Source organism: Amaranthus tricolor, chromosome 4 (genome assembly GCF_026212465.1).
Source record: "Amaranthus tricolor cultivar Red isolate AtriRed21 chromosome 4, ASM2621246v1, whole genome shotgun sequence".
Classification (NCBI taxonomy): Eukaryota; Viridiplantae; Streptophyta; class Magnoliopsida; order Caryophyllales; family Amaranthaceae; genus Amaranthus; species Amaranthus tricolor.
In genome coordinates this window covers 8661740-8733828 of record NC_080050.1, presented here as the reverse complement: position 1 = coordinate 8733828, position 72089 = coordinate 8661740, and the positions used below count along the sequence as shown (strand labels likewise).

General features: G+C 32.7%; 5 protein-coding genes across 8 annotated transcripts; 3 read left to right on the top strand and 2 right to left on the bottom strand.

Annotated features, from left to right (window-relative positions):
* Window positions 1-19297: 19297 nt before the first annotated feature.
* Window positions 19298-22826, top strand: LOC130809735 (uncharacterized). Of its 4 annotated transcripts, none has more exons than XR_009040917.1 (5): window positions 19298-19676; window positions 19762-20011; window positions 21398-21470; window positions 21588-22222; window positions 22448-22826. XR_009040917.1 is itself a non-coding variant. In XM_057675514.1 (5 exons), the coding sequence occupies exons 3-5, from the start codon at window positions 21453-21455 to the stop codon at window positions 22667-22669; spliced, it is 306 nt and encodes a 101-aa protein (XP_057531497.1). In that variant the 5' UTR covers window positions 19308-19676; window positions 19762-20011; window positions 21398-21452; the 3' UTR covers window positions 22670-22826. The 4 variants fall into 4 exon arrangements, 1 of the variants encoding a protein (XP_057531497.1); XM_057675514.1 differs by having other exon boundaries at window positions 19308-19676; window positions 21588-21653; XR_009040916.1 differs by having other exon boundaries at window positions 19300-19676; window positions 21398-22222.
* A 2878-nt stretch (window positions 22827-25704) lies between these two features.
* LOC130809731 (protein NRT1/ PTR FAMILY 7.3-like) lies at window positions 25705-31666 on the top strand. The gene is made up of 5 exons (XM_057675511.1): window positions 25705-25861; window positions 28444-28564; window positions 28798-29015; window positions 29570-30132; window positions 30375-31666. The coding sequence occupies exons 1-5, from the start codon at window positions 25835-25837 to the stop codon at window positions 31219-31221; spliced, it is 1776 nt and encodes a 591-aa protein (XP_057531494.1). The 5' UTR covers window positions 25705-25834; the 3' UTR covers window positions 31222-31666.
* A 1998-nt stretch (window positions 31667-33664) lies between these two features.
* Window positions 33665-35146, top strand: LOC130810694 (uncharacterized). The gene has a single exon (XM_057676830.1). The coding sequence runs from the start codon at window positions 33665-33667 to the stop codon at window positions 35144-35146; it is 1482 nt and encodes a 493-aa protein (XP_057532813.1).
* Window positions 35147-37581: 2435 nt separating this feature from the next.
* LOC130809729 (exocyst complex component SEC8) lies at window positions 37582-67576 on the bottom strand. Its single transcript, XM_057675509.1, has 27 exons — window positions 67324-67576; window positions 66853-66926; window positions 65901-66104; window positions 63336-63509; window positions 62626-62730; window positions 60479-60588; window positions 59064-59189; window positions 58001-58154; window positions 57811-57917; window positions 55799-56100; window positions 55143-55294; window positions 54863-54978; window positions 53211-53281; window positions 50032-50147; window positions 49890-49939; window positions 48650-48750; window positions 47992-48104; window positions 47408-47515; window positions 43459-43641; window positions 43160-43245; window positions 42543-42741; window positions 42346-42423; window positions 41435-41536; window positions 41263-41337; window positions 38597-38692; window positions 38343-38392; window positions 37582-38257 (listed from the first exon to the last, which is right to left on the bottom strand). The coding sequence occupies exons 2-27, from the start codon at window positions 66892-66894 to the stop codon at window positions 38173-38175; spliced, it is 3105 nt and encodes a 1034-aa protein (XP_057531492.1). The 5' UTR covers window positions 66895-66926; window positions 67324-67576; the 3' UTR covers window positions 37582-38172.
* Window positions 67577-70982: 3406 nt separating this feature from the next.
* LOC130809734 (transcription factor bHLH117) lies at window positions 70983-72072 on the bottom strand. The gene has a single exon (XM_057675513.1). It carries the CDS (start codon window positions 72033-72035, stop codon window positions 71250-71252), a length of 786 nt encoding a protein of 261 aa, XP_057531496.1. The 5' UTR covers window positions 72036-72072; the 3' UTR covers window positions 70983-71249.
* Between the last annotated feature and the right edge of the window lie 17 nt (window positions 72073-72089).

Sequence of the window (72089 nt, the reverse complement as noted above, 5' to 3'; positions counted from 1 at the left end):
TGTGATATTTCTATATAAATTCATAGAAGTATTATGTAATTGGAATTTTACAATTGCCTAAAGTTTTATTATGAATACACAAAAAAATATTACATCTTTTTTAAAAGAACGGTGGTCCCAAAAACGAATGCTACGATTGGTGATGAAGGAAATCCATCGAGAGTTTCGCACAATGACCACCACGATGAAGGTCCTTCCAAAGTTCCTAAAATTGACCCATCAAATGCCGATACCACTAATTTTAGAAAGAGATCCCGGATTGCGTCCACCTATGTGGTTTTATCCTCTGGAGAAACGCGATGAAGTACGAAGAGCTTATTTGAAGATGAAACCTTATCAACCTTTTTTTACAAAGTTATCCTTTTGACAAGCCTGACAGCAAAACTAAATGTAGATTCCAATCTTCTTAGTTTGACAGTTTCAAAGATTGGTTATTCACCGACTCAAGATGCTGCTTTTTGTCTTAAGTGTTATTTATGCTCAGAGAAACCAAATCCTCGCACAGATACATTTACTAGAAAGGGGTTTAAAAATTGAAAAAGATCAATGATGAAAAAAATGTGCCTTTCTTGCCCATATTGGAGAAGGTCCTTGCTCCCCTCATAATAATGCAGTTCAAATTATTAAAGACGTTTTAAATCAAAAAGGACATATTCCACATGCTTTTGAAGAGCAAAGTGAAGAACAAATTAAGAGAAATAGATTGCGTCTTGAGACATCTATTAGAGTCATTCACTTGTTAACTTTACAACCTTGTCCTTTAAGAGGTCATGATGAGTCAGATGAATCTGAAAACCAAGGCAATTTTCTTGAAGTACGAAATGCTTTTGCTGAGATAGATGATGATATTACAAAGGCAATAGAAAGTACACCATACAATGCAAAGTATACTTCATCTTTAATCCAAAAAGAGATCATCCATATTCTTTCAACCAAAGTTCGTGACTATATTCGAGAGGAAATTGAAGACTCTAAGTTCTGTATTATGGTTGATGAGGCTCGTGATGAATCTAAGAAGGAGCAAATGGCTATAATTTTGAGGTTTGTTGACAAATATGGATTGATTAAGGAGCGAGTTTTTGAACTAATACATGTTACTGTTACCTCAGCATCTACACTAAAAAAGTGTTATATTCCGTACTTTTTCATCATAATTTAAATGTTGAAAACATTCGTGGGCAAGGTTATGATGGTGCTAGTAACATGAGAGGGGAATAGAGCGGACTGAAAGCTTTATTCCTTACTAATTGTCCTCATGCGTATTATGTGCATTGTTTTGATCATCAATTACAGCTTGCATTAGATACTGCTTCTCGAGAAGTTAGTTTAGTCCATCAATTTTTTTCAAATTTGAGTTTTATCATAAATGTCATTGTTACATCTCCAAAAAGACTGGATGAATTGCATGCAAATAAGGGTGCTAAAGTTGAATTTCTTTTATCTATTAGTGAACTTCAAACTAGTAAAGGACTCAATCAAATTGGCACATTAAAACGAGCTGGGGATACACGTTGGAGTTCTCATCTTCAGTCAATTCGTAGCTTGATCACTATGTTTAAGTCATCTATTTCTGTCTTGGAGAACATTTCGTCTGATAAAACTTGCAAATTTTCTCAACGTGGAGATGCTGACGCTGCACTGAATCTCTTAATTTCCTATGATTTTGTGTTTATTGCACATTTGATGATAGAAATATTACAAAATGTCAATACTCTTTACCAAGCTTTACAACAAAAATCTCAGAATATTGTTAGTGTACTCAAGTTGGTATCCACAACTAAAAGGGTTCTTCAAACATTTAGGGAAGATGGGTGGCATACTTTTATTGAAAAAGTAAAAAAAAAATTTGTGAACAACATGATATTTTGATACCTAGATGCTCTTTATGTGGTTCGTAAAGGTCGAACACGACACCAAGAGGACCAAGTCACTATTGGACATTACTATCGTGTTGAGGTATTCTATGTTACCATTGACACACAATTGCAAGAACTAAACAATAGATTTAATGATCAAGCGATAGAACTTCTTACACTTGCAACGCTGTTGGAGCCTAAAGATGGTTACAAAGATTTTGACATAGATCGAATATGCATTTTAGCTGAGAAATATTATCCTATAGATTTTACTTCTCAAGAAAAGATTTAATTTAATATCTCAGTTGCAACATTTTCTTCTTGAAGCAAAGGATGATTCTAATTTGGGTACACTTTCATCTTTATCAAAACTTTGCCAACAATTGGTAGAGACAGGAGATGCAAAGATATATTTTTTGGTTGATAGATTAAATAAGATTGATTATGGCTCTTCCTGTTTCCACTACTACCACTGAAAGAGCCTTTTTGGCAATGAAGATAGTGAAGACAAGACTTCGCAACAAAATGAGCGACGATTTTCTTGCTGATAGTTTAGTGATACTTATTGAGAGACAAATAGCAAAGACATATATTGTTAATGAAATTATAGAGGATTTTAAAGAGTTAAAAGAGCGTCGAGCTTTACTTTGAATTAAAATTTACTTTTTGATTTTGGGTTGTATTAGTTGACAATATTTTATTAATTACTTGAATGCAATTTTTTGTCAACCACGCCCCCTAATATCTTGTTCAAGTTTCGCCACTGTTGGTTGAAAAGAATTCTTGTGAAGAAGTACAATTCCCTACAAATCTCTACCTCTCTCTAGCACACACCATCAACCCTTAAAATAAACAATGTCATTTCGAGAACTGTGAAACTTTCAACTTCTCCTTTACTAACCTTTTCCCAAGATTTAGCAATCTTGGAAGCCTCAAACTAGCTATTTAAGATCTCTCCCAAAGAACGCAGGGTGAATGGATAACATACTAAACCAAACTTCCAACTCCAAAGCAATCAACGATTATATCATATGACTTAATTTATGTTTTTTCTAACCGATTCACTTAAACTCCTTCCACCATATACATTGCACTCTTGTTCATGGAATTAAATTGATATACTTAAAAACCCTTAGGATGAGCAAAGACCATGAAGTTTAAACTTTTCCTAGGTACAGTTCCCTTCAAAAGGATCACAAACTTTTTAAATTGGATTTCCATCGCATCTTATCTAGTAGCATCTCCTAACCTTGAAAATACTTCATTCTTTCTTCTTCTTGATTAAATTTTTCAACTTTATTACGTAATGTCCTTTACCTGCTTACTCACAATTTCATTGCATACATAGTCAAAAAATAAATAAAACACCCAAATGCAACCTGCACATTTCCTTTTAAGTAGAACTTTTCACTTCGATCAATATCATTACACATCTACACCTTTCACTAGTCAAATAGAACATAAAGAATTTCCAAATTGATGGTAGTTAAGCTCTTCCTTAAGTAACAAAAAACTGCAAAGATTATCCAATCAACAGCTAAATCTAGATTCCCACGTTTTACGTCAATCACTCTGTTGTTAAAAAAAATCAACTAATACATCTCACAAGTACCATAACAGTCATCTTGCACAACTAGTATATCCAACTTAAGTATCAAAATCTCTTTATCAACGATAAGTCATGCTTTATATATTCAACATTTTCAAGGCGCACAAAAATTCACCTTTCTTTCTTTATAAGAATCCTCAACCTAAAATCTCCTCCAAAAACCATCATCACACCAACATTAAAATTTTCAACCATGTAAAAATTAAATGAGATAAACTCCCGAATAATCTTAAAAAGCTTGTTTGAAATCTTTCCCCATACTACCTTAATGCTTTTCTGCTACCATGGCAGCCAAAAATCTAACCTCGACAGGATTTCATTTCCTTAACTCATTTTAAATGGTAAAAATTCCTTCATCTCAACGACACTTCTCAAGATAACCAATTCCTCCCAAATTATTGTATTTAATCAAAACCTTTTAAAGCCTTTATATTAGAATATAGTATTGCTACAACTAACCTCGGGGGATCCTTCCCCCAATACATGTAAAACAAGAAAAAAAATTGTTTATGCTCGTCATGATTCTCCTGAGCTTTAACATTTCATCCTATTGAGCAATCCAATAACATTTGCAAATACTCACTTTTAGCAGAAAGGATCAATTTTAAATACTCATAAAACCACTGGTGTATTATTCATACTAAAAGTAACATCGTAACCCCACGTAGTCATAGGATAACTATACTTGAATTCAATCCACCAGTCCACTCACTTGAACATTCATCGAACCATGAACCAAGCGCCTAGCACAACCACATACCATCAAAGTGCTCCTTCCATTCGTATCATACGAGGCAATGCTGACGACATGATGTAGCTCTTCATCAAAACTCTTTAACTGAGTCTTCTCACGCATGTCTTCACATAAAAACCTTGACACTCAGCAACCAAGTCTTAGATCGAAATGTATTTTCAAGTTATCTTCATCCAAATCTCTAAATGAGTTCTTGAAAAACATAACTCATCCAGTGATAAATCATACTATCTCCAGTTCGTCTAACGGTCACTATGATCCTCAACACACGCTTTAAATTCCCGATATGTTCACACCTGAGAATATGTTGTACTTTGATATAACTCAAGTTACTAATTATTACACCAATATAGTCACACCTACTCTTATCCCGTATAAAATCTACTCCATTGCTCACCCCTTTCGTAAAAAAAATAGTAATACACGATTTTCATAAAAATATATTGGCAAATAAATCATTTCTTAACAATTAATGCCATAGTAAAACAATCACATAATACCTTTCAATTTACATAATCTCTCTACACATAGTAGTTAACTATTAATGAATAATAACCTTCTATAGGTTAACTGTAACACCTCTGAATTTCCAACCCCTTAAACGAAACCAAAATCGTGAAGGACGGGAGGAAATTCGGGTGTTACATAAAAAGAAAAATGAAAAGAATTAAAAAAAAAACGTTCAAGACTAGTTAAAAAGGATGAGTGAGTGAAAATTCCGGCAACATCTCTACTGAAATTGAGGATATAATGTAGATCGATAAATAAAGTATTTCAACTAAACTAATTGAAGGTATCAAAGCCCTTTAAAAGATGTCACAATGGAATGAATCATCGTCGGCTTATCAATTCACTAATTCCAGCACAGATCGTGGTTCCAATGTTAACGCATCGGTTTAACGAATACAAAAGAACTAATCTTACGATCATACATCCAGAAACTACGCAGCGGACTATAAATTTACAAGGAATCACATGGCTCCAAAAAAGTGATTTTACAATCCAAAACTTTTATAAGAGCTACAACGTCAGGCTAATTGTATAGTAATTGCTATAATCGCACTCCACTCTTCCCTAATGCCAAGAAAAAGAAGCTCTTATACTTGTTATGCCAAAGCTATGATCCTCCTACTGGTCAGCATAATGACCATAGTCAAATGTGTCATAGCAGGAACATCATTGGAAGTCATGAACAACAACAACAACAACAAACACATACACGTCAGTAATCAATAAACTTATAACAATTAGAATCATAGAACAAAAGGATATATAATGATATAGCATAGCAATAAAAAATCTACTCATCTGTCTTAACACCTCTTTTTACTAATGATTTCTCTTTCAAACTATTAACCCCTCAAAATATATTCAAAGGTAGTGGATCTTTTCTCTATTCATGGCATAGTGACACAGCCAAAGGCATTATCGGCCACCTGGCGCCCATGGCAACGTATGAGCTCATACCCCCTCCAGCTGACCCTCTCATGTCCTATTTTCGGGAAAACTAACACACTGGGGTACTAATCCAGTGAAAAGGCCACCATATTGGGGTTTGAAAGGCCCGCATTGAAACACCTCTGTCAAGGGGCGATATCGGCCACCCAGCGCCCAACGAAAAAAGTATGCTCATACCCTCCTTACGGTGATCCCGTCGGATCACACCTAGGGGACTACTAAATCAACCGGACATAATACAATTGAGTCACGCCATAGTGCGTTCTCTACTATCTAGAAATTTATTCTCATAGTCTCCTAATGCTTTCATTCTACTTGCCTATACTACTATTTTGACTATTCGATAGCATAGTTTACTTCCTGGTGCTCTAAAATTCTACTAAGATGCATATAATCATGAAATATTGCTAATACCTTGAAACGATGGATATGATAATTAATTACTGTGTGTACATACCTACAAGCGTCACTGCACGATCAAAAGTTACAAAAGTCACCCAACTAAGGTTCTACTTTCCTCTTATGAATTAGAAACCTATACAAGTTAGGAATAGAACTAATAAGTTCGTTCCCTTAACTACTTTGTCATACCAACTAAATGCCCAAGTAACCACTATCACCCATTCAACATGAGTTTTCGATTACTCTAGCACGCACACAACTCATTCAATACAAGTCAAAATCATTAACTCAACACAACATAAGTCTTTTCACCAATTGAAGAGTAAAAGCATATGTGAATCGTTCCTTTTCATCTACTAATTTTGAGTATATCGATTCGCGTTACCTAAAAATAACCAATCACAACTAACCCTACAATTTTAATATAACACTTATACGACGATAAGGCAAATTTTAGAGTTATCGAATCGCGATATCATTTGTTATCGAATCTAATTTAAAATATGATTTCAGTAAAGGCTATTGATGATGAACATAAGAACGTTGCGGTTAGGGTTTACAGTGATCATATTGTTTTATATATTCTTGTATTATGATTTTATTTTTATCAAAAGTTAATTTTTTTATGGGCGGTATTTTTTATTGTTCTTGAATACAGTTTAGAACATTATCCGTTACTTGAATAATAATTAATAATTGGGTTTTACTTTTAGTTGCGTTCGGTTTGATCGAGGTATTTAATCGAATCAATATTTAATTGGTGTGATTTTTATGTATACAATTGTTTTGTAAGTTTTTTCTGATCAATGCTACTGGATTTTGTGTTTTAGAAAGGTCTATTTATTAAAAATATTAGATTAGTATTGAGTTTTAAAGTCTGAAGACATTATTATATGGGCCCAATTCATTATATAAACTCTTTAATATTTGGAAATGCCTAATTCATTTTCATTTTGTTTGTGCAAAATAACTTCTAAACTTGACAAATTAGTTCGAAGTCTTATATTATTTAATTGGTTTAAAATGTAAGTTGAAGCGTTATTTGGTTGTTTGCTAAATTAACAATGGTTAAGTAATATGATGAATTCAAACAACTAATTCATATCAACATTCCTTTAGTAAAATTGACATAACAATAATCACACATAAGTATAATGTCTTATGAGATAATTCATATCAACATTCCTTCAGTAAAAAGCCGCAAAAAAAAAAAAAAAAAAAAAAAAAAAAAAAAGAAATTGAATTTCAACATGTATATGAAGTGGCAATTTAGTTTTAGACAATCTAGGCCTACGGAGCCGAAATCGTCTGACAATAAAACAACTTCATGTAAGCATTAGTGAAATGTCTTAGTTCAAAGTTTAATAATTGCAAAATTTTGAAATGATAGTGAAGGTAGTATTGATTAGTATTTTCTAATAGTCTTTCGGTTTGTTTTTTGGTAAAAAAAAAAATATGAATTTTAATATTTAAATTTAGTATGATTATAATCCATCTCCACGAAAATACATTTCAAGCAAGATTTTGATACACTCATTTTAGGATATTTTTAGTCCGTCTTTTATAAATGACTGTTGAAGTAGCAGTTGCTTTAATATATTTTTCTTTTATTAAAAAGTCATGTTAGAAGATGAAATAACTTAAATGAATTGATATTTTTTAATGGAAATTGAAAATGTTTGTATTGACAAAGATATTGCATATATTTGAAGCAGCTCCGTTATTATGTTAACATTGAGACATAATTAAAATAAATTGTGGATATTCACCAAGTTTTAGGATGGATGGTGACCGTTCCTCGTCCAGAACTATTAGGCCCACCCATGTCTCTATGCGGCCCTGGGAAAGGGCAAGTTCGGCCTGTGCCAAGGCCCAGATAAAAATAAGCCATAAATGCTTTTACCAGGCGTCGAACCTAGGCCCCACCTTTGCGGGTAGCAAGGACTTTACCATTTTAGTCTGCAAATGCTCCCTCCTATTCAGCCTAAATGTCCCATTTGACTTTTTACACTTGTCAAGGTAACATTTTAACCCTTAAAATCTTAAATTATTCTTAATTAAAAATTATATAAAGTTGATATTAATAATCCTTGAATTGAGACGAATCAAACAAGATTCCACATGACTATGTTTTAACTTATAGATTAAGAGTAAAATACAAATTAAAAGTGATAAGTGAATAGTGTCATTCTCATATTAATAAAAGTTTGATCATAAAACAAGGTTTTTTTCATAATTTTTCATTACCACCTAATATCATAATGTTCAAATGGTATTGGATTGAAACAAATTTTGTAAAGAAAATGAGATTGTTAAAGGAATATAACCATGCCTATTAAACTAGTCAGAAGATATTCCTATCAAAATTTAACTAACTTTTCATTACTATTCCCAACATATATTACCGATTACCAAACGAGCCGATAATGGGGATGCTTGGCAATTGGTTGTGTTGGTGACTTTTTTTAGTTGGCTTTTTGTTGACTTTTTAAACTAGCTGAAAAGGCCATTGGAAATAATTGGTAAATTTAGGTATTGATTGTTGGTTGTTTATTAGGGACAAAGTAGGTCAACAAGTCAAAAGCCAACAAAAAAGGTAACTGGAGTAGCTTTTTTATTTTGACTTAAAAGTTAGCTTTTCAGCTGGCTTAAAAGTCATTTACCAAACACTATTTTCAGCTGTTTAACCAACCAACAAATCAAAAGCTAAAAGCTAATTAAAAATCTTATGTAAAAGCGAACATCCAAACACCTCAATGTATTAGCGGCTATAAAATGATGGCGGCCGGTGGCTTAGACGGACCGGGCCTATGTTTGAAAGCTAAAAAAAGTGTATAAATTAATGTCTGAATTAGGTGCATCATATAACCAGTTGACTGTTGCTGTTCAGGGGTTATTGGAGTTGAAAAATGGCCCTATTTTGAGTAGTAATAACCTGGGAATAGCCCGAAAGGTCGTTAAAAGATGGTTAGCTTGATCAAGAATGTATCTTCAGTACTGTAACTCTTAGTGGTGGCCCTGTGCATAGACCAATTTACAGTTTGCTTTTAAACTTACAACTGGCAATTAGCCAATTACTATTCAAAGTTTCCAAATTTTCAATCAAAGGCTGTTTATCTATTTTTAGTCAAAGCAACTACTCTTAAATTCTTATCACATCAATTTTTATGCTAAGCAAATTAACCATAATAATAGCTAATCAAAATGAAAGTAGGACGAGCTGATACGATTGCCACTTAGGCACGGTTCAGTATGACACGAGATATGTAGAGGTACGGTTTGTGCGAGCCACGAATAAAAGAGTGATTATATATACCCAATACGGCCAATGGCACAAGAGTAACCTACGGGTTGTCCCTCTTCTGTTTGATTCATGTCACGAGTTTATTAATTTTTGTTTACTGTTTCTTATTTATTTGTTAACTGATAAATAAATAAATAAACTAACATGTTTTGCAAATCGACTTATTTATTGTTTTTAATTACTACTAATTGAATTGCTTAATTCATTAATTACAAAATTATTTAAATATAATTGTACAAGTTAATTATTTTTCTCGAGTTGGGGGACTTCTTTGGTCGCGCTCTTCTTTATGGGTATGAGTTGCCGCCGTCTTTTCCTCCCCAGACCCTATCCATAGTTTTTCAATGAGCGGGATACACTAGATAGGATGATGATGATGACAAGTTAGTAAATAATAATTACATAAAATTATAAATATATAATTATCTAAGATTAAATCATAAAAATATGAAAACATTGAAATTAATACAAAATATGTAAAGATCCATTAACTGAATGTAATATGAAGTAGCAAGTGGAAGGTGTATGAGCCTTATTTTTGGGTGGCTAAATTCCATATACTGATATAAGACATTACAACATAACACTGTTTACAATACAACTTGACGCGACAGAAACCATGATACACGAACGACATCATATGCATTTAAAAAGACTGAATATTAAACCTAGCTAAGCATGGCCATGTCGGCTTGTGTCTAGCCTATTGTTGTGTCATGCCAGAGGCTAGTCATGTCATGGATTCGTGCACGTATAGTCTGATCTCAGACTACGGTTTATATGACCTATTGGTGTTAGAATATATAATATATCTTGATGCCTCAACTATGAGCTTAAACTTTTGGTTGAGTTGGTTCCTTAACATGGTATAAAATATATAACATATCGTAGGGCCTCAACCATAAGCTTAGGCTTTTGGTTGAGGGCCTAGGGTATGTTATATACTCTAACAATTGGCTTGTCGGATCAGTCAGCCGATCAACTTTGATTTCTTTGAAGAAATGATCAATACTTCAAAATAATTATTCAAACAATAATATTTATTTTACATGCAATTGTAATAAACTTTGGAAAAGTAAATTCAATAAATTAATTACGACAATTGCAACAAAATATAAAAATATAAATTTTCTATAAAATAAATGTATCATAAGTATATATTAATTCTTCAATATTTAAAATGCTAAATAAATCTTTAGAAAAACTCTATTCTATTTATTAACACATCATTATTTAAAAAATTGTCAAGTCCTATATTTTTAATACTACTAAATTAACTTATTAAAAATGATATCCTTTTATTTTCCCCACTTTTTAAGAATATAGTCCATTATTATTTAATTTTCAGATTAGATTGACTAGCAAGAAATCATCTAGCTATTAATCTAAAAAGGTTAAACATTTGCAAACTTTTGTCCATGAGCACTACATTACAACTATATTTAAGTAGCTGAGTCATATCCAAGTGGTTGTACCTTAAAAGAAGGTAATCTTATAAAAATGGCAAAACTTATTAACTTCTTTAACAAATGTGGTGTATAAATTGAGTCCAAATACATCAAGGAATTAAAGTTGGCTTTCTTTACCAATCTTTCTTTCTCAACATTAATTTAAATGAGCAAATTTGATTCAAAATCAGACAACTCAACCCAATTAAGTGTCAAATTATACTTATGCTTGAATTTGGTTTAAATTCATATAATCAAATAAATTTTGCATAAAGTAAACAATACATTTATGGACATGTTCGGCACAAGATAGTTACGGCCTTTAAGGTTGCGGGTAGTTGTAGATATATAATTGTAGTTATTACATATATTATCTATAGTTGTCTAATTAGTCTTAGTTGTGTAAATTAATATTTTTTCGTTAAAATAGCGGTTATGGTAGATGTTGGATTATAATTTGTTAAGAAAAATATAAAGAAAATTTTATAAGGGTGATATTAAACAAATTGACATTCCGTTAATGGTCTATGAATTATAAGAACTTACCAATCAAAGATCAAAAGACTTGAGCTAGAACACTTGAACACTCAAAATAAAACCTTGATTTTTTTTTTTTCTCTTTTTCTCTCTATTTCTCTCTTTTGTTCGAATGGAATGGAGGAAATAGAGCAAAAATTTCTAATTTTGGATCTATACTAAGCATCTATATGAAAGTCATAAAGCTTAAATATCTCCATAAATTGTATTAAGGGGAGGAGTTACAAGAACTCCTCCAAGGGGCCTTTTAGAACCGGTCACCCCTTCCCTTTCCCCTTTATTAATTTTTTTATTTGATAATTTGATTAAATTGTTCAATTAATTTATAAGACGTTAAACGTTACGCGATAAACTTACTATGCAACAAAACGCGCGCACAATAAAACTTAAAATACAATGAATTCAAATGTATGTACTTTTATATTTTTAATCGACTAAAAATATATTAAATAATTATTTATCTAAATGATATTTTAACAGGGTGTAATAATAATAATAATAATAATAATAATAATAATAATGATGATAATAATAATAATCAACATGAAATTAATCATAACTTTCATCTCAAATCTCAATAGCAATAAAAATTATACCTTTAGATCATCTTGAAACTTCATTTAGACCAAGATACACTTTAGATGTATTTTCCTAAAAATTAGGGTAGCTTATGAAGTATTTAACTAATGTTCTGGTTAAAAATTGGAAACAATTAAGTAAATGAGTACCTTCGGGTGGATGTGGTGGTCAAATGGTGGTTAATCGAAAAACTATTGAATACCTGAAAATAAACACCAACAACCCCAGGGTGGTCCCCGGGGGCGGTGCCTCCGACGCCCAAATTAGCTCTTTAATTAGTAAAATTGCCTAATAGGTCCTTTCGAGTGCACAGTGAGAGCAAGGTGAATTACTACTTAGAACTTAATCTTGACATGAGGTCTTTGAAGCTACTATAATCTATAATAGTATTTTGAGAGAGATAAAGTCTTTTACTTAGCTTAGTGAAAATATCATCCTCTGTTTATTTACCTCCTAAGAGGTGTATATAGAGAGAGGCTTCCTACTGAACCCATTTAATGTGTTGACTTTAGCCCATTAAAAGTGGGCATATATTTTATTCACAAACAGCTAATAATATATAAGTACATAGTATTACATATCTATAAAATTAAACCTATATGTTAAAATTAAAGAATACTCCTATTTCCTGAACAACTATCTACATTTCTTTTTATGAAGCTACTACTAATTACTAAAGGAAAAATATATTTATAAATATTATCTCAAATCTAATAAATTAATAATTTTTGCATCTTCAAATTCCTTTTGCAAAAATTATAGAATTGATCATAAATTTATTCTAGCTAAGGCGGGTATTAGCAACTCTTATATAAAGTTTAACTCAATGACATGTTTAACACTATAAGGCTTATCACACCACTGTTCTACCCCCCTGAATTATGGTAAATCACTAAATCATTACCCCTTTATCGTTCTATGAAATCGGCAGTGGTCACATAAAATTTGCTATAATTTTTAATTTGGCTATGATTGTAAACTCTCCTTTCAACTCTTATTTATAAATTTAACTTATATATTTCATTCAATATACATATCTCAAATATTTTAAAATGTGTCTTATTATGCCAAAAAATTAGAGGAATCTAAGCTCAGAACTACTTAGGCATGGTCTGATTCATTTGATTAAGATTCTATCATCAATGTGTAATTGTTTATAAGATATAAAACAAAAGAATGATAATCAAAAAGTTTTATCATAAATATAGAGCCGTTGTCAGTTGATTACTATTCAGTCCATTCTATACGATTTTTATGTATTTGTTGTTAGTGATAACATTTTAGTATTCCAATACAGTTAACTGACATTCTTATTAGTGATAACACAAATAAAAAGGTTAATATTAAATTGACTCTTATTAGTAAACATCATCTGCAACTTTACATCAAGAAAAAGTGCAATTTATATAAAAAAAAAAGTAGTCCACAATATTTAAGTTTTTCCTCTATCTTTTTATTGCACCAAAAATGCTCAATCTTTGTATGGCAAGTATCACAAAAAGCTAAAGATAGATGACTAGATGCATGATGTACTGAGTGGTGTACAGGTTTAACGCGGCACTAGTTAGAACTTAGAATGAGTTGATGTGTTCATTCGAGTAATCGAATTGATATCGGATTAGATATTTTGAGTCAAATCAAAATAAAGTTTGGTGTCGACATTTATTTTTACATAATTTTAATAAATTTATTTTGAAATGAAATCTAGTCAGATTCATATATTAAGTCGAATAAACATCAACTCGTCAATTCTGCTTTAATCTCCTTTTAAAATAAACATTTATTTAGAGCACATAAGGCATTAATAATATCAACATCATCATCAAAATCATCCTAAGCCAATACCCATCATTTTCATGCCAATAATAGTTAATATTTTTTTTTGAGGATGATAGCAAGGATGGCAAAGAGCTGTCTTCCTACACTATGTCACCTAAAAAGGTCATATAAGCCGTCTTTTTATGATGTATAAGCAATAATAAGACAACCTAATAAGCTTGACTACCTATGAATATTTGCTATTTTCTTCACTTTAGATAACGTTAATGAATGTGATATTCTTATTGGCCTGCTTTGAGGAATAACTAGCTCTTCTTATAATTTACTATTTCCTATACAATATCCTTACAAGCGTTTAAGATTTAATTTATAAAGAGATTCAAATTGAGTTAATTCTTATTATTAAAAATTAGTTTGTGCATAAGAGTCTTATCATTATATGATTTTAAATTTGTATATTTATTTGACATTAATGTGATTGAAAAAAGACAATAATTATTATCTAGGAGTTAATCATTTTAATAAGTTATTAGTAGAAGTGGGTTTAATAGGTTATTTATTTAACTTCCCACATTTAGTAATAAGTTAGTGAATTAATTTTAAGAAATTTAGTTATTTACATATCTATTTAAATCCTTTTGTATCTTTTTATTAATACAAGAAGAAAAACAATCATAATTTTACGTTTATTACTCTATCACCATTACTTTCTTTAATTTTTCCCGACCACAAGGAAAAACAAAAATGTTGCAAGATGAATGTAAGGAAGGGGTGTATTGAATTTATTATAATTGGTCTTTGTTACTTTTTTATGGGAAGGAGAAAATAACATGGGAAAGCTAGTATAGAGAAAAAAAATAAAGAAATATTTCCTCCGTTCTGAAATACTTGTTACATTTTGATTATAAATACTATTTATCGTTTAAAGTTATTTTTTATATTGTGGCTAATGTGTAAGCAAAAATATAATCAAGTGGGATTTTATTTAAATCCTCTAATTATAATATTAGTTTTTAATAATTTTTAGATATATATAATTCAATATTTAAATAAACAAAATAATACACTGCATTGCGTAAAAGTTAAATATAACACGTATAACCGAATGTAGGAAGTAACTTAATGTATCCAATCAAATTCAAATAATTTTATAGGTGAAAAGATAAGAGAAATCTGCACTTATAAGAGTTGGATGATTAGATGATAAATTCGAATCTATGAAATTGCATTTATAGGGTAGAAGAAAAACTCTATCAGATTACCAAGTTAATTTTTAGCTATATCTTTTTAGAGTGCTAACTTTAGTATAATCCCTAAATGTTTTCCATGATCAAAGCAAATTCACTCCTAAATTGTTGATTTAATTAAGTCAAGATTCTCTCTTTTATAGGAAAAACAAAATAAATGTATTATTCCTCTCATTTTACACATGTTCTTAAATAATTGAAATTTAGTATAAAAGAAAGTTTAGTTAGATCTGAGACAAAAAAAATAAGTGGATGAAAAATTAATGATTAGAAAGAGGTATAAGTTTGTATATAAAATTAAAAGGAGAGTGAGACTATTTCCAAAAAAAGAAAATTTGACATTAACAATCTATTATGTTGCTCGTCTGCTGTGAATAATTTTACTTTTAGATTATTTTCTAATAATTCAATATTTGTCTTTAGTTTGTTGTAAATAATTCATTTCTGTCTTAATCAGCTGGCAGCATATCCTATTATTACCAATTATAAGTAATATGGTATGTTGTGGAAAAAAGTATGATAAATGTTAGAATATTAATTAGAAAATAATCCAAAGTGGTATTATTCACAACAAATGAGTGAAAAATTAAATTATTTATCAATTTTTTCAAAAAAGAAAGAAAGAAAAATTAATTAGGCAAACTAAAATTAAAAAAATGAAAATTAAAAGAAATTGAGAGTGTAAATGGTAAATAGTGGGAATATTTATAGAAAAATGTATAGTTTCTTTGAGTTTTCTTTAAAGCCGTCGAAGAATTGACTACTCACTTTTGATCAAACACTCCAAAATAAAAGCTTGAAAAATGAGAGACATTAAGGAAGGTACAAAGCAAGAAGTCTCACCAACCCATTTGGCTGGATTTTTTTTCTACTTGGGGAGACAAGATGTGACTCAATTGTTCTTTACTTTTGGGTTGGCTACCACAGTGATCAACAAAGCACCAACCAAATACTTTCTCTCTCTCCTTTATAATTTATCTCATTTAACTAAAAAAACTCTCATAAACAATAAGACATTAAATGCATTGCTGTGAGACTAATAAAAAATAGATAAATATTTGTGCTATGCACGGAGATTGAAAAAAAAAGTTTTTGATTTAATTTTATACATATACAATATTTGTTTTAATGATTATTTACTTTAAAGATAAAGAAGATTACTTGTTATTATTTTAAACATTATATATATAGGTAAAATTATCCATTTATTAAATAAAACTAATTTTTTAAGCAAATAGAAATATAAAGTAGATAAGTATGAATGACATGAATTTGCATGTCAGTATAATTATAAAGGTATAATTATTCTATAGTTGGTAAATAATTTTCAAAAAACTTTTGCTATATCAAGATAACATTCTCTTTTATTTTGGAAATCATATTGGAAATAATATTGGATAATAATATTGATTTACAAATTTAGTCATGTTTCATTTTGCTATATCAAAAAGTTATTCCCTTTTACTAAAGTAAATACTTCGAAAATAGTATTGCTTAGCAAATCTTCTTAACACATTAAATTGTACTATATTAGTAAATGATTTTCACTGGAAATTCACTTGCCACATCAACATAAAAATGAGCGGAAAAATTTTCGCTAAGAGTTTGACACGTGGCAATCTCGTTTCTTCATTAATGGTTTTTATAGATAGATTGACACATCACCGACTTTAGTAATCCAAACAAGGCGATATTTTTGTTATTTTGAACACATCCATGGTTATTAAAATTGCGATTCTGATCTATGATTCTACGATTTTACGATCCAAAATAAGCGAGCGATTCGAATCGTAGGTAGAAACATAACACGATTTTACGATTCTAATTAATATAAAATTTGTACAGGTGGAATCATAACACGATTTTACGATTTTACGATTTAATGATCCGATTCTACACATTTATTTTTTATTTTATAAATTTTTCATATGTACCAATTTTTTGTACAATTTAACGATGCCACATCATAATTTTAAAAAAATAAATTTGTTCATCTATCTTTGAAGATTTAAACTAATCATTGAATTTTTTTTTTATTTCATTAGTAAAAATAAAGTGAATGAAACTTTAATTAATAAACTTAAACTTTTGAAGTGAATAAATATGACTAGATAGCAAATTTAAATTTATTGTAGAATCTTACGATTCTACGATACGATTCTGCAGGTCTAAACGATTCCATGTAGAATCCCGATTTTTAACAAATTTGAACACATCTACTAAGTGTGTTCGAGACATTCCATGACAGATCAATGATGGGCTATAATACTCCAATCTATGCCATAAATAAGTTAACTAACTCTCAACAGAAATACAATTTTACTCAAGCATAAGAGTAACAATTTATTACTTGTGCATCGAATAAGAATTGATTAATTCCATTGATCTTAAAAAGATAAGTGGAAATACATAATAACATTTATTGAATAAGACAAGGTCTCATTCATTAAATTCATACATTAAAGCCTCACGCTAAAAGCTCCTAAACAATTAACCACCTTGTTGCCACTGTGCACTTGGAAGTACTTGCTAGGCAAAACATTTCATACATATCTTAACTTGGGCGTTGAAGTAGGTCCCCGAAAAATCATTTCAGACCCTCCTAACCGTTATTGATTGTGCAGGTCAATTTGGGATTTTGAAGAGTGATCTTACTAAAGATTTAGCTGGATAATAAAAACAAACCCCTAAATACCAGAATAATCCTTGCTAAAGAATATAAACTTGGACTGATTCTAACTTAGTCTTTAATTAATTGAATTCCGTTTAAATACAGGAACAATATACAAATTCAATGGGATCAAATACAACTTAACTCGTGTAATGCATGTACTAGTAATTCCCTTTTAGCTATATTTATTGTGATGGGAATTCATTTTCATTTTTATAAATATGACTAATAGTACTACATTAATACGATTAATGCTAAATCAATATAACTATTACTATACTTATACAACTGATACTATACTAATAAGACGTATAATATACTAATATGACTATTACTATAAAAATACGACTAAGGTCTTGTTTAGTTTTATTTTTTTGAAATGACATGTTTAGTTCATTTGATTTTAATGATTTAACTAATTAAATTTTACTGACTGAAACTAAATTTTACTAACTTTACCAGATTGAAATTGATTTATACTTATTGTAACTTAATTTTAAAGATTAAAAATAGATTTTTACAAATTTATTGATTTTTATTTATTACTTATAACTAGTCTTACTAATTAAAACTGATTTTTACTAATTATAACTAATTTTTACTGACACTACAACAAATTTCACTTTTCGCGACATTCTATTTATTGGCATTAAGAAAATGCCACTTATGTATATTTTTAGTATAATAATTAATGGTTTTTATTTTAATTTCCGCTATAAAGTGATTTAGTGACACTTGATTTGACCTTTAGTGACATATGTAATTGTTACTATAGTCTATCGTGACATTTATGATGAATATCACTAAATCCTATGTCACAGAAAGCTTTAATATGATTTTTTATTATACTGCTAAAGGGTCTAATAAATGTTGCTAAATCCACTATATATACCAAAAAAATTTGAAATAGTGACATTTAAATTAAATGTAACTAAATATATCCCAATAAAAGTAAATGATGTTATAGCGTGATTAAAATTGATTTTTACTTACTGTAATGTAACACCCGAATTTCCTCCGGAAGGAAATTCGGTTACATGTTACTAATTTTACTAATCAAAACTAATTTGTATTGATTACTTATTTTTTAAGGTGAAGCAAACAGGGGCTAATAATGTACTAAAGGTCTAAAATGAATAATATTACATTAATATGACTAAATTAATACTAATATGACTAATAATATACTAATACGAATAATATTCTACAAATATGACTAATGCTATACTAATACGATTAGTTGCAAAATACCGACTAAATAATAGTCGTAAAATAGTCGGAAATTAAAGTCAATTTTGGGTGGAGGGTATTTTTGTTGCGTTTATAATGTAATGATTTTATATCAGTTGGAACTTCGGACTACAAATTAATACTACAAGAAAACTTGTTTTTAGCAACAAGTTTTAGCAACGACTATATTTTTTTCGTTGCGAAAAATACAAGTTGTTGCGAAATTCGTTGTTGTTGCTAAATAATCGTTGCCATAAAAAAAAATGAGCGCGGACTTTGAAATAATTAATATTTTTTTTTGCAACGATACCAGGCGTTACTATAAAGCATTATTAGGTAACGCAACAACACGAGTCGTTGCGAAAAATTATTTTATGTATTGCAACAACAATGTCATTGCAAAATATTCTCTATTTTATTTCTTCTCTCTTTTCCTTTTCTTTTAATTTGATTAAAAATACCCAAACCCTTCCCTTCTCCCTCACTTCGATTGAAACCAAAAATCAGCCAAACCACACTCCTCAATTGAACACATCAAAATCCAAGAACACCTTCTTCCTTCTCGCCGTTTCCTCTGAAAATGGTTGATTTCTTGCTTGAATTCTGCTACAGTTGACCAACCTTCTTCCTCATTCAATCCATTGATTTTCGAGTGCAATCCTTGTAATCTTGATCTGAATTTTCAAAGAATGCAGCCCTAATTATAGCCTCCTTCTCTGAAGCTTTCCTTCGAAAAACAGCAATGGCAAGATCCGCATCTTCTTCTTCCTCTCGCTAAAACTCAGAAGCAACAACTGCATCCGTATGTCCTTCCCTTCTTCTTGTGCCATTTTTTTTTAGTTCCGATTTACATGTTTGATGATGTCTTGCCTTCTCCTCTGCCTTAGTTCTTGAAGAACCCAGCAACAAACAACGAATCTACCCTCAAGAAAGTCAAATCAAGTGCAGCAGCCATGGCCGCCTTCTTCACCTCGATTCTCTGAACAACACAATAACAATATTCCTTCTTGCCTTCGATTTTCGAAGAAATAAGGGGTAGTTGGGTTCCCTTTGATTGCTGGGGCGTGAATTTGAAGCAAACAATCAACTTCTTGTTCTTCCTTTGAAATAGACGCCTAATTCTTCCTGCAAATTATGGTAATTTTTTTATCTATTCAATTCTTTTTTAAGGTAAATTTCAACCTAATTTTAGTGAAAGTTAGGGTTTTAGTGATTGATATTAGTGCTGGGATTGATATTTTAGTGATTATTGATATTTTAACCTAATTGTAATCAATAATTAATATTTCAGTGATTGAAATTAGTGCTGGGGTTGAAATTGTGATTGATAATAGTGTTCGGTTTTAGTGATTGAAATTGCTTTGTTTTTTAGGCATAATTTTTAAGTGAGTTTTTACTTTTAAGCTTTTTAAATGCCTTTAGTAGTTATTATCTTTAGTTCAGATTGTTTAGTACTTTAGTCAGTTGATTATTTGATGCCTTACAAAGAAGAAATCCGCCATTTTCAAGACCCTTGATTTATAATATGCTTGTGGGTCTTTTTTGTTGTTGTTTTATTGTTCAATTTTGAATGTTAGTTATTCTGCAAGTATTGGAAATTGATTTTATGCAGATTTTTGCTTTGTCAAAGCTCTCATTTCCTTCTTTTAGGAAAAAGAGATACCAACTTGGGGCTTAGCCAACAATCTGGAGATTGAAATCAGTTCCTTTTTTTCTACTTTGCTGATCTTTGCTGCTTTCCATTTTAATTGCACCATGCTTCTTAGTATACTAAAGATTGGGATATAAGACAAGGTGACATTAGCAATTTGTGTATTTGATTGTTATGCTGCTGGCTAGTTATTCTTTAGAGTTTGGGCCTTGTTTTTTATCTGGGAAGTATATAGAGAATTCTAATTGACTGCTAGAGCTTTCTCATTGGTGGCTGAGGAATAATTTTGGCTTTTGATAGCCCCAATACTTGATCGCTCTCTCTGTAACACATATCACATTTGTTTTAAAACAGAAACAGAAATCAAAAATTATGTTAAGTATGCTTCCAGGTCTGATCTATCTGACAGGGGACCTTCAGCTCCCTTTTTTGGTGTCTTAATGTGATCTTTAGGAGGCATTTAAGGTCTTGATGGAAAGGTCCATGTGTAGAGATTCCAAAACTATCCTTGGTGTCTCCTGGGATGCTCAGGTTGGCTCTGTGGAAGAGCTGCAAGGTACGCTGGTCAGCAGGTGGTGGCTGCAGCTCTGTTTGTGCTGTTTGAAGCTTCTGTTCTGTTTGCTTGTTGTTAGAATTCTTCTTCTGACTTCTCTTGGTCTTGTAATGCCTTTATGCTCATGTTTGGCCCATATTGGATGCTAACATCATTAGTTTGTAGGACTTCCATATCAGATTCATTAGGCATATTGATCCAATAATGGTCTTCAATGTTTGTCTTTGTTTGTGGTCTATTTATAATAGGATCAAAAACTTATGGAGCATTTAAGTTCATGAAAGTTACCTTAAAAATTTATTTCCATCATTCCTTGTAGGTATTGGGATAGAGACTACTATAGGAGGACACGAAGACGAGAAGATAATGAAGGCATGAACTTCATTGAGTCTGTGAGTGAAATTATCATTTTGATGCTGCTTGACAATGTTCCAATCATGAAGATGTTGATTAAAATTTTTTGGGGGGATTAAGCATTGAAACTATTTGATATGATTGCTTCGCTGTAGTTCTTCTCATTTTTTTTTGGAGACGGTGATCCAAATCAAGGAATTGAAGAGAAGAGGTGGAAGCGGGTAATGTTTGAGCATTGAAATTAGATTGTTCTTTTCAAATTGAAGCTGGTAATGTTTATTCAAGTTGATTTGTATGTTATATCATAAGGTAAGTACTATGCTGCATATAGTGGGATTCGTAATTCTATATTAGTGTATGTTTGCTGTTCTCTTCTTGAGTTTGTTCAAAATAAGACGGAAAAGTATTAGAATACGAGGTAGCTAATTAAGTACGTTATTTCATGAGTTATGTACTATGCTTATGTGCTGCATATAGTAGGATCCATAATTCTGTATTGGTGTATGTTTGCTGTTCTCTTTTCGAGTTTGTCCAAAATAAAACTAAAAAATAATAGAATATGAGGTAGCTAATAAGTTAAGACCATTTAAGCTCTCTTACAGGTCATTAGTTTCATGGGTTAGTTTGAAAGGCGGGGCTTCAACAAAGTACTTTACATGTTTATTGCTTGGAGAGTTTTGAATGGATGTTTTGCTTATTTTGCAGTATATGATGCAACAGTGCATTCACCTTAGGATATATATTGATGATAGGATGGGTTTCATTTGATTGCTTAATGGTTTTACATGAGGTACCATCCAGCAATGTAGTTTTCTCCTTGTTTCCAATGTGGTGCTTTGATGCTACAATTTCGAAAATCTTAGCTGTAGCTTTAAATTTGCTACGTGCAGCAAAGATTTCTTTTACTACACTAGGCGCAGCAGTTGAACATCTTATGCGTCTTATTTTATGTATTCTTTGGTAGTAGTGCTTTTAAGACAGCTGATTGAGATGTATAACATGAATCTCGTTGCAGATCAAGTTTTTCGGGGTAGCAAGCTCAACTCTTCAAGACTTAAAGATGAGGATGATGATAACGTTCAGGATGATGTATGCAAAGCAGTCATCCCTTGGGTACCTTCTCATACACTCAACCCATTACCAGAAATACAAACGGAGGTGTCAGATTCAATGGAAGCAGATGAAATTGAAGCATCAACTATGGAGATTGAGAGTGCAAAGTGCCTATCACTTGTAAATTTTTGCATGAAAACTTGTATATGGTAGGAGAATTATTTTGGAAAATTGGTTATACGTTACATGTATATGAATTACGTATGTTTTTGACACACGATAATATTTGGGACGTGTGATGTTTTGGGATACGAATTAATATATAATGATAATCGGTGATATTAGTTTAGTTGGTTATAAATTATTTATTATTTTAATTGTCTAGTTTATATATAGATTGTAGGTTGTTTTAGAAGATAACAAAGTCGTTGCGAAAAATGTGTATATTTTTTGCAACGGTAATAGTTGTTGCTAAAAACATTAATAACAAATTTTACTTAATTGTTTTCCCTACAGTAAAGTCGTTGCAAAAGATTGACTATCATGTATTGCAACGACTTCAATTGTTGTGAAAAACATATATTTAACAACGAAAACAGTTGTAGCTAAAAATGCAGAAAATTTGGCAACGAGCTTTTTTGTTGCTAAAAACGTTGGAAGGAATTGCAACGATACTTCTTTTGCAACAATAGATCTCGTTGCAAAAAACAAATACCTTTTGCAACCACCATAGTTGTTGCTAAAACTTTTAGCTACGGCTGTACCCGCAACAATGGAATTCGTTGCAAAAAACATTTTTAGCAACGAAATCAGGTTTTTAGCAACGACTTTTTCTGTTGCTAAAAACAAGTTTTCTTGTAGTGTAATGATGTATAGGCTAATTGCTGCTCTATACCAATAAGCATTTTGTATTCTGTTACTTATTCTATTATGAAATATTTGATATAAGCCATTAGTGCGTACAAAAAGTATAATTTCGAAGAAATTTTATTAAAATTAAATTATATACTTTTATAATATTAATTTATGTATATTTTAATATAAATAATTGAATTAATGAATTACATTACGTAAAAAGTTAAATATAACAAATATAATAAAACAGCAAAAATATAAATCAATATGTGACTAGCAAATACATACTACTAAAGTTAATTAATAACTATATTCGCCCACTAAAATAATCTCACAAAAGACTTATTATGATAAACGAATAGTTTAAAATTATATAATAAGTCCATTTCTGTGCTTGATCACTTCAAAATTATGAATAGTCATTTTAAAACGGTAAATGTACATTGAATCAGTCTAATATAAATGATCTCACGTGAGACCGTTTCATTTGATAAAACAAATAAATAATTAGTTCACTTTCACTTACGTTCCCTAATTATAGTATCCAAACTAATTAAATATGAAACACCTTAATGATCTGAAAGGTACCACCTTCCAACAAATCTACTTAACTAATTAAATACACTTCCTTGAATAATTAAAACTCTACAAATGAGCCAAACAGTAATTAGTGGATAAAATGTGGCAAATATAATTCGTTAAAAAATGTCATTGTCAAAACAGCTTAAATTCACCCACTTTTAAATATCGCCAAAATTGACCAACAGATTATCTACAGTTGTAATTATAAAACATGCATAGATGATCCTGGATCCATTATGGATCCCAGGTAATCAAATCCAACATTAACACGCTCCTTTATTGTACTTCCACCCTTTTAAAACAAGTTGGTATAGACTCTAAGCGAAAATTTAAAGGCCCTTATATGATTAAAGTTTCAGTTATTTTTTCTCTAACTATGTAGTTTAGTAGTCATGTGCTTAATTGAAAAGCCAAATGCTGCCAGTTGGATCCCTTCTAAAAGCTACTTATGCAAATATAGATTTTTAACTATAAGGATTAGCTCATTTTAGGCTTCTTCATGAGCTGTGCTCTAGGCGATTGCACCTCAAAACTATTCACAAAAGCGACATTACTCATATCTTAAATTTAGTAAGTATGAGTTATGAAATGAGGTTAATAGAGTAGAAATGAAGTGCATATATAGACGGGTAAAGAGACAATTGATAAATGATATACCATAAAAATATTATACATTAAGTTTTATTTTTTTTATAACAGAATTAAAAAAGATTTGTTTCAAATCAATTAGTCTAATTTAAACTGGACGTAAATTTAAAATTGAATTTAATGAGTATTAAAAATGTAAATTTTTTTAACGAATGTAAGCTTAGATCTGTCTTTGGCTTGGGCTTGGCTGTGGGCCAATTGGTTAATCTATTTCTATTGGATTCTTGTGAGATCCGATTTCTTTGATAGACCATTTCTAATTGGGCCGGTCTATTATATAAATTTTTAAAATATTGTAAGTAAGCATTAAGAATAATGTAAGTAGACATTTAAGATATTGAAAGTAGGCATTAGCATTAATGATAATGTAAGTAGGCATTAAAAATACGGTAAGTAGACATTAATCTTTAATGGGTTGAGCTTGAGTTACATCTCTAAAAGAGACAGTCTCTCAAGAGACCAGCTAAAGAATAATAATCAATTTGGTTTATTATCATATATGCTAGTATAACTAGAGTTGGACTCCTTTTATTATGCACCCTCTTTCTATCTTAATTTAATTTGCATTATATTCTATTTTAATCTGTTCTACTAATTTTACTATTTTTTCAGCAATGGCCACACTCTTCTTTAAATCTCATCCATAAATTTATTATATCTCCATCATAACTATTTATTTTTATTATCCACTTGTTTTTGTTGTATTTTCTAAATCAATTCAAAAAGATATGAATGTTAAAAGAGATACTGAGTAATAAATACTACTTCATTTCAAATTATATGCGGTATAAGAAATTTTCAATTATTCGTTCAACACTGTTAATTTGTAATTATTTTTTAATCTATAAATTAAAAATAAATCATATTTGATTTGTATGTGTATTTGTCCCTATTTTGAATTCAACACTCCAAGCCATATTCATGCATATGGATTACAGTCAACCAAGTTGGTGCAACTATTTACTCCCATTTTCTTGTGAGTTTATTAAATAAATCAGAAAGATCAGCAGGAAGTATCCTGTTTTGTTTCTTCTATTTGAAGTCACATCATCCAACACATTATTTTATTTCTTTATTGCCTTCTTTTTGATCTATATATACCATTCTTTTGCTCACTCCTTTAAGTCCACTTAATTATAACTCTACATATTTTTTTCATATCTTCCTTCTTCCTATTCTCCTTCATCATATTCTTCTTTCATTTCCATACATAAATTCCACCAATTTTCTTCTTAGACTACTTCCAATACAACAATTACTAACAATGGCTTGCATGAACTTTTGCCAAAAGGTACATAATATTTATTTTTCTTCATTACTTATATATACATACAGGCAGATTTAAAGACAATTAATGATGTTAACTGACAACATTTAACTAATGTATAAAGTTACATACGACTTAGAGATACAAATGCTTGTGCTGGATAAATTGTTACAAATTTTGCTATTTAAAAGCATATTTTTTAAATATTATTGACATTATATTATTTTGTTCTTAATCCGGCCTTTTATATATATATATATATATATATATATATATATATATATATATATATATATATATATATATATATATATATATATATATATATATATATATATATATATATACACACACACACACACGATGTTTATAAATTTGAATATTTATTTCTTTATTTTAATTTGAGTAGTATTTTATTTAGTATGTATGAATTAATTTGCATATTAACAATGGAGGATGCATAGGTTGGTGGCGTGTACTGCACCTTGGATTGTGCATTCGCCTGACGAGCGACGGCTTGAGGGTTACGTCGTTGTTGCGGCTATAAATAGAGTACTACAAAGTACAAATTAATACAAACCCTACATAATTCCTTTTTGGTGATGACCTATAGTTTTGGACTTTTTGGTGATATCATGATATTAATGTAATTGAGGGGAATGTTATGAAGAAATGAATCAAATATAATATGATTGGTATCAATAGTGAATCCAAGATACTGGTATCGGACAGATGAATTGATCGAACACTCAATTTATGAATGTAATGCTAAATCAACTCGGTTACCATTCTTCTATGTTATGCGTTACACAATTTGATATTAATAAGAATTATAATTATTTGGTCCTAGTTTCCCTTCATTGGTATATATGTACTTAGTACATGACAAACAAGAATATGAGAGTTGTTCTTGAGTAATTGTCCCAATTAAAAAGTTTAACATGATATTTGAGGTATTAACATCAAATTAAATTTGTTCGTTATTATACCCATCATATGAGAGGTTGGTAGGCTAAGAGTGTGGATGTACTACACGTATCACTTATGTTTAACAATAATATTCTACTTAAAAGTGATGGATAAATGAAATAATTCAAAAGAAATTACTACCATCAGTTATATTTAATAAATTTTTGTGATTTGCTAAATTGCAATTATAGATAGTGTGACTATAATCATATAGAATTTGAATGACTTACAAGCACTATTAAGGAAAATTTTTATGAACCTTTGATAAATATTGACAAAAAGATATATGATATTTCTAGTATTAGCATGTTTTCTTCAAATTGCAAAAACATGTCCTTATAGTTGCATCCAAGTCCCTTAAGTTATTGTATGGGCTCTCAAATTTAGATTACCATAATGGTTATAGAAGAAAACAATCTAAAATTTATAGGATTCTAATTCCTATGAATTCAAAAATCTTAATTAATTGACCTATTCTCATTTATAACCTAAGATGAATAAGAGTATTTTATATTGAATAATGAAGTTTTAAGTTTGAGTAAATTTTTACACTAGAATATAGTTATCTAAAAATTACTATTAGGATGTCCTATACCCATCAAAATATTTCATTTTGAAAAATTATTTGCAATAAATTAAATACCCCAAGTCCTTGGTAACTTTTTATACTATTAATTAATTAATTTATTAATGTTGTGTAACCTAACATAATCAAGTATCTTTATTTGTGATTAGGCAACAAATGAATATCAAGATAGTAGATCACATTACTTTAAATTTTCTTTGTGCTGCTGTTGTGAGATATCGTCTCTCAACAAGATAATTTCAAACAAGAAGTCCATATTTTCATATTATGTATTAGAGAAATTATTTAACCTGTGCATCTCTCGGTGAAAACATTTCACACAACAATTTGTACTTTTCTATTACCCATGACAAAAATTCGGATTTTACATTAGATGCACAAATATGTGTAAGCCATCTATAAAATTAATTAGATACTAATATAATTCCGAACGTACTATTTTACAATAGACAACCTAAACTAAAATATTAAAAGGATAGGATCAAGTACCACCTTCCTCGGCCTATCCTGCAATTCAAAAAATTTATATAAAAAGAAATAATTAGCATATTTATTGTGTATAGTCCAAACACAAGGTCTTGTATTTTTATTCAACCTCCATACTAATTTATTTTATATGATATAAAGGCCGACTAATCTCACCAATAAATTTAATTGGTTAAAGTGGTAGGAATAAAACTTAAGGTTTACTATTTGAATTTTTACACAAATCACAAAATTAATAGTGTGTTGTTATAATTTTTTAAATCTTTAAAGATTTTCCTATTTAAAAACATTAGACCTTTGGCTTGTATAGTATAATTAATTTCCTATGTTGTTTTAATCATTCTACTATAATTATTTTGTTGATATATAGCCCGTTTAATCTTTATATTTTGATACGAACGTTGTCATTTCATCTTGTGTGTAGTCCATGTATGTACATAAAAAGTTGAATTTGAAAATATTAAATTTTTATTCATGAATATATAATATTTATTAATAAAGCCTAATTTTATAAAAGTTAAATACTTTATTTAGGTTTTAACTCTTATTTGGTAATCACTTTCAGGAAAAGATAAGAGATGAAAGTGAACAAGTAGAATACACACTTGATGGAACTGTGGATCGATATGGTAAGCCAGCTATACGTACCAAATCAGGAGGATGGGGCCCAGCCATTCTTATTCTAGGTATCACTCAACTTCTCTTCATCAATTATTTTATGGTTAAATTGAAAAGTAGTAATAAAACTGAATCAATTCGATTGTCATTTTTTATTTTTAGTACTAATGTTATTATATATTAAACAATTTAGTATTAATAATAGTAAATCAATTTGATGGTCATTTTTGGCTAAAGTTTTTTATGCAATTTTTTGGTAACTATATTATTAATATAAAATATGAATAATTACTAATGACAGTGAATCAAGGGCTAGCAACATTGGCATTTTTTGGAGTAGGAGTAAACTTGGTGCTATTTTTGACCAGAGTAGTAGGCCAAAGCAATGCTGATGCAGCTAATAATGTTAGCAAATGGACTGGAACTGTTTATCTCTTTTCTCTTCTTGGTGCTTTTCTTAGCGATTCTTATTGGGGTCGTTATAGAACTTGTGCTATCTTCCAAGCTATTTTTGTTCTTGTAAGTTCTTCTCTCCATCCATTTTATGTATACAAAATTTTTTTGTTTGATTGTCTAATGTATTGGATTATTTAACTTAAATAATGACAATATAGATGTGAACTAGTTTCGCTGATAAAGTCTTTGTCGTAATAGTATCTAAGATTAGGGATTGAAATTTGTCGATCTTAATTAGGCTATTGAGTAACATGATTTCTTTTTCGAGTCAACATACGTACCAAAGGATCAACTCAGCCTAAAGTTTTAACTTAAATTAGGTCAATGTGTCATTAATGCATCAAAATTCTTTGCACGAGAGCCTTTTGGAGTTGAAGTGTAAATACAACACATGTTCTCCTCATACATAAAACTAAATATTTTTAAGATTTGAACTCGAGATCATATGTTATGTTGAGTTTTAATACCATATCAAAAAACTAACGCAATAAAAATTTTAAAATTATGTTAAAGAGTCCTATAATATTCAATATGCTCTATCAATTGTCATAATGTGCTATAGTAATATGTTATATTGTGTATTGTTACTTATGGCATGATTATATATTGGATAACAGGGTTTGGCCTTATTATCACTATCATCATACCTATTTTTGCTTAAACCAAGAGGGTGTGGAAATGAGCTTACTCCATGCAACTCCCACACAAGACTCCATGTAGCTCTTTTCTACATCTCAATCTACATGGTAGCCTTAGGCAATGGAGGTTACCAACCGAATATCGCTACATTTGGGGCCGATCAATTTGATGAAGAACATGACAAAGAAAGGACCTCGAAAATTTCCTTCTTTAGTTACTTCTACTTGGCCTTTAACTTGGGATCTCTCTTTTCCAACACCATTTTGGCCTACTATGAAAATGATGGCAAATGGGCTATTGGGTTTATGGCTTCTGCTACAACTGCTCTTATGGCTTTGGCTTTGTTTCTTGGTGGCACGCCTCGTTACAGACACTTCAAGAATCAGGGAAACCCTGTTATGAGATTTGGGAAAGTGTTTGTTGCTGCAATTAGGAATTGGGATTTTAAGGTCTTACCAAATGCAGAAGGTTTATATGAATTGGATGTAGAAACCTACTCGAAAACTGGTAGGAGGATGATCTCCCATACCGAAGGACTAATGTAAGTTTTGATCCTCTTTTTCTTGCAATACAAATTCCTTGCAGGAACTTCTCTTGATCTTTCTTAAGTTGAGGGACTCTTTGGCCGCACACTCCTTTATGGATATGAGTTGCTGCCTTCCTTCCCTCCCCAGACCCTACTCATAGTTTTTCTATGGGCGGAATACACTGGGTACGATGATGATGACAAATATATGTATGTATATAATTGATTTCTGATTCAGATTCATTGTAATGTCACAGGATCTTGGATAAAGCTGCGGCTGTCAACGCAGTTTCGGATTATAATGAACGAAACTTATGTACTGTTACACAAGTTGAAGAAGTGAAATGCATATTAAGACTCCTTCCGATTTGGGTTTGTACCATTATGTACTCCGTAGTGTTCACTCAAATGGCATCCCTGTTTGTGGAGCAAGGTGCTGCGATGAACGCGACCATAGGATGGTTTCACATACCGCCAGCAAGTATGTCAGTCTTCGACATCCTAAGTGTCGCATCCTTCATCTTCATCTATCGTCGTGTGATAAATCCATTCATTATCCGACTAAGAAACAAAGGTCTCACTGAGCTTCAAAGGATGGGAATCGGTCTGATATTTGCAATTTTGGCTATGGTAACTGCCGGAACTGTAGAGGTTTTCAGATTAAAATACGCGAAAGGGTATTGTAAGAACTGTGAAAATGCTAGCTCGTTGAGCATTTTCTGGCAAGTACCTCAATACATGCTGATAGGAGCATCCGAAGTTTTTATGTATGTGGGTCAATTAGAATTCTTCAATGGGCAAGCACCTGAAGGTCTAAAGACCTTTGGGAGTGCACTTTGTATGTTGTCCATGTCGTTTGGAAACTACATGAGCAGCGTAATAGTTACCATGATTATGAAGATAACTACGCGAAACAATATGCCTGGATGGATACCAGAAAACCTAAATGAGGGTCACTTAGAGAGGTTTTTCTTCTTGTTGGCAGCTCTTACAACTGTGGATTTTGTTGTTTACTTGTTCTATGCAAGGTCTTATAAGTATGTTCAGTTCGACGAATCAAAAGATGGAAATAATAGCGAAAATAAACTACAAATCGAGGTCTAAATTCATCGAGTTTTAGGATTATATATGCAAATTGGACCGATTTGATTCTATCGCTCTGTAACAGATGAAAAGATCGGAAATCAGGAACCAGAAATGTGCACATTGAGGAACACGGAACTGGGTTTTAAGTATGGATGTATTAGAAATCAAATGATTATTGGATTTGATCAAAGAAATCTGAAGAAAGGTGTTCTTGGATATTCAAATTAAGAATAATGCTTCTTCGTATGAAGAATTGATGATAGGCTATTGATGAGATTCTTGTATAAGGATCCATTCAAATATATTAGTAGATAAATAAATTGATTTCTCCAATTCTTTTCTTTCTTTTTTCTTTTTTTATGATTTTTGGTTGGATGATGTAATTTCTATTTAACTTAGTTAGGCAAAGCTTTTATACTTTGCTTAATTCTAGTTATAATTTAACTTATAATTGTATTTGCAAATGAGATTATTTTGAATTATGCACAACATGCCATAGTATTGAAAGGAAAGGTGAGCCAACAATAATGAGAAATGGAAGGTTTACACACACATAAGCAAAAAGTTGGAAAGCTTTGAATGAACAAAACATACACAATGTAAATAATGTCTTGGACACTTCTCACTTAAGTAGTACTCTTCCGTTCCACAATGTTGATTATATTTGACATTTTTTCACATTTTTTAAGTATAATTCGAGCATTAATATCTATAATTATACTTTATAAAAATTATAAAAAAAATATTAAAAAGAATCGAGACAAATCAAACAAGATTACATATAAATATATTTTAATTTATTTACATCAATGAAAAATCATGTGTAAATTTTTTCTCTCAATGAATAAAATATTACATACATCACCAAAAATATGATATGAAGAGAATATATTAGTCAATTAAGGATTCAACAATAAATAAATAAAATACCACTCACAACCTTACTAACTAACTTGAGCTCAATATTCAATCCTTTAATAAAAATTTCCACAATAAAAAAAAAACAAAAACCCATACGGACTAAAAAATACCAAGTAACACCTTGTATGCAAAAGCATAATGCTCTACTACATTGAGCTAATAGAACTTTGTCAAGACATCATTCTTAATTTAATTCAATAGAATTGATAGCTGATGCAAATGCATCAAGGGACCAGGACTTTGCAAATAGCTCGCGAGTACAAGACAATGTTCCTAACTTGTCACCTACGCCAATGGTGCATGAAGAGCAGAACTGGATCAAGGATGCTTGCCAAGGACTAAGCATGACCTCAAGATACCATGTTGGGAACAAGGAAGCCAAGACTACAACAAGGAACAACAGCATACACTTGGAAATGGGAACAGACAGCAGATCCCAAACCAAAGCATTTCCTGTCGACTAGCAGACCTTACTGAGTCCCCTGAGCACAGACCCGTATCACCCAAACCCTGATCAAGGTTGGGACGTCACCTTTGCACATGGGCCAAACCATCTAGGTCCCAGGATCTCACTGATAGACCACGTGGCATCCTAGAGGATAAGTGAAAGGAGGGCTGTCTGACAGATTCTCCAGAACATAATGTACTTAAGTATTTTGTCTTCTGTTTCTGTTTTTTAAAGCGCCTTGTATTTAGCACGTGTTCTTTAATTAAGCGTGTGTTTAGTTTTAACCGTTAAGGTAGTTGAGTGCTCTATATAAGGAGAGCCTCCCACCATGTAATAAAACGTTCAAGTATTCAGATTCATTTGATTCAATACATAGAGGTATTTCAGAAAGTTGTTTCTGTTCTCTTTGTTCGAAGTTGACGGTGACTTCATCAAGGGTATACGAAGTATCCTTTGATCTTTGTGGGTTCAAGGATTGTGGAACAATCATTGGCACTGCAAGGAAAACCGTGTGTGCATAGTCTGGAAGACATTGTACGTTTATCATTGTTAGAAGGGCGTTGAAATAGCCACTGACCAACATCATTAGAAAACCAAGAAAGGATTTCTTGGCTCTGTTCCTGTGTGTCAAGGGATCTTTTCATTGTCATTCTTGTAGTTTTGTGTGTGTAATCAATAAAGGCTTCCACTTTATCAATGCATAACAAAGGCCATAATCCGCCCTTCATTTTGCATCAAATTGGTATCAGAGCCAATTCACGAAAAGGACAAAGGTAGTATAGGACGCGGGTATTTGAAGAACATTGTCAGTTGTTTTGGGAAATTTCAGAAGGAAGAATCTGAAGGCGATTATCAGGCGATAAATTGCAGAATTAATCAACATTGCTTTCTACGATATTCAGGGAGTGATTCGTCCTATTCTGATTTCATTTTTGTTATTCATTTTACGTTTTTCATTCAATTTAATCAAACATTTCACATCAATACACAAATTATTATCTGATATTGCGATTGTGCGATTCTTGTTTGGGTTAAATTCGATTGATTGTTGGAAAATTGTTGTGCTGGTTATTAGCTGTTGACTTAGGGACCATGGACCATGAGGAAAGATTTGGTATGTTAGAGGATGGTATGCGTAGATTGATGATTCACTTGGGATTAGATAATCAAACCGATAAACCGCAAAACCCTAATCCTCGACCCTACGATGATAGAGCCATAAAGATTGACATTCCTGACTTTGATGGCCTTAACCATGACCCAGAACATTATTTCGATTGGGAAAGTAGGATGGACCAATACTTTGAATTCAAAGGAACACCGCCAGACCAACAATTCAAGGTTGCCAAAGTGAAAATGACGAAGGTAGCTTCAACCTGGCTAGAAGGAATACAGAGGATGAGACTTAGGGAGGGTAGGAGTAAATTTCACACTTGGGATAAACTCAAGAAACACATGAAGAGGAAGTATGTACCCCCAACATATAGACAGCAGTTGTATGTGCAGTGTATTACATTGAAACAAGGAAATAGGACTGTCCAAGAGTATATTCAAGAGTGGGAGAAGCTCACTGTGATTTGTAATGTCCATGATGATGAGGAATTAAGAGTGGGCAAGTTCTTGGCAGATCTAAGGGAAGAAATTAGAGGGAAACTGATTAACACACCTTATCTGACCATACACACAGTAGGATTGATGGCCATTGATATTGAAAAACATATGGGTAAAGCAGCCACTTCCTACGATAGAACCACTAAGACTTACACCTCTAAGAGCACTAGCACCACAGCAGCACCTGAGAGGGATATACAACCAAATCCATCAAAGCCCAACACTTTGAAGATGGTAGCATCACCTTCAAAAGATGTAGTTTGCTTCAAATGTAATGGCAGGGGACACTACAAGAAGGATTGCCCAAATGCTAGAGCCTTCACCATGAGAGAATGGGAAGAGATCAGACAGGACACCAGACCCAAGAAGATCCTAGTGTCTAGAAATGGGCACGAAGAAGAAATATATCCACCTAACCTGAGTGATGATGATGGTACCTTCATAATAGATGAGAATGGGAATAGACACAGGTTTGAAGGGGATACTGAGGAAGAAGAGGAAGAGGACCTGGAGAGGATATTACCTGAGAAAGAACAGTATAGTTTGTCTATCAGAAGGAGTTCCCACACTACACCCATGGCAAAAAATGCATATCAGAGGGAGAACACCTTCCAAACCAAGTGTAAGGTACAGGGGAGAGTATGTGACCTGATTATAGATGGTGGTAGTGAGTCAAACTGTGTGAGCGAACAGTTGGTGAATGAGCTGAACTTAGAAACCAAGCCTCACCCACACCCTTACAAGATAAAATGGTTGGACAATGAATCCAGTGGGTTTGTGAGAAAGCAGTGTTTAGTGAGCTTGACCTTAGGCACCGACATTGATGAAGTGTTATGTGATATGCTTGATATGGATGCATGTCATATGCTGCTAGGGAGACCATGGCAGTTTTACAGAAGAACCATACATGATGGTACACTAACACCTATACCTTTAGGCACAGTGGGAAGAAGAAGGAATTAGTGCCTTTGCCTCCACACAGAACTGTTCCACCTAAGACCACTAAGGCACCTATACACTTGATAAACAAGAAGGCAAAGATTAAGGAAGACAGTAGGGAAGGGCAAACCTTTCTATTGATCAACAAGAAGGTTAGACAGGAGAGTAACAATATAGATGTTGGGAATGTTAACTTCTTCGAACAGTTCACTAACAATTCAGACCATAAATACTTTCGCAATGTTTGAAAACAAAATAGACTTAATGCCAAGCATAATAAGAAGGTTGAGTTTATGCAAAATTTCAACCTTGTTGCTCATAATAAAAATGGGAAATCTAATAAGGTGACAGTTGCATTAAGTAGGAAAGCACGCTTACTAGCTATACCACATGTTAAGGTTTTGGGATTTAAGATGATTAAAGGAAAACATCAAGCTGGTCCAAACTTCAGAACTGTATACACAGGGGTTGAATGTGTATGTGAAATGAATATTACATTAGCTGTATCACTAATTACTCTTTCTTTACATTGTAGAAAACATGGAGATGCAACACGACATGCTGAAAAAAAGATGGAAATACACAAGCAAATGCAAAGCATCATTGAGAGAGCTACTGCCATACAACAGCAGGGGATTAACAAACATCAGATTGGGGATAATACTTTCAAAACAAATCTGTTAGAGCAATATGGAGTCCTTGTCATACGCAACATAAGAGGCCTGAGACCATACTATGCAGCATCAAAATTGAGGACAATTCTTTCCCAAGAGGGAGGAATTGATGCAAATGCATCAAGGGACCAGGACTTTGCAAATAGCTCGCGAGTACAAGACAGTGTTCCTAACTTGTCACCTACGCCAATGGTGCATGAAGAGCAGAACTGGATCAAGGATGCTTGCCAAGGACTAAGCATAACCTCAAGATACCATGTTGGGAACAAGGAAGCCAAGACTACAACAAGGAACAACAGCATACACTTGGAAATGGGAACAGACAGCAGATCCCAGACCAAAGCATTTCCTGTCGACCAGCAAGGTCTGCTGGTCGACAGGAAATGCTTTGGTCTGAGATCTGCTGTCTGTTCCCATTTCCAAGTGTATGCTGTTGTTCCTTGTTGTAGACTTGTAGTCTTGGCTTCCTTGTTCCCAACATGGTATCTTGAGGTCATGCTTAGTCCTTGGCAAGCATCCTTGATCCAGTTCTGCTCTTCATGCACCATTGGCGTAGGTGACAAGTTAGGAACACTATCTTGTACTCGCGAGCTATTTGCAAAGTCCTGGTCCCTTGATGCATTTGCATCAATAGCTCCAACAACTATTCACACATGTATTATACTTCATATATTACAACCTAAACGGTCATCCATGAAACGCGAGCAGCAGAGAAGATCACATTAATTAAACCAACTCAAAACACAAACAACACTAGAAGAAACTGACAATTGGTCTTTTAAGTCTTTAAATTGTTATTTTAAATCTTGAAATTGACATTTTAATTTGTGAAATTAGTAAAAAAAATATATATATATACAATTGAACCGGCCTAATAAGACGCATCTCACAAGTGAGACGGTAGCACCCAAGTTTTTGTGCAAATAAAAACACAACCAGTCAGGTCTATGCTGCAGCAAGGATGAGAACAAAAACATGTAGAACAACTGCGAGCGTAATAGCTTATGCTACACTAGATTGAAATAGGACCGACTATCAGGGGCAAAGGACAGGCTCATTTCAAGAAACCACCAAACCACACACCCATTAATATCTTTACATAGCAAGTAGAGATGATCATAGGTGCAAAATCCTGTTGGATACTTAAAGTTGATGAATTTGTTATTGTATTTTAGTGGTTATTAATATATAAGTAGTCTACTTGGTAGAATAGTGGATAAAAATAGGGGATTGCTCCATAGTTTTAATTGATTGTAGTTTTTTCCTAGTACTATAAATTAAATTGTAATCATGTATTAATTGAATATTATGTATTAAATGTGGTCATTTAATTTTATTTTTAAAATATTTACTTTTCTATCTCATTATAGTTTTAATATGGTATCAAGAGCCAGGTTGTTTCGGACTTATGAGATAAAAAGAAAAAAAATGAAAAGATAGCTCAAGTGTTGAAGTAAAATTAAGTCGTGAGGGTTTAGAAAAAATTAACATATCTTTGTTAAGGAAAGCCAACAAGCATTTGCATTAAAGAAAAAACTTAACAAATTAGTAAGAAGAATAAATTTCTTTAAGGATAATGTTGAGATGTGCAATATATATGATGGAGAGAAGTGCTTCATAAATAAGTAATTAGTGAGAATTGTATCAACAAGAGTGGAGGTTGATGAGAAGAACGGTGAAAATTGATGAGAATTGCAACAATGGGAGGTAATAAAGCAATTACATGTACCAGATTAGAAGCACGCTCTAAATTGAAATTAAATGCTAATGAACGCTAACACAAAATTTTTGAGGAACAAAGGGTTTGAATATGAATCAAACAAATATTATAAAAGAATATTGCTAATAATCCAAAGTAGATGGTATAAGATACATCAGCTCTAGACAAATGTGATGTATCAATAGCCACTACTGACAAGGTTTCCGATAAGATTACCCATTTATCAACCCGAAAAGCCAAAAGAAATGGAAAAAATATCGATGTGAGAGGAAGGGTTAAGGATAAATACATGTCAAAACTCAAAAGCTAGCAGTGGTTGGCAATATGACATCTCAAAGCTAGGCTGTTCGAGGCACAAGAGACGGTTTTACATACATGCTCATTACAAAACCCAACGGACAAGCAAGCTGAATCTTGTAAAAATGCAAGAGGGGGATAAAAACTGACTTTGGAGAGTCAATTTACACACCTATCAACAAAAGGCGAAGGTACACCCACTGACACCAAAATTTACAACAGGGCACATCAATCTTGCTAATAGCTATAATGGACTTCTCGTATCTTCTTTGGAAAGGGATGCGGTATAAAAGTAGCAGATTACCCTTAATACTGCTGTCGCTTTGCAAAGAACCCATTCCAACAATATCCGCATTGGTCTAACGCAAAATTTCTGATACTCTTTCCAGTGCATCGCTAGGAATCTCTCTCCCCGGGACTTGGACCTTTAGAAGATTTGTGTACCTGTCAAACAAGGTTTTTGGTCAGATAAAATTGAGCGACATTCAAATTTTGTACTAGTGGCAAGAAAAGTTTTGATCACACTTACTCCTCTGGAGTAAACAAGTCCTCGTGCTCTGTGATAAAAGCAAGCAAAGCCTGCAAGAAGACATTATAGTCATGTTTCCTGAAACAGTAACAGAACATTTCCGGATCTTCCAAATTTTAGTTTAACAACGGCAGATGAGCACAACTTATCTTTTTATTTGAACGGAAGAGAACCACAACCATACAATGGATTATGACAATATGAAAACTATATCCAGATGGAATATTATATTCACAAGAATCTCAGGTAAGCACCTCAAATGGCATGTTTAGGAGCTCAAAATACGTCCTCACACGATCCAATCTCAGTTGAACAGCTTCACTGTCAAGTGATGGTATAGCTGCTAAGGCCTGCAACAGTGTTCAGGATGTTATGGCTTCAAAATGATAAGAAACATATGACAAATTAAACTTTTTAGAAGCTGGCTTAATTGAAATACTCAATTAGTGTTGTTTGACATACTTCAATTTTCTTCATTTGTGTATAAAAGAATGATTTAGTCTTTATCGGAAAGAATAAAAGACATTAAACACTAAGAAAGAACAATCTACTTCTACAATATGTATAACAGGGTCAATTCAAAGAACAGCTACCGGAGAGAAAACAATGAACTGCTCTGGGCAATTTCATGAATTGAGAGTAGAGATCACTAGAACGTTTGCAAAAATTGTCTCATTAGATTATTCTGATATCCTGTTTCCATAGGCATTTAGGATTCAGCGCGTCTCATATGCGGCCGTCTCGATATTAGGACGCCGCATATGAGACAGCCCACTATAACCACATACTGCTTAAAAGCGCTCACATGTAGCTAAAATTCCGTCACATATAGTTTAAAACTAAACACATACAGTTTAAAGTCATATATAGCTTAAAATCAATCACAATGAGCTTAAAATTGACTACATAGTACTTGCTATTGACCTCTTCCATGCTTCTTTAATTAAATGAGAATATTAATCTATTAGTGGAAAAATTATATAGTAATAATGATCACTTACACTTTAACAATGATCATATATGCCTTAAGAATAGTGTAAACTTACATCTACAAACCACTTGCATATAACTTGAAACCAATCACATATATATTAAAACCAATCGTATACAACTTGGACTCGTCCTATTAATCGGACGGTCCTAAACAAGAATTTGTGTTTAGGATTTAGGAAGGGAACGAAAACTGAGAAAAATTTTGTGGAGAATGTTTTGTAATAGAAGCTAGTGAAAAGGGAAGGAAAGAGAGGAACTAGCAGGACAAATACCTTCAATAAATAATATTGAAAACTGTAGCATTTACGATAAAAATAAAAGTCTCACGGTTTAGTGATGCAGTGATGCATGTGAAAAAAGGGCAATTATGAGATTTAATTTTCCAGGTATGATAAATATACTATGGCAAGATAGATGGAGGTCAGAAGAATATACAAAACGGAGCTTTTGTAAAGCCTTGCATAAGGCTGAAGATAGATTTTAATCTTTCTTAGCTATCTACAGCTAGTAACGGCATACACGTAATTGTATAAAACATATACTATGGCAAGATAGATGGAGGTCAGAAGAATATGCAAGACAGCTTTTTATAACGCCTTGTTATTGTATATAAGGCTGAAGATAGATTCTAGTCTTTCTTAGTTATCTACTGCTAGTAACGACATACACATAATTTTATGATAAATATACTATGTCAAGATGAATGAAAGAGGTTAGTAGAATACGCAAGACAGCTTGTTATAAAGCCTTGTACAAGGCTGAAAATAGTTTTTACTCGTTCCTAGTTATCGACAGCTAGTAGCGACACACTAATCGTATCTAAAAAAAGTAAAGGAAAAGTAAACAATAATATCCCAACTATTTTCCATTTGCTCAAAATAATTCCAACTATTAGTTATATTCCATAGTAATCCTATGTATAAGGTGTATTTTCTCAAAATGATCTCAACTATTGATTGCATACTCATAATAAACCCAAATTGGGTGCATTACAAGATAAAATTCAACAGTTCAGATTATTTTGAGAAAGTACATGACATGTCATGAATGGCTTAATAGGGGTAATATAGGAATTACTTAGTAAATAATATCTTGTAATTAGTAGCTTAAATTCTGTTTCGGGTATAGCTATTTTTTAGGGAAAGTTGTTCGGTAGTTTTAGAAGCCCATATATAGGGCTTGTGTGTCAAATAATGGGCATGAAAATTTGGTTATAGCTTGCAAGAAATTGTTGGGAGCTGGAAAACTCGAATTATCCTTGTAACCATTTGATCAATAATAAAGAGGCATTCCAGAAATACTTTCTCTTGTGTCTTTCTTGGGTTTTTTGTTTGATTACACAGGCTGTGTTCATCAGTGGACAGAATCACATCCAAGAACTGCACCTCAGAGGCAGAATCTCCTCAATTGGTGCCAAAGGCAGAAGCAGAATCACAAGTGAGCAGAACCACATCCAAGAACTGCACCTCAGAGGCAGAATCTCACCAATTGGTGCTGAAGGCAGAAGCAGATTCATAACAGTACACCTCATACTTGGGATTATTATGGAATAATCAATAGTTGAGATTATTTTGAGCAAATGTATAATAGTTGGGATTATTAACGTCTATTTTTTAAATTGCTTGTTGTATTTTCAGGTAGCCAATCACCAATGACTCGAAAAACTTGGGTATTTATCACCTTTTCTTAGTTGGAAAGGGTCTCTAAAAATTCAAATTCAGAAGGTTTAACGCTTATTACCTGGAAAATATAAAATAGACCACCCCTCCCCTCCACCCTCCTTTTCTCCCTCTAAATCCATCTATTTCAAACAAAATAAGCGGAGAAAGTACGCTGATATATAAGATTAGGTAATATGATTCCATAATAGAAAAAATGAATGACTAAACTACAGTAACACAACAATGCCAAAAATAATTAGACGCACCTGTTCCAAGGCAATTGAATTGCGGCATATCTGTTGGACTCCAAAAAGATTTAATGATCTCATATTGGCCAAAGTCTAAAAAATGCAATAGTTCCCAAATTACACAGGAAAAAAAAAGGATGACAAGTGCAAGCAACTTTATAGAGGATTAAGCCAATGGAAGCACTGTCACCTTGATTGAAGTATTTGCTGCAACGCCACATATTCCACCAAAAATATAATGCTGCTTTATTCCCGAGACAAAGGGAGCAATTGCTTCATCTCTGCGAGTTATCTGTTGGGCATCCAAAAAGAAGGAAACGGTACGTCAAATTTAGTCAGGATTAGAGAAGCAGTTTTACTTCCCTTCGTCTTCTCTATTCTTTTCTTTCCAACAGACTCTCAACATATATTTCAGGAAAATTCAAATGTTAAAAAAAATTTGGGGATTGCCAACTTAATAAGTGTCCAAGCCTCTTAACATCTGCACCTAGGATTCTTTCCTTCCAGCAAGATGATATACTTATAGTTCCTAACATGATAAAATGGCTCTCAGTTATTTTCTTTTTCTTTTCTCCCTCTTTTTGTTTTCATTTCATGGTGGTTACAAATAAAATAGAATATCACCTATTCCGTACATTACACAGTACTCTAAAATGAGATTCATTAGTAATACAGTTGTGAAAATGTCGGTATGTCATCTGTTCACTAGTCCCAGTACTCTTGGTAATAACAGCTCATTACTTCACCTGATCGTTAAGCTCAAGTCCTCTTAAAGGACTAATAACAAGTCGTATTACTTCACAAGTAAATTATGGAAATCAAGAACAGTAGCATCTAAGCCAGTAAATTTCACTGACATGATCTCAGTCCAATCTACTCAAGAGCTTTAATTGAAAAGAAACAAGAGCATCATTCATCCACCTCAATGATCACCTGCTTTTTATGATATTTTCATCTTTTGCACACAAAAATTAAAAAGAAAATTTCTGTATCTAAGCATACAGTTTTAGAAATACATAAAACATCCAAAAGAGAGACACAAATAACCCGGTAAAGACAATTATTGGTATCATTTTTTTATTGGAAAATGAAGATACAAACCTGAGCAGCGAGGGAAATAATAAAATCATCAGGTTCTTCTGCATCTAGGTCATCCATATATTCTCTAGTTGTCATCTCCTGTTCACAGTATTTGTCAGCATCACCAGCTGTGCTTTATTCAATTTTAAGAGTTCAATAAATAAAATCCAGATTTACAAGAGAAAATATCCAACCTTGAAATTGAACACACAACATACCTGCATATGGAAGACTGTTTCCAATTGCATTTCTACACGCAACACCTTGAGGCAATCGATAGCCAATTTTCTGTAATCATCAGCAAACGATGCCAGATCCTTTGAAGGACTGCTAGTGACTTCACTACGGCGAGGTGTTCTCTGGTTCCTACCCTTCTCTTCCACTTGATTACATGCAATGGAAAAAGTTTTGCCAAGTCTGCACAACATTTAATGATTCGTCAGGCATATTAGTTTCCATAGTTGATACTTTATACCTTCTACCTAGTATGCTTCCAGATGATGATGACCACTATAAATCTATAATTGGTTCTGATTAGGGTGTTCTTGAATCTTACGTTTTTAATAACCATAATAAACAATAAAGAATAACGAAAGGAATAACTTATTATCGAAGCATCACTAAAAATATTTTTCAGAGTATTATACATCTTAATAGATACACAACATACACACACACGAACACAAAAGTTTCACTAACAAAAAGATTTTTTAAGAGGTTGTCAAATTCCAAAAGGCACACACACAATGGATCTAGCTTTTTGCAAATCGCCAAACAAATACTCTCGAAGAATTAGTAACAATTTTTACACAAATCTAGAGAGGGAAATACTTACCTTTCAATTGAATCTGCAACATACTCTAGTGAATCGCTTAAAGAAGCCAACAGAATAAGTTTGTTATCGTCACGAATTAGATTTTCCTGCAGGCAATAAAAGATAACAAGCGAAACCTATCAGCAGAACTTCCAAAGACCACTCAAAAATACAAGACTAACTCACACATAGTTTAATACCACAGTCACTTCACCTCCTTGTCTCGTGATCAGAGCAAGGCAGGGAAAACCAGAATAGGAAAGGACATATTACTGCTACAGTTTCACGATAAGCATTCAAATTTTCAAATGAAATGATACCTGCTTGATTGGTCGCAAACCAAGTAGCAGATCACTCATCTGTTTTTCAACTTCAATTCCATAAGCATCAGAAGGATTATCATTCAGACAGTTTTGTAGACATGAACTAGAAGGATCAAGCTTCATCAAGCTTTCAATGTCATTCCTGCCGATCAGCATGTAACTCTGTTTCTCAAGAACAGCCTGAAACAATACAAACAAGAAAGGTAAAGAAGCATAATTTTCACACTTAAAAGGAACCCTATCTAGAAGTATGTTTCTGTAGCTTCAATAGAGCAAAAACTTCCATAAACCTACCCAGACCGCAAAACAACTAAAACTTCTTTTCTAGCATCCTCCACCTCTCAGAGTAATGTCTGATCCACCTTAACACAAAATCTGCATCCAGGATATCCAGCATTTGTTTCACCACACGCATAGGATCCCTTTCTTTTTTTTTTTTGCTTTTTCATACTTTTGGAGGGGAAAATGCCTAAGAGGGCAAAAAGGATCAAATTGCTTGAACCAATAGTATTCGCAGGTAAGCTAGTAGAAGCTGTTACTGTAATCCATCAACAGAAGAACGTTTTAATCCTTCCTTACAGCCCCGTCTAATCATTTATTATCTTCTTTTTTTCTCAAATATATTCTCATTTTTAATAAAAATATCTCACATTACATGATCAATATCAATTTTCATTGGTGGAAAAGCATTGCAAACTAAAAACCCAACACAGAATCTGTTTTAAGCTGGGCAGATCAGTCATCAGTCATCAAACATAGGCGGTGTTTGGCAATTAATTATTGGTTATTGGTTGGTTCAGTTGGCTTGTTTCAGCTAGTAGCATTGGTTTTGTTGTTAGGTGTTATGGAGATGTTACGTAAAAATAGTGTTGGTTGTTGGTTGTTTATTAGATAAAAAAGGTGACCACAAAGCCAAAAGTACATGATAACCAAGAGCAGCTTTTTGGTTTTAGTATAAAAGTCAACTTTTTAGCTGGTTTAAAAGCCATTTACCACATGTTTTAGCTGTTTGACTAACTAACAAGCCAAGAGAAAAAACTCAAAAGTCAACAAAAGATTGGGCAAAAAGTCATTTGCCAAACATACCCATATATAGCCTCAATAGTATACCTAGTCAAGTAATACTGGATTCAAATATCTACATCCTACACGTTAAATATAATTGCATATATACCCATGAATCGACTCATTTCCCAAAAAATGCTATATCTAAGATATCCTAAGTTAGTGAAGGGAAAGAATACCACATCCCTGAAATTGTAAATATGCACCAACTCTTGTTCAAATGATTGCTTCAATTCTAGTTTACATTGACTAACTACATAAATTTCCATTAACCTAATCCAATTTGGCTCCTGTATACATCAAGAACTTTTGCAAAAATGCAATTTCAGCAATCACTCTGAAACGAGGAGAGAATCAAACATCTCCATCCCCTTTCTTATAGAAGTTGGAACTCACTTTCTCACTAGGAGATACCAATTAGCAAGCATAACACTGCCACTCAGGAATTCATCTGGAAAATACTTGCTGGGAAAATTGTAGCTTAGTTTGCAGTTTCATCCGGAAAATACTTTCAGATTTACCTCCTCATATGACTTGCTTTCCCATCTACTAACTGGCCAACATCAGCTACCATCTCTTTGGAGATAGAGTGACAAACAGCTGCCTGACCACCACAGTGCAACTCTGATGAACAAGATTGCACAAGCTACGACCAAAACCAGAGTGACAGACTTGCTTTGCCATCTACTAACTAGCAGATTTGGTGGCTGTTAGAGAGGACGGTGGCGATGACGGTTATCAACAGGTATGTAGCAGTAGGCCATCAGGTTCTCTAATGGTGGTGCAGGAAGTGTCAACTGTTGCTAATGAAGTAAGGGTTCTCTCTCCTCGTTGGGGAAGTTGGAAGTTCCCCTCAGATACCAAACCCTGAGAGAGGTAGGGTAAATATTTACAATCAAATGGGGAGCGGAATACTATTCACCTTTTTTTCCCATTCCAAGCACTTTGTTCAGCCCAGAAATTGATGGGATACTTTTTACCCACTAATTCTTGCATTCCAAGAAGGCCCTTAGAGGTGAATTCAACAAAAATTTCTCAATGGAAAATAAGCACCAGAGAATTCGTGGCCATTTGATCTATAATAGAGCTAGAGCTAAATGCAGGCAGTACCAATCCTGTTTCTGTTGCTATCAGACTCTTGATGATTTCTGGTTTATTTTCAATTTAAAATCCCATATAAACTAACTTGAGAAGATAAAACACGGTGCATTCATGGAAGCAAAAAAGGGAAACAGAAATATAAACAAACTAAAAGGTCAAGTGGACAGCACAGCAGTCAAAATGAATCCCCCAAAAAGGACAAGATGCCCCCTCATTTCATGTAAAGTTGAAAACTATAACATGGTGTCTTCATATTCAGCCCCAACTTCCTCTTGCATCTCCTATCCTCAATCTCTAGTCTCCTCATTTCCTACTCTTCTCTAAGTCACATACTCACGTAGCCTTTTCAGGCATCAAGGCAGTGTTCAAAATAACCCTTAATACTGTCAATGTGCTGATGACACCATCACAATACTCATTAATCCTAAGTGAACCAGAAGATCCTGCTACGGTTCAATAAAATAGAGAAACTGTGAATGACAAAGATCAAAGATAGACAGAGTTGATCATGGGAAAGGTATAGTGCAATATTAGTTGCAATCAACTTTCATGGACTTAGTTTTTATGATTTGTAGCTGAGGACATTAATGCAAAAAATCATATATTACAACATATAATATTCAAAACAAAAGCAAAATTGGATCAAGAAACAAAGAGTCACTATATTCTATGCTATCTAACTCTCTTTTAACCTTTCCTTCAAGTCTCCTTCAGCTCTTCACCCAAAGAAAACTTTGGTCTCTGCACTACATTTACGTTTAAATAAGGAAGAAACACCAAAAGTTGCTTGCATTCCGAACCTACAGACGATTACAAGTTTTGAGTTTCCCAAATAAGAAATTTAGACTAAAGGATTACAAATATATAGCTGGTGTTTTCTGAAGGTGGGTGTTAAAAGTAATAACAAGTAAGGACCCAAAGAATCAGCCATCCACCCTCTCCACCACCAGAACCTGACAATGAAAAGGAACCAAAGATACTGAACCAAATTATAAGCTCCATCAAAACAAAGACATAAGGGTTCCTACGAAAGTGAACATTAATAACGATCGTCACTAGATCTGTCATTTTTTTATTAGCCCAAAATTCGATAAAAAACCCAATCAAAAATAATGGGTCGTAACTCGGAAACATTGACCCATCAAAGCAATGCACACAAAGCAGATTGACAGATAACATCATATCTCAGAAGTCAGAATCTAACAGTGACTTCTAGTTCCACCTATACTGACATCTACTCACCTAAGTTCAATTATGTCTATGAATTTTCCCATCATATCTCTTCTCCCTTTTATATCAATTACCTGCCTTTACAGACATCTACTCACCTAAGCTCAATTGTGTCTATGAATTCTCCCATCATATCATTAATTACCTGCCTTTACTGCCTTTACAAGAATTCAGATGTCAAGGTCCCATCCCAGCATAGGGAACATAGCATAACACTGAAATACTCCCTACATCCTAAATCCCAATAGGGACTTCACTCATGGTTTTCCAAACTGTTCAAGACCAATATTTGATCACTATTAGCATTAATTAGCACCGATAAACAAGAGTATTTCAGTATTCATTTCTAAAATACACATCGTAGCTATTCTAATTTCTAACAAGATTCAACTGTGTAATGTGCAATAAAATGAAGTATTTACCAAAATTAAACAGTCTAAATTGGCAAGTTTTGACATTCATATCAAATGCGAGTTTTGGCATGAAGAGAGTAGCACATTAGATAATACATGGCAAGAGATAAATGAACAAGGGTACATGAAGCTTTTACCTCCATGTACGAAGTACGACATCTTTCATATGCTCTCTCAAGGAAAGTTTGCACATATTTTACAAGTTCTGCTGCAAATTTTGGCATAGCCTGAGCCCAACCAAGAACCTAGTTGATAACACCAATTCTTCAGAAGTCAATTTAAAAGCAAATAAAAAATGTGCTTTAAGCTATTAGAACCAATCTGCAGGAGAGGGTGAACAAGTCAAAGGAGCCTAACGAAAAAAAGTACATGAAGTTCTGATCTTGTTCGGCATTTCTGAGAAACCACAACTAGATTGATATATTGTTAAACTATCTGCTCCATGAACACCTACTCAAGTTCATAACCTTTTTGAAATTGTGAACAGATTGAATACTTAATTCTAGAAAAAATAGAGTTATGCATGCCTTCTAAATTCTCACACATTATCAATATCATACATCTTCTGTTAAGATCTTGTTCCTGTTACTTTCAGACACAGCTAATCATATTCAATTAAGGGATAGACTCTTGAAAGAAAAGCTCCATTTCATAACTATGAGATCTAAGCTTTGAACAATACTCATTGGCCAAAAGTATAGAAATAATAATTTAACATTACCTCTTTCATCAAAAGATCTATAGCCAGAAGCCCCTGCAGGATAGGTCGACCCTTCTCAACAGAAGGAGTATATGAAGCAGCAGCATGTGCACGCGGGCGAAATGCAGCTGGACCTGAAAACAAATTACAAATATAAGGTGGCTGTGATCACTTTAAGCAAATGTAAAAATTTAATTTTCCTGAATGATTTTTTATGAAGGTGTTGCCCCTTCCTGTTTGAGATATGATTTGCAAGTTGAACATAATAGAGAGTTGAAGTATGTACGATGATGTGAGCCCATAACATACTATACATCACAATACCAGACGTTGATGATCAAAACATACATTTGATGTAAATCCTTTTACTTCACATGCTTCTTTGTAGACACATAAAAACAACAATAATCTTCATCACACAACATTTAGCATTTTTGAAAATTTATAAAAAGACGCACATAAAATGAGTAAAACAGTATAAGTATTCAAACCCTCTTATAAGAATCCAAACAAAGACATCACATGACAACAGCAGCAAGAACACTTCCATGTAGCTCCAGACTAAATTTGATATCAATTAATGCATCTTACTCATGTATTCAACCCAAAAAACTATTCATTCACACATATTTTTGCAAAAACTACAAGTTATTGAAATTCTGTAAGTCATGAAACTTGCTTGATATAGCCTGCTGAACACTTTTCCGGTAGTCCACAAACATTGTAGGTAGGAAGTGGTCCTTCACAAAATTTTCAACAAAAGCTAGTAATCCATCACTCCTGCAAATAAGGTAACATGAAGGGAAAATGTTATCAAACAAATACAGGGGAATAATTGCATACATAGTCAAAAGGCAAAGCACGAAAAGAAGAGAGATGCAATAAAATGAACAAAAAGTTGCCAATAGCATGTATTGTAGGAGAAAGGAAAGAAAAGGAAACTGTAATTGATCAATATAGGGAAAACAATCAAGAAGGCGAAAAACAGACGCACACAAACAACCCCCAAGGCCCCACCTCCCCCAAAGAAAAACATATATATAATGTCATTCCTCAATACTATCCCAGAACAAGTGATCATATATGCATCATTTTCTAAAATACCAGCATCCCTTCAAGATGAAACTCCAAGCATCACCTATGACAACTAGAGACTCCATTCTCCAAAATAATGTCAAGAGACAACTATATTTAAGTATTTATGGTCTCTACGGTCAGATATAGAAAATAAATATATTTTATAAAAGGACATATGTTGGTTAATTTATTGGATGATAAATTGGCAAGAACAAAGAAACGAGTGAACAAGCCAATGCTTATTTCTATAACTGATTGGCTTTTACTTCATTAAGGAGTAGAGTTATACAAGTGTTCTTCCAAACAATGGAGTTTTTTTTACATAGAATTCAATTTTTCTCCTTTGTAACAGTAATAATATTGTTCCCTATAATAGATAACCCTCCAATCAAAGGGTTCTATTTGGGAAACAGAAAAAGGGTAATCTTCCGGAATTCAAGTCAGATTCAACTTAGCTTCCCTTCCCTTCACGCTTCGCTTAAAGTGCTTCAAATATGTAAACTACATTTCTTTGCTTTTTCATCCTTAGAGATGTTATAAAGGACATTTCCATGCTTACCTGAGCGCTATTAACAGACAGCTTTCTACTTGGACTTGCAACAGCTCAAAAAGGGCAATAAAAAAAAGGGTAATAATCAAGCCATACAAGCCATAAGGAAAAATTTTTATATGATAACCAATATTGTAGTGATATAAGATGATATTCCTAGATTAAAATTTCAGAATAAAAAATACACAGTAGGAAAACCCATGAAAATAGCTTAGAGTCATCGATATCTGGTTCTTTATTACACCACTAAATCAATTACAAGGAGCAAACGAAAGCTAAATCCTTAACATACCCGGATTGGAAAAACTTTGCTGGCAACATTGAAATAACCTTTTCTGTAAACTGCAGAGAATATTGGATGAAATGAGGGGAAATGTAAAAGCATGAATCCATTGACAATCATAATTTGGAATATATTACTAGCCAGCATAAACCTGAAGTACAGGACGATAAACAGCTGCAGCTAGATAAATGCCTTCCTCAGGTAAGACAGACGCTGACCCATATCCCTCTTGCGACGTGCTTTGGGCCTTCTTATTCCAAACTTGGACTAATGAAAAAAGACAATATCAATAATAGAAAACTATGGTAAATATAAAGCTTCACAACATTGCTTTCGAAACACCCAATTTCCAAATTTCATTGATAACAGAATATTATAACACCCAATTTCCAAATCTAGTCAAACAGTAATTCAAACATTAAGGTTTGTTTGGCAATTGGCTCTTAATTTTTTGTTGTTACTTCTTGCTTTGTTTAACCAACTATTTAGTCGATTATTCTAGCTAAAAATTTATAAAAATATTCAACAAAATTTGTAATAGATTACAAAAACAACACCAAAGCCTTAATCCCAAAATATTGGAATCGACTACATTAATTAATGTATCAGTTTCAATGGTTGCCCACAAGGATTCTTCCTCTCCATTTATTCTGATTTTCTACCATCTCAATTTGTAAGTATATCATTTTCCACTCTTCTCCTCCAAGTCATCATCGGTCTTCCTCACTCTTTTTAAGTCTCCTAAGCTCCACCTTTCTATCTTCCAACTGGTTCGCTAATACCTGATCTTTGCAAATGCTCAAAGCATCTTAAAGAATTCTCTTTCATCTTTTCCTCAATTTTTGCAACTGCTAATCTTTTTCTTATATCTTCGTTTTGAATTCTATCCCTCAAGGTATGCCCATTCATCCATCGAAGCATTTGCATTTTAGCTATTCCCGTCTTTTTACTATGATTCTTAAGTCCAACACTCTAATCTATATAGTAGAGTCGGTCTAATGGTTGTTCAATAAAACTTACCCTATAACTTTAAGGACACAGCTCAATCACATAATATTCTAGTAGTTGCTCTCCATTTTTTCCATCCACACTTAATTTTATGATCATGTCTTGTTGGATGTTCCCACTACTCTGAAATATGGACCCAAGGTATTTGAAGCATCCACATGAAGTAAATTTCTTTCTCTTATAGCTTTTTTGTCTCGCGTTATCTCGTTTGTTCTAAAATTACACTATATGTACTATGTCCCGCTCCTACTAAAACCTCATGACTCCAACTTTAGTCTCTATCATTCTAATCAAGCATTTAACCTCTCCCATGTCTCATCTACCAAAACGATGTCATCTGCAAACAACGTGCACCAAGACACGTCTCTTTGTATTGAATGAAAAGAAAGTGGCTTCGGGTCAGGCCTTGACGAAGGTATTGCAATTGGAAAACCATCACACAAGCTGTGGAGCAAAAAAACTCATAAGTTGTTCATGGGTCATTCAAAGTATACAATGGCCTAAGGTGCAATAAGGTAATAAGGGTCCTAAAAGCCTAAGTGTGCGGCGTAAATCTCCTAAAAGTGAGGCTTAGTCCTAAAGAACAAGGATTTTAACTTGTCGCATAGACAAAAATATAAAATTATAGAGCATTAGGTGCACCTAAGTGCATTGTTTTCTCATTGAAAAGCCCTTCTCGGAATATTAAAGGCGCTAGGACTACATGGGCCTTGAGTATCACCGCCTAGGAACGCCTCAAGAGCATTTTTTAAACAATGGTGTCATTATAGTAAAATTCCAAACCAAAGATCAAATAGTACAAAACCATTGAGCATTTAATGTTCCTCGAAATATATCTCACGGGTTTGCCCTATGTTTCCTCTTTTTATTTGGCTTTCTGTAAGGTTGGTTGATTTGAATTTTATAAAATTTTGGGAAGATAGGTTTAGATCCTTTCAAATTCCTTTTTCACAAATTGGATTAATTAACATCGAACCATAGAGCTTTAATCTACAATTTTTTTAATGTGAGTAATAATCAAGTGTCTTAGAACCTTTTCTTTAGACACCATCCGCTACAAAGGGACCTTGATTCAGTGACTGAACTTCTTTCTCTTCAAGCCTTCTTTGGACCAGGCTTTCTTAGGTTGGCGGGGAAGAGAGGGTTGCTCCGAGAAGAATTGAAGATTTCTTATTTATTAATTTTCATGTGTTTGGTGGCCATAGATACCTCAGTAAATATAGATGTGGTGTTATGCAAATCTATGGTCTATCTACTTGGAAATAAATAGGTGAATATTTAACGATTCTTGTAATTAGTTATTTTGGATAAGGCAAAATTTTAGCATCATTATGGGCCTAGGCCTCCTTCAACATTAATCTTTAAACGAGGTATGTGGAGGGGATTGGAATATACTAATTTAGTTAGATGGTTGAACTTTTTGAGGATCTCTCATCCCTATATTGTACTATTGAGGTTTCTTCATTAATAAGATTTTTCTTTATCATAAATAATTTTAATGTTCTCTGAAAATATTTTGATAAGTAACAAATGAAGCCTCTAAGATGGAGGGGATTGTTCTTTAAACGAGGTATTTTGTGGAGGTGATTGGAATTTGGAATATACTAATGTAGTTAGATGGTTGAACTTTTTGAGGATCTTTCATCCCTATATTGTACTATTGAGGTTTATTCGTTAATAAAATTTTTCTTTATCATAAATAATTTAAATGTTCTCGGAAAAAATTTTGATGATTAGTGACAACTAAACCCTCTAAGAGTTATGAGATTGTCACACAAAGTCAAAATGCTTCTCCATCAGTTTCAAGAGTCATGGTAACAATCTAAGAAGCAAGTTGGCTTGAGCTCAGGGGCAAGATTTATCCTCCGAGGCAAGATAATGTTACCATAATTTTGCATATCATTCATGTCTAGGGACAAGGAAGACTCTAGATATCAATTAGTGATGTGTCTCGTCTTATCAAGGAAATGGGAGTATAAAAAAACCTTACTTAGCTAAGAAATAACACAACACCACATCCATTCAGCTTCTATCTAACACATAACAGGAAACTTAGGATCTCTCCATTATTGTTGGTTCCGGTTGTCCATTTTTAAAAGGTAAAAACAGTAATAAAAAAATCAACTGTTTCTAGTTCTCTGTAGGTAGATTTTCAGAATAGCATGACTACTACAGGTACAACTAGTTTTAAGTTCATCATTGAGTTATGTATCATATATTCATATATGTATATCATATATATTTATATACAATTATAATGTCATAGCTAGCACCCAGCAGTAATATCAAATGGGCCTTAAGCATTTAACCAATCAATCGTACCTTGGTTAGGAAGAGACATTGTAGCGTCCGAGAAGCGGAAAGCAAAGGTGAGACCATCTTCTGAACCATCCCTGAGACATGCATCATGTTAACTATTTATATTAAAACTGATTTTAAAAAAAAAAAAGTATTTAAAAGATGCTAAAAACTGAGACAACAAAAAAGGATGTGGAACGTCCATGATTATGCAGATGAACGGCGCATGCCCTTTATACAGTGGCAATGTAGAAAACCATGATTTCTCATGTGATCACGTTCACAGGTGGTTCAACACAGATTATTCAGCTAAAACAATAAATCAAAATAAAATATACTCGTTGGGTCCCAACTCCGAAATTAGTTGACGCGTGATTCTTCTGACACTATTTATCATGAAACCATAAATCAACTAAATTACAAATGTGCAAAGCTTAACGCGTCAACTAATTTGGAACAAATGGGGTATAAATAGTCAAGAACAAATCGTCCCTCTAACATTGTGAAATGTAAAATGCTCATAGGAAACCAAGATAGAACTACAACACACACATACACACAAAATCATACATTCATACCACCAATATTCTCTTTCTTCTAAATTCTTATACCAATAAATGAACATTGTGACAAGATCCTGTTTCGACCGTTAAGAAAAATATCAATCAAATAATCTATGCTAGATAATATAATGATGTTACACCTTTCCTTTCATGAGGCTAAGATAGTATTTTACACGGACAGATATGAAGCAGGGTAGATAGGAGTGGGGAAAATAAAATTACTAAGCCAAATCCACCCACCAAGCATAGTGGGTGTAATTATCCCCGTCTTTGCCTAACCAACCACAAAACCTCAACCATCCTGGCCTAACTGGGAGGGGTACAGGTGTTATTGACTAAACACTATAAAGCCTGATAGCCCATTCTCTCTTAGCAAAGATTTTACAATGTTATTCAAGAAAACAATAAAGCTCAAGAATAAGGTACTCGAACTCTTCATTTCACCCAATTATCATTGTCAAATACTTGACTCATTACTTGCTTTCGGACACTAATTTTATTGAGACAAAATACAAGATTTTTACATAGCACCCGAGAATGGAAATTGGAAACAGACACATAAGTCAGACACCAGTAGCCAAATTTGACAGTTCATCTTCATCATTGACAAGTAAATGCAAGCACAAGGTGAACAAGGATATAGGACAGTCCTTCCAAAGCTAAAAGGTAAAACAAAGCCATTTATGAAATGTTTAAGGAGTGATTATTACCTTTGACTTCAACAAACAAACTTTCTTCAAATTAATGCCATAAACAGAATCAATGCCTGTCTATAACTTCCCACGTTTTCACGCTATCTAATGCACTCTTTTGAGCCTTAATATCTTTAATTGCACATAACTAAAAATTATAAAAAGTTGAGATTATGAAAATATGTTGAAACAAATCAAATAAAATCCCGCTTGACCATTTTTTTTTATAGATAAAGAATAAGATATAAGACAATATTGTTTCATGAATAGTGGTTACTATTCATGTGTAACAATTAATAAAAACAGGAGGTAGTATATTATACTTAAAAAACACCCTCAACAGATGCAAATCATTGGTATAACATAATTAATATACAAAAAGCGAGAGTAATTAATAAGAAAACATAGTAATTCAACTTGCCTCTTTTCTTTCGAAGGAACCTTGCCCGCAAGTCTAGCTGTTTGCACTGCAGCATCAGCTGATGTGGCTTCTGGAGTTGCTCGTAAAATCTCACATATAAGTTGTTGACATTCACTCTTAAGAACATTAACATATCGTAAACAGTCAGCAATATTTTGAAGATAAAATATCAGAGCTAGGTGACTCAACATTCTTTATTACAAAAGGGAGTAGAAACCTTCGAAGGAGCAGAAATCAAGATTTAAACTTAAAGAAAAAAAACACATACAACACCTCATACCTGTAAAACCGTCAAAGAAAAGCCAATACTGTAGCCACCAGTCACTGCAGATTCAGTGTTTGAGGTTACATCTGCTACGGACTTGGGTGTATTAATATCAACATGTTGATTGGCTTTTGCTTCAAGAAGCTCTCCAACAAAGACATGATTCTCTGACCAATGGTGATAAGAAAAATTGCTTTTAGACTCGCATACAGATAATTTTTCTAAAGTCTTTTCAGTTTTGTGAACAAATTTACTATTTTATATCCTTTGAGGTCTTATAACATTAAGGTAATTTTACAAAAACTAATGCACAACTGATTTCTCGCAATAAAAACAGGATGAAGAAAAATTGGCTTCAAGAAATGTGGAAGTTGATTCAATTAGGAGGAAAGTAACCAGAATATAATCTCCCGTCATCATAGGTGTTAATTCATTTTTTTGATGCTTATGTATAGGGAGTCAAGTTTTATGTTAAACAAAAAACTTGACATCTCTTAAGATTTCAGATAAAAGTGCTCCATGATAGTTAGAGGACATGATACTTTAGTACCTAGCCCTATGTTTTTAAATGGATGACACCCTGCTACTAATATATCTCTTTATAAATAATCAAAATAATAAATTTCAAATCCTGACTATCAAAACAAAAACAAAGTCATGGTTCTTCTCACCAAATATTTTAATGATTACATCCAGAACTGAATCCAGAAGTTCTCTTGCAGCAGCCTGTGCTGTCCCCATTGGTGCCATCACTGGTGTTACGGGGCTGACGGCTAACAATGTTCCACTGAGGGATACTCCATTTGCACGTTTCTGTTTTGATAACTGGTACGTTTCCAAGTGTCCCTTCAAAGTTTGTAGTGTAGAAGAATATGCTGACAGACCGCTTCCAGGCCTGAATGAGCTCTTGGTTTCCGCGTGAGATTTTATCTCAGATGAAATGATTTCATGAATTGTAGGTCTCAACCTCTGGCTACCACCATTTCGGAAGGAGGCCCAAAAAGGAATGAAAAATAAGTGAATACATTCAATACAACAAGATTTTTCAAAAAGAAAAATTAAATTGCTATGATGTTTTTCAGAAGTTGTATATAGAGGCTAGAGCACCAGACAAAGTCTTCAAAGAGGAAATATTACTAATGTCAATGACTTCTTACCCACTTATAAAAAATATTTTGAATAGCAACTATCAGTCAAATCTCACACTCACACGGCATAAATGTGCATCAAAAGGTTATTGCTTGCCTTAATTCAGCAAATAAGTACCCCTTTGTCCCATATAAGTGCAACAACACATTTTGGTACAAGTTCTACTTGAAGAGTGAAAAGTTAGAGAGAAAAAAGCAGCGAGTAGGCTTTGGGTCCAAAATTAGAGAAAAGTTAAGAATAAAACAAATACCAAGAAAGGTATTGAGGCAAATATTTTGAAATTGCCCAAAAAGGATGAAAGAAATAATAAAATCATAATGCAACAAAGGAGGAGTGCAAATGTTTTGGTGCAATGCAATCACTCTGCAAGTTAGCTGAAAGATAACCAAAAAAAAAAAAAAAAAACTTCAATACTGCCCCATTTTATCTAAAGAATGTTGATTTTCCCTTTGTATCCAACAGGAAATCAAATCATGAGACTTATAAAAGAATTATCATTCCTTTCCAGCCAAAATAGCCACATTAATTACAAAAGTCTATAACGAAAAAAAGGAAAATCCAAAAGGAGGCAAAAATCCAATCATTTATTGTAAACAAATTTCAGTGTTCCATAAGATTGAAATCCCACAAGAATAACAAAGCTTTCCTTATTATCCCTTCATAATCAAATAAGACAAGTAAACTATCAACAACCCACTTGAACATTAAACCCAACCGCAAAATTATCTCAAGGCATGTCATTCGAAAGCTCAATAAAATGATTTTGACCCCAAATGGTTTCATCACTTTCACATTTAAGTGTAACCTATCAATCAAACTCTGTCTTCTAGTCTTCTAATCTTCTAGACCACATCAGGGATACCCACTCATTTCTTATTCATCGCTTACAAAACTTAATCCCAACAACCCGCTTAACATCAAAATTCACACCCATTGATACTCTTAAGTGTAGATGCATCTTGTACGAGTTAATCACAGAGTAGGCTGAGTTCAACTATTCTAAAAGAGTTTAATCAAATAATTTTTTTTAAAACACTTTAATCGGAAATTACAAGCACATAAATGAATTACACAAAATAACCTAACCAAATGAAACAAAAGGGAGAAAAAGAATTCGGATGGAAGCTTTAAGTTCCCAAATAGTAAGCAAAATGTACCCCTCTACAAAAGGTCCTTCCCATCTTCTCTACTTCTTTCTCTTCCTAGAATTTGGTTTATAGCAATTGTTGTGCATAGTCTCTAGTGTAACATTAGAATTTAGAACCCTATTCACCTATTCTAGGAAAATGCAAGTCAAATGCACAACACTGACACTGTATTACCCCAATACCACTTAGTGGATACCACCTAAGCCCATTTAGGGGTTCAAATTTATGAGGCCTTACCCTTGTGATAACAAAGGGAAGGGGTTGTTTCTGTTAGACCATAGATTGCACAAATTAACTACAACTTCTAATGGACAAGAAGCGTAAATAATCTGATGAGCAAGTTAATAGCTAGTTAGCTACACAAAAACTAAGTCAAATATAATTACCATATGATAGCACCAGCAGCAGCAACTTTCCCAAGTTTACACAAGCATTCTACCATGGTTTGGAGGTACTTAACATGTAGAGGAGCGTCGTTCTTTTGCACGGCTTCCTGTAGTTAATTGGATGATCAATATCTAATATTATGGACCTGGAAAACAATGTCAAAATAAAAATGAAACCTAAACCACTTACAAGGAACTCGTCAGGTGTCGCAGATGAAAGCCATGGTGGAAGTCGAGTTGAAAAGATTCCACTATTTTTAAGGCCATAATCACCACCATTTGCCCTGACAGAACCATCAGCTTCTTCACCTCTGCCGCCATCTTCAACATGTCCATCGTAAGAACTAGGAAAAGCAGAATATTAAAAGAAAAATATTATACTTTTATGAGTAAAAGAACAATGTGCGACAAGAAACTCCAAACTAAGCAGAATCTCATAGTAAAAAAATCCTTAACAGTACCTACCATGCCCTAAAACGCTTATAATTTTTGTTGCAAAAGTAAAATTTGATGAATCAAAAGATGGGAGGACATTGCATGGATGTGCAAAAACTTTGGAGGTTACACATTTTTCATGAACTACCATGGCTATCAGAAGATGTCAATCACTTGCACTAACATATTAAGTATTCAAGAGGCTTAAATTCTCTCAGCAAAAAAATATAAACTTGTAATGCCTCTTTCCATCCTCCTCCTTTTTCAACACAACAGAATCGTTCTCTCTCTGTAACCAACTCTTGAAGTCTTCTTCCTCAAGGTATTATTCAATCAGATTATTAAGGAATTTCCCACGATGCCCCAACGAGACTTCACTAGAGCATAAAACTCACCAAAAATCATATGCATACATCGATGATAGTCAGCTAAAAAAATTATGAAAGAATATGCTATGAACTGACAAATTGAATTTAACAAAAAAATCTGGAAATAGAATATAATATTGAATAACTCAAACTATATCATAATGTTAATGATTAAAGGAAGATTACAACCCTAAAAGTGATAAAAGAAAGATAGATCAAGCAATTAGAGAAGCTTGAGATCTCCCAAATGAGTATAAACCCTCCCACAATGTGTTTACTAAATTTCTGGATGCTAATAACTCCCTCATTTCCCCTATTTTTAATAAAACTACTAACTTATTCCCCAAGTCTCCCCAACAGTGATTCCTAAATAACCTTTACGTAAGCCCAATACTCGAAATACCAGTTCACTGCAGAATAATAGTACGGAAGGCGAAGAATATACTATACCTTCCGTCAACTTGAACTGATGATCTCGTTCGTCGAGAAACAGGTTGTGAAATGCTCATCGACAATGAAAGAGTCGCTGTCATTGTAAGTCCATCATCCTTTTCAATTAAGTTTGAAGATATTGAGCTGCATAACAGACAAACCTTAACAAAATATTTATCATTGTAAAAAAAAATGCAAGGAGCAACAAATAATAGGAGTAATAAAAAAAACTTTAACACACAGCATATATTTCCCTTTTCTGTGGCAAAGGATGCAATTAAATAAACATAAACTTGGACACTGAACATGAGCTCTCTTGATTATCTATAAACTAGAAAACTAAATCAGAAGAAATAAGTTTTCCCAGCAATACAAGCACTCAAACTCTAAATTACAAGCATGGAAAATGCTTAAAAAATTTCCTAAGCTAAGCTTTGCTCCTAATTAAAAGCATACAACTCTACACAATCCACATTTACCTTGTGCAGGAATTTTGGAGAGATTTTTTAAGAAGAGAAACCTACGTTTTAGAAAATCCATAAACCAAGACATTTAAACTACTGATTTTTCTTTGACATCAAAAAGCAACCTGATTTACAAAAATATTGATCCAGAAGTTTTTACAAAAAAGAAAATCCAATACAATGATGATTATGACCACGAGAATCGGTTTCCTTAAATTAAAATTTAAGCTCCATAAGTAGCAAACAATGAATATGGAATATGGGAGAAAATGGCTATAGAAAGGTGTTAGGCAAACAGCCTCTACTAGTTTATACTTGTGTTTAAATCAGCTAATTTAACCAATTCGTTTCAATTGTGCACGCAATACAATAATAATCTAATCAATAGCAGTACTTGTTAAAATTAGGATAGATGACATCGACCATACAGGTACAATGAAACTGCAAAGGAGCTCAATCAGTCATTTAATAACAAAAAGAAACATCAACCCTTCTACAGGGAAATACATCATGCTCTACATCATTTTTTGGAAAAAGAAATCAATACTTGAGAGACACATTTTTTCCCAAGCTCACAACACCTTAATTATAACTTCAAAGTTTAAGTTGGACACTTCTTAAAACACCATGTAAGAAGCTTATACATAGATTTGAGGTATAGGACAGAAATTTTCTCAATGGATAACTATAAATTTCTATGGGCCAACAAAAAAAGATGAAAGAAGGTATAAGCATTAAAGGGCCAAAAGATTTAGATTGGAAAAAAGGATAAACGAAAAAAAAGGAAACAGGAAAACTAGTTTCAAGCTTTTACACCAAAGCAATGACACAATGGCACAATTGCTTCCAGCAGGCTCCAAGTCCAACCTTAAGTCACGCTAATATAATCCTGCCAACTCCTATCACAGTTTTAGTAACTCTATTGCACTTCCGAATAGAAAAATAGTATGGAGTCCGACAAGGTAATACCTATAGTCACCTTTGTTATAAAGGTGGGCATGCAAGTCTTCCACAACCTTGTAGAAAAGAATTCCACGTAACTTGGTTAATTCAGATTTAACATCTTGAAGAGCACCAACCTGGGAATCAAATATAACTGAAATCAGGCCAAAACCTAAATGAGCACTAAAAATAGTTCCTGAAAACGAGAGCATGTATACTATAAAAGAAATACAGAAAATTGACATCCTGTAAGTTCAAAAAATGAGAGAAAAGGATGAAGATTAATTGCAGATATAACACAACCAAAAGCACTCGAAAAAGCGACTAGGTACTTCAACATTGCCATGTTCAAGCAATAGAAGTAATCAAAGCTTGGTTAGAGCACGACTGTATAACCCACAGGCCACAACCCCATAAGAGATCATTCACTAGCTAAAAGCCTTCATGCTTAATAAAATCTTCACTAATGTGTATAAAGATCTTGAATATATTCACTTGAATAGGCTTAGAGTAGTACCCGCGCCCTCATTACTCTATAGATGATCTTCATAGCTAAGATTGATTCTATACAGAGTGAATGCAACTTATAAGACCAGTGGCTTATGATACTAAACTGAGTCGCTGAAAGGGTAGCAATTTGAAGTTGGAAGTTTGAAATATAAAAATTCTGCGGTAGAGTATGTTTAATCTATAATAATGTGATGGAATATACAACCTTTGGCCTCAACAGGAGAATGGATGCCAAATTGTTTCTCAACCAATTTCTTGACTTTCGTTTACAAGGCAGCCTAGACGATGGTAAAATCTTTGAGCAAATGATTCATATACCATATTAGATGGCCCAAAAAATCAAGTCCTGTTTTTCTATGATGTCTTTTGAGACTAAAACCCAACCTAGCCGAACACATCCTGTAGCTATTAGGAGTTTCACACAAAAGAATATAAGCTTACAATGCCAATTATCTAAATCAGAAGACAGTGGTAAAATTGCTCAACTAATGACTATGGAGAAAATGAATCAATGGATACCTAAATTCTTCATGCTTTTTGGTGGTTCTGAATGGCTTTCCTAGAAAATGGATTAAATCTTCCAAATGTCTTAGCAGTGTGACGCTTTATCTGGAATTCTTTTCAATTTAGTTGTTGATGTTTTGGGTAGGCTTCAAGAGTGGTTAAAGAAAACATAATGGTAAGTCAACTACATATGCAGATGATACTATCGTATTTTTTACAGGAGATCGGATTAAAATTCAGAAATACTCTTGACATTATTTCTGTTTTTGAGAAGATTTTGGGTTTGAAAACTAAGCCTCAGAGATCTAACCTTGCTGAAATTAATATGGAAGATGAGAAATTAGGGCTTTTGGTTAATTCAGCTTTATTATGTAGTAGTCAATTTTTCCATTAATAATTTAGGTTTGACACTGGGATCTAATGGTAGAAAAAAGGACTTTGGGGGTCCGGTCATTGAAAAGATTTCAAAAAGGCTTGATGGATGGAAGAAATCAACTTTTTCCTAGGAAAGCAGAATCACTATTGTCATGTCATGCTAAAAGAATATCCCATCCTACTTCCTATCCTATTTTCAGATAAGTAGAGATCATTGGGTAACTCCAAGAAGGATTAAGGATTGTATATTCTTTAATCATCGGGGCTTTGAAAATAAGAGGGAGCTCAAAAGTTTGTAAAGATGTTGCTACGCAATTCTTTGGTCTGTTTGTTTGGAGAAGAATAGACGAATTTTAATGATCGATTCTTAACATTGGAAAGCATCGGGGAAAAGCTAAATTCTTAGCCTCACTATGGAAAAAGGTAAATGGTTTTTTTGAGCACATTATTCTAAACAATCTTTGTAGGAGTAATTGGGAGATTGTAAGTAGATTTTAGCGGATTTCTTTCGGGATTTCTCATCTCTAATCAATAGTTTTGATAATTTCTCATTAATATAATTTTCTTTATGGAAAAAAAATGACATAGAATATAGGCAACTCGAGAACCCCTTTTCATTTTCAAATCTTTTCCATTCAAAATAGAGCACAAAACATAACAATAACGACCTCTACAGCTCTTGGGAATGAGATCAAGAATAAAAATACATCAACAAATCAAACCACAATCAAAATAGAAAGCAAAAAGAAGTAAATATGAAACAATAGGAGTGCGCAGTGACTAACCGTCTGGAGACCCTCTCTCTCAAGCATCAATGTTGACTGAACATGCAGTTGGACTGCCGCATAAAACTGCTTCTCATTAATAAGTTTTTCCATGCGAGCAGGAACCTTTGTTGTATCAAGAAAAAAACATTGTCTTTAAGCAAGTGCATGACATATCAACACAAAATCTCATTTTAACTTCAAGAAAACAATGGATCTGATTCTTATAACCGAAAGATTGCAATTTCCAAAGCCTTTGTCAAACAAACTAAAGAAAAGTCGTGATTATTTAACTGTTTGAGTGCGCAATCAATCATTATGGAGCAAAATAGTTTGCTCTAGTCTTTTAGGTTAACAAGGAAGCTTTTTGATAAACTCAAAAAAAATTATTCTGGTAGCACTCTAGAGTCTAGAGCACCATGCCAACAACTAAACATAAATTTTTGAACCAGATCACATTCAGTTCTTCCTTTTTTTAGCAGAGTAGAGCTCAGAAGCTCAAATTAATACAAAATACAGCATGAACTCAAAGCTAGAACACCACATAAATCAATACATATAGAAATTAGCACCATCACACACCAAGCACATGAAGCATACTCCCTTCATATTTCAAACCCAGTAAATGAGATGACAATATGCATAACAATAAACGCATCAAACTAATTCTTATTACAAAAGGTTCTAGCAATACCAAGCAGAAATTATGATAAAATTGAAAATTTGTATACCTTAGATAACCCCTCAATCTGGTCCAAAAGGGAGATTATATGACGCAGTGTAACTGAGCGATACCAGAATTGATGTAACTGCTTATTACGTGCACCAAGTCGTTTCTTTGCCTCAGCCAAATCAACCTTTATCACGGAAATACTTTCCGCAGATTCACTAAATAACCGCAAAATCTGATCATACAAAGACAAAAGAAAGAATTAAATGGAGATACTATGGTAATTTTCGACTGGACATTTATCGCGTTCTCTAAATGTAAAGAATTAAGAACTACATGAAAGTCAAATAGTTGAAAAGAAGAACAAAGATAGAATTGTCATTACTATATGGTGAAGGAGTTGCTTAAAAAACCAAAAGGCATAAAGATAATGCCCATGCACAAAGGGTACACCCATGAATGGAAAAGGAAAAATTCACAAAGCAAACCATATAACCTAACTATTTTTGGGAAATCATGAGCTAGTGGAAAAGAAAGTTAAGATGCATACACAGATTGAAGAAAACTGATGACCATAAACAGCTTAATAGATGTATCACCACTTTCCGGCACTTAGGATAATTCTAGAAAAACTTTTTAGATTTCAAGTATTTGACTTCCATCTTTCAGATTAGAGGTTTAAATTTCTTATTCTCAATACATAAGTGCTTTGACATCCTACTCAAATTTGAGATTCATTTAAGAGATGAAAAATTTTGAGAAAATTATTTTATTCAAATGAAGGAGAGAAAAGCGATATTTTAAAATTTTCAAAAGGAAACAAAATAAATATAAGTATAAACATGTAAGCGGGAATATTGAGGAGAATTTCTTGTCAGGATCAAACTCCATTTCTTTCACCCTTTTAAAGAAGGGTCATTGGACAAGCAAAAGATGTAATATGTTGCAATGTTGCATAGAATATTGTCTGACCAAGCTGGCTCAAAAACTTATCAAGCTAGAGAACTCATCCAAGCTTGACCTATCAACATAACTTTTTTTCCACTAATATAGCATATAGCTTACAACTATTAAAATTAAATCTAAAATTTAAAACACAAATGAATTTTATATTCCAACCACCATTACTATTTGATAATTAGAGTACTAAAGTTCAAGATCTCTTCGACCAAGCAAGTTCAAAAATAAATGGCTAAACTTGCTTGATAAAAAAGTTGGGGCTTCAAGATGAAGTCAAAACACTAAAGTTAAAAGATATGAGGAACCAACACTCTGCTATCAAACTTGAAACGCAAGGTTGCTAAAGCCTGAAATTGTGTCAACAAACTAGCGTGAAGCTAAAGGCAGCCTTGCTGTCCATTTCAAAGGAGATGATTTGCCTTATTATAGGAGAAAGTGCTACAAAAAACACCATGCTCACTGTTTTCCAAATTGTATAGTTGAATCTTGGATCAGGCCTCTTCAAACACTTGCTGGTATGCCTTCCCAAGTTATCTTTGATAGCCCCCAAGTTGGTTCAATGTTCTACTGCTTTTTAGGTTTAACAACCTTCTGTTTTCTAACTTCAAATATGATAAAATATGTTGTCCTTCTCACTTTATCAAATTTTATTAATCCAACCACTTTCATCATCAACATTTACAACAACAACATTCTATGACCTCAATGCCATTAAGTGGCTCCCACCCTAGGGTTTGGAAGGTCGAATGTACGCAATCTTATCCTTGTTAATAATAAAACTAACAAAGAGGTTGTTACAAAATTAACCTCTAGTAAAAAACGTCATTTCCAACTTTACATAAATAAAAAGCGCACATGATTTTATGAGTTATTTTACTTTAGTTCATTTTCATCAACATTTAAAGAACAAAAATTCAATGCTCCCAAAACCTAAAATGAGATGTTTCTTCAAGAGCCACTAGACCATAAAAAGAGACCATATCAAAAGATAGAGCTAAGGTTGCCATAGAAACTACTCTTACAACTCGTAAAATTAAAAAACAAAGAAAATTAATCAAAAAAGTTCACTCATTTTTCCCTCGACATATGTTATGATTTCAAAGCAAGAAGATTATTCTCTGAATGCTATAAATACTTCAATGACATGATGACTCTTGATTTATCTAATCCTTTAACACGTACTGAAGATCCTGATTCCACCATACATTATGAATGTATGATCATAGCCAACTTGATAGCTCAACAAATCCGCTGGCACCTTTAAATCAGAAACTGGTTTCTGCAAATATCCTCAAGCCCAAACTGAAGGATTAACCCCTGCTTTCTCTTTTCCTCTGTAAAATTGGTTGTTTTTGTAACTAAAATTCCACATAGTTCTCTATAAATAATCAATTCAATTCTTTTTTTCAACCACTGATTCTAGTTATTAGTCTAACCATAAAAAGGAAAGTTATTTCACTCAGCCAGAGAAGCCTTTATATCCTCAACTAGTAACACCCACACCTTGTGCGAAGCATGACTCCATGATCAGAATGATTACTTTACAGAAAAATGCGTTGTTACTTTATGGAGCCAAAAACATTGCAACCTCACGAATCCAGAATCTAATTTATCACAGAATTTTAATCGCATCACTTCACTCCGGATTTCAAAAAGAATAGGATACCTGGGAATAATTTTGGATTGCTCTATTGAAGCCACTATGATAGGCATGAACAACTTCATTCACAACATCCTCGACAATCTCACTCTGCTCCTTCAAAACTTGCAACTCCTCTTTTGCAGTCAACAAACGAACCACATGAGGCAACGAATCAAAACGTGCAGCAGCCCAGCTTTCATCTATTCTTGATAACTCCTCTCTCAAATCCTGCATAAGCAATAAATGATAAAAGGTTGACAAATTTTTATACATTCTAAAACAAAAATTACACAATTTGAAATTTGAAAGCATGGTCGCATAAAAGTGCCCCTCCTCCCTCTGACATTAGTTGTAAGAGAAAGATTGGCATGATAAATTATGCTTCTAGTATCTCATCTTATTTCTTCTTTTATAAAACCCACAACGGATAAATTAGACGAAGTAATCCAAATAGGTACTCCATTAATCCAATATGGACACTCAATCATCAGAAGAAAAAAAAAACACATCATGAGTCCAGTACCAGCAAATGCGGCATTACAAACTTAACCAAGGTAGAGTTTTAAACTTATGTTTGACATGTCTTCCAATGGGCTTAGTTTATTTTTGTCTTATTGATAAATAAAACTGCATTAAAAATAACATATATGTTCGGCAAATGATTTGTGAGCCAAAATGAATAATCATGAACAGCTATACGTAAGGCTGAAAATCCAATTAAAACTTCCAATACAACCAATTGCTCAAACAAATTAAGTGAACCGACCAATAGTCAAATGTCAAACAATGCCAATGAGTTGCACTCGCGAACAACATGAATTCTACTTAAAACAATACGCATTGCAAAAATAGGTTATTCAACAATTAATACCATCATCATACTTTACTGAGTAAGAACATAAACTAGGTAATAACCCTCAGTTCATTTTCTAAGAAAATTATTAGATAATAGCAATCTCTAACTTGCTAGCCTTACAGCTTTATCAGACGGAAAAGGGAGACCATCAAAAAGCCCCATCCTTCCTGTGCTCAAATTCTCCTCAATTTCAACTGAAAAATAAACAACGAAACCCAAATCAGCAACAAACTATCACAATCACAACACTAAGCAAAGCAATCCAACTATATTGCAATCGGTATAAACACAAATATATATATCATCTCCAAATCAAACCACATCCAACCATTGTTGATCAACATGAGAATTTTGTGCATATTCCAAAATTCAGAAATTTGAATGTGTACAGAAATCTAAGTAATTTTCAGCAAAAAAAAAATAAAAAAAATAAAAATAAAAAAAAAGAATAGAGTGATAAGTTATCAACATACATTGAAATTTCTAATTTTCGGAAAGTAAATCAAAATTAAAAATTAAAAATTAAAAATCATAGAAACATGTCAAAACTGAATGCGACGAAAATGCAGATAATGAGATCGAGAAATATACCAGGAAATCACACGAAGTTGAAATTGGAGAAAATCTATTCGTAGATGAAGGATGATGAAAATTAGGAATTAAATTAGGGTAATAAATTTAAGGAAATTGAAATAAATTGATGGAATTATTGAGATAAGGAATGAGACTATTGATTTAGAAGAAACATATTACAGTTTGTAATTGAGTTTTTTTTTTCTCTTAAGATGTCGATTCACTGGGTTTATTTCCTTATTTCGTGTTGAATATTCACTGCAGTTTATCTGGATTTTGTCAATCATAGGTTACTTTAGTTTTACAACTTTGAAAGTTGATAAAAATTAAAACTACCTGCTTCTACGTGGAATCGAACCCACCACCACTACTACAGAACCAAATATAATCATCTTATCTCAAAATTTACATGTAAAACGCCATCCCACCACCGAGAAAACGAATCTTATTATTTGAGTTAAATAGTTCATAAAATATTTTATATATATCATGATTCATGAGAATATAAATTTTTTGTTTAAGGTAGTGACGGTCTTTTATAAAAATAGTTTTCTTAAAGAAAGTCTTAATTGTCTAAAGTCAAAACACACAAATTTATTTCCTAGTTAGGTCTTATGAATTAAATACTCCCTCCGCACCATTTTAGTTGTCCCATTTTCTTATTTGGTAAAGTAATTTTAGTTGTCACATTTCTATTTTTGTTAATCTTTTTTTACCTAAATATCCTTAGTTCACACACGTAATTACGAATATACCCCCATATACCTTACTTACCCAACTACCCTTCACTACTTACACTTCACTATTTACCCTTTTTAATGGACAACCAAATTGGTTCGGAAGGAGTAATACTTAACGGAGAGGTAATCCATTTTTGTTGATTAGTTTGTTTTCAGTTGTTCTCATTTTTTATTGTTAAAGCTTCTGACATTATTGTTGTTGCGGATTAATTTGTTATAGAAAAATCAGAGTTTAGCCGTTTTTGTTTTTTGGTATTAAAATGGCGTTATAGAATGGTTCAAGGGCATCAACTGGAAGAAGCTGAAAAGCAGAGAAAGTCAACCAAGCTTTAAGCCAGTTGTTGGAGGGAAAGAATGTGGTTGTTAATATAGCTGAGGAATGGACCAAAATGCCTATAATGGATCCTCCAGCAACAAGTCCAAGGTTAGGAGAGAAAGAATAAAATTTATTCAAGGATTTTGATTGTATCATCTAAAATCATGCGTCCCATGGAATTGTAAATACTTGGTGGATTGGCTCTTTCATTACAAAGATTGGTTACTTTGAAATATTCCTTCAATATTTATGTTTTTTTTGTTATATCTTTTGGGTTGATTTTCTTTAATTGTGATTTGAAATTTATTTTGTTTGGTTATAGGAGTTTTGGAGCTAAATTACTTAATGGTGTACATATTGCAGAAAATTACAAGAAGGTCATAATTAGGTCATAAATATGGTTAAATTTTTAATTGATATAACCTTTAATCTGGTAAGATTAGTTTAATGGGGTTATGATTTTGGGAGTAATATGTGGAATTACAGGTGACAATAGCCGTAAAACAACCGTCGAAAAAGGTAGGTCGGATCAAGGCCAAGGCGAAAGCACCAGTAGAAGTCATTGAAATGAGTCTGGATACATTTGAAGCCAAACAGGAGAAAAAATTAGCAGGACGGAGAAAGAAGAAAGGTATTATAATCACTACTTGGAGTAATGTAAATATTTTTTTTTCTTTTAATTTGTTATCCGAACATAGTGTTAGACTTTTGAATTGATATATAAGAGTTTGGGTGATCTTGGTATAATTTAGCATGGTTTAGTTGTAGAATTTGATAGCAAATAGATTAAAATTGTAATAATTGAATAAATGTTGCAATCAATTGTGAATGTTAATGGTGTATATTTGATTTGATTTTCCGATTATGTTAGTGTGCTTGATCCTGTATTTTTTCTTTTTATTTTTGTTATTTTGTTTATTTTGGAGTTTTTAGGTTGGATTTTAAGAGTATGTGTTACCTTGAATTGTATTTTTTTTAATTGTATTATTAATTTACGTTGTTGAAGTTGAAAAACTGATTAATCTTTGAGTCTTTGTTATAGAGTTTGTTAATTGTACTACATTTGTTCGAATCGTATCGGCTTATTTTAATATTAACTAGCTATCTTGAATTTCTTATAGGAGGTTTTCTAGAATCTATGTACTTTTCTTTGAACAATTGTGTTGTCAAATAAGTAATAAAATTTATTCCATCATCTCTATCAAGTTGGTCTTTAATAATTTCTTTATCCTCAATGTTTGGCTACTAAGCCTTAATTGTCTTTTGCTTACAAATTCGATGGATACGTACATTGTTTATAGCATGCTTGGGACTATACCTTTGATTTTTTTGGTCCTCTGAAGTTATCTTTGATTCATTCGATCTATCAGATACTCTCTCCTATTCTTTGTATTAGTCTCATTTACTTTTGAAAGACTATTCACTTATTTTTATTTAGTTTAGCTTTGAACTTTTTCATTTTCATAATTGCATGCCATTATTTGAAGTTTATGGTTTAGATGGTCATCAAGTTTATGGTTTTATTCTTCTTCATATTCCATTGTGAATGACTTGAATTCTAATTTGCTAAACTATAAAATTAATACAATACAATATGATTAAAGTTAATTACTCTGGTTTAAACTAAAATTTTAAGTTTAAAAGGGTTTCTTGGGGACCGTATGCATAACACGCAGACCCACAACTAGTATTTTAAAACATTATTTATTATACTTTTTTATATTATTTTGCTTATTTAGTTTAAATTTACATTAAAGTTGTATAGTTCCTTACCCCCAACCCTCACCCTCCCCTCTCCCTTGCCCCATTCAAAAATTCCAACCCCTTCAATTAATGGTAATTTTTGATCAATTTCAAGCAAATCTGGGCAAAATTCATTTGATTTTTATCTAATTTAGGGTGAAAATCAAATGTAATTAGAGTTAGTTCTATTAATTAATTTTAATGCAAAGAAAAAATTAAGGTCAATTTTATGTTTGATTTTATAGGAAAAGAAAGAAGAGATGGTATAGAAAAGAGAAAAGAGTACGATACACGGGTGAAAGTCCAGTGGGTGGGTGGGTGGGTGGGTGGGTGGCCAGGTGAGTGATGGAGGGGGCTATGATCGTTTTTTTTTTTCTTGATTTCAAAAACTTTTTTATTTTTTTTTTTGTTTACTTTTTGTTTTAAAGTTTATTTTGGAATTTTTAATTCTAAAAAATAACAACTAGTTAACCATATAGTATTTTTTTTTTTGGAATAACAATTTACAGGTGATGAAGAAATTGGTAATGAAGAAAGTGTGATGTCCATTGATCTCCTTCCATCAAGGGTGAACATTTTGTATATAAGACCAATGAAGTGACATAAACATTTTAAATATAAGATACATATGGTCATAAATTCATTTGTACGCCATTTTTCATCACATTTTGCATTTTTCACCTTAAAAGTAATAAAAAAATAATTTTCTTATTTCGTACTAGTATACATTGTCATCCTATCAATGCTTATGGTCCAATATTAGAGGACGACATTTGGCGTTCTTAATCTCTTTTTTATTTCATACTCAATATATAACATGAAATTCACGCATTAAAAATATAATATTCAACTATATTTGATGATTGATAATATAATATAATATAAATATGAATACGATTTTACTTAAATGTTAAAAAATAATTTCTTTAACATTCTACTAATTTACACATCTATATTTGACCTACAAAAACAAAATTATATCTAAAAATAACTCGCACCAACTTCAGATAGACAAAACATAATCATATATACTTCTACTCTGCCACAGAAGTTTATATTTATACGATATATGATTCAATTAACATCCATTTGGAGAACATATGTTTGTGTTCATATCTACCAAAAACATTAAATTAAATCAAATTTTAGAGTGGAATATTATTCATAAGTTGCTGAATAACCTTCTGCCTTGCTTCAATCCTCTTCATCAATTCAATTTGTTCAGCAGAAACTAGACACCATCCATTATCAGCCATAACCATTTGAGCTTTTGGCGAGTTCACTACAATTTGCAACACTTGTTGTCTACTCAGTTTTCCCAACTCATGATTCCCTCCGAGTTCACTTAACTCACTGAGTTTCGACTCAGTTGGCATACATTTCAATGCTTCAACTTGTGCTTCAAGAAATTTAGCGTACTTCTCTGCTTCCTCTAACATGGCTGCCGTGTTTTTCCGATGACGATGACCTCCTGGTAACAGTTTTCCTAATGAGTATATCTTCTCACTCATTTTATGCCTAATATTCTTCTTCGTTTCATTGTTGTTCTTCCTTCTCTTTTGATTTGACCTTGAGGTTTTTACATAGTTTTCGAGGATTGAATCTAGTGTATAATTATCTTTGATTGTTTCTGGCGGTTGCAATTGGATTTCATTCTCGAGTGAAAGAAGATTTGGTAAAGAAGGATCGTAAGATTCCGGAAAAATCTCTGATATCGGCGATGGTTGAAGTTCATGGAAGAAGTACAACGGATTCGGAACCATTTGAGATGGTATTTCATGAACTACTGGATTGATACTATAGTCATAAGCATGATTATAGTTGTAGGAAAAAGGATTTTCCAGATGATTAAAGAGTTCAGGAGACGAATCTGGAGCCATTAAAAGAGATAAGAAAGAACCATTAGATAAATCTGGGTTGTTTACCTCCATTGTTGGAAAATTACAAGCTCTGTAATCCTTGAGAGGAAAAAACAGATGTGACTG

Excerpts from the sequence above, each read along its gene's own strand:
- LOC130809735 (XM_057675514.1), top strand. Across the intron at positions 21,654-22,447 it reads AAGAGAAGAGGTGGAAGCGG|ATCAAGTTTTTCGGGGTAGC; the intron begins GTAATGTTTGAG and ends ATCTCGTTGCAG.
- LOC130809731 (XM_057675511.1), top strand. The coding sequence starts at position 25,835 with ATGGCTTGCATGAACTTTTGCCAAAAG. Across the intron at positions 28,565-28,797 it reads CCCAGCCATTCTTATTCTAG|TGAATCAAGGGCTAGCAACA; the intron begins GTATCACTCAAC and ends TACTAATGACAG. Across the intron at positions 29,016-29,569 it reads TCCAAGCTATTTTTGTTCTT|GGTTTGGCCTTATTATCACT; the intron begins GTAAGTTCTTCT and ends ATTGGATAACAG.
- LOC130810694 (XM_057676830.1), top strand. The coding sequence starts at position 33,665 with ATGGACCATGAGGAAAGATTTGGTATGTTAGAGGATGGTATGCGTAGA.
- LOC130809729 (XM_057675509.1), bottom strand. The coding sequence starts at position 66,894 with ATGGGGCTTTTTGATGGTCTCCCTTTTCCGTCTGATAAAGCT. Across the intron at positions 57,918-58,000 it reads CGACACCTGACGAGTTCCTT|GAAGCCGTGCAAAAGAACGA; the intron begins GTAAGTGGTTTA and ends AATTAACTACAG. Across the intron at positions 49,940-50,031 it reads TTTATCGTCCTGTACTTCAG|TTTACAGAAAAGGTTATTTC; the intron begins GTTTATGCTGGC and ends TATTCTCTGCAG.
- LOC130809734 (XM_057675513.1), bottom strand. The coding sequence starts at position 72,035 with ATGGAGGTAAACAACCCAGATTTATCTAATGGTTCTTTCTTATCTCTT.